Below are 72,089 nucleotides of genomic sequence, written 5' to 3'. Positions count from 1 at the left end.
GCTGAATGAGGGAAATTGTCGACCACGCCGGCGGGGTCGGTATCGGGGTTCTGATGATTCGGAGTGTTTGGTGCCGCGAGCTGATTGACCGCCACTATGGCTAGAGTAATCGGGTCGTCAGGATCAAACCCGATTATCCGAAAGTAAGATGCCTGGCTGGTAAATAGCAATAGTCTAGCCCCCTACATGGGAGTTAAAACATAGCTGGCGCGAAGTAATGAAAAATTATACACTTCTGCCTACCCCTTCGGGGACACAGGCGTGATGCCATGTCATGTTACCTTCATTTCTATTTTGTCAGTTCACTCCTACAAGCTTTAAAATATCTACAATATTAAACATTTACTTAGCTGTTCGACTCTAAAGGTAGCTCCTCACGATTAATAATCGATATGCCTACCGGTACCGCTAAAATCCACTCAATACCGATACACCGGTGGCCTGGAACGGTAATTACGCTGATCGGTTCCGGACCTGATGTTCCTTTGACGAGCGAAGCGTGGAGACAATGCTATTCTACAGGTTGGGATGAGTTTACATTGTACCGGTAAAGGTGTATACACATCGTCCCTGGTGTCGCTAACTGATTCAGATTTGCACCTTTTGCTATTGTCAATAAGACACACATTATTTTTGCAAAAAATTGCAGATACGTCTGTGCCGCAACGCTGAAATTATATCTCATGTACACACACGTAAAACCTAATTGGATATCAGGCTCTTCTTCTATCGTGTGGGTTGCGAGGTGGAGCACAAACCTCATCAACCCTGGTGTCAGGGTTACTATTGATCCGCCAAATGGCTCATGTAACGACTATTTACTTACATCAGTAAGTAGTAACCGGTACCAACGGCTTAACGGATCAACTAACTTTCGAACAGTCTGGTGATCAGCCAGTAATGTTCGAACCAAACTAGGGACCACAAAGTAGTTTTTTGTGATATGTCCCCACCGTGAATCGAACCCGGTACTCAACCACTGGACCACGGAGATCGTTAATCAGGCTAATAAGAAACGTACCGGTAACAAAATAATGGCATCGGATATCTGTATTATTCTAAAACAAAATTAAAACCAATGCAATTTGAATTTCCCTGAATTTGCAGCTTATCGTTATTTCTCCAAAATAGTAAATTAATACGTTAATTAATGATAAATGTGTGTAATGGTTGACAATGTTATACTATCAGTTCCAGTTCGATGAATCGTTGGGCAGGAACCCGATTGGGGTCAAGCGATTAGCGGTTTTAGTCTTACAAAATCTTGTAAAAGGAATGAAATATATTAGGTATATATCTTTCATCATCATTATTCATTCTTTCAAATATAATGACGCCCTGATCGCGTTAGGGTTCACGCCTGTTGTCTTAAATTTTGTACCGGAGGAACCCTCCACGCTCCCTATTTGTCCGGCCAAGTTGTTGATGCCATTTGCGGCAGATCTAGAAGTACAATAAGTCACAGCTATCTCCGGATCGAACGATGCATCAAAACTTTCGTTTGGAGTATATCCCCCTATGGATGTGAAACTTGGACACTGACATAGAAAGACAGAGAGACTCGAGGCCTTTCAAATGTGGTGTTAGAGGAGGATGGAAAAATAAGTTGGACAAAAAGGGTAACTAATGACGAAGTGCTAGTAAGAGAAAAGTAGTAAGAGCCAAATATTGAGAAAAGTAGTAAGAGCTAGTAAGAGAAAAGTAGTAAGAGCCAAATATTGAGAGTTGTTGAGGACAAAAGAGGCAAAATGGTTGGACCCTTAATGAGATTCGACGAATTTATTAAAAAAATCATAGAAGCTACAAGGAAAGGGAGGAAGGGGAAGACCAAGAAGAGCTTACACGGAACAGACTAAAGAGAAGTCGAACGTCGTGTCTTGTAAGGAAGTGAAGAAATTAGCCTTTCATAGACAAGAATGGAGAACGCTACACCGACAAGAGTAATTGCTAATTTGAGAGCCACGCTCTTGTCAGTAAAGCATTCTCCATGCTACTTTTTAGGGAAAAATAGAGCAGTGGTTTACCTCGCACAAGACCAACAAGACTGTGGCTCTTAAATCGTGAACCAACTACTGGACCACAGAAGCTGACAACGGACTCAAATAAATAAATAAATATATTTTTTTATTCTTTATTTCAGTTCAGTAAAGTCACGAGCAATAATAATTATGTACCCACTTTAGAACCCTGTCGCACTGACATATTTGACATTTAATGAGACTTACGGTTTAATTTGTCAAAAATGTTAATGTGACATGGTTTCAAAGTGTATATATATACAAGTACTTGTGACCGTACACGTTGCATAAAATCTAGTTGACCTGAGCCGCCTTGTAGACTAAGAAAGTCTGTGTCAGGAACCTCAAACTCAAGCTAACGACATATAAATAAAAAGAATAAGATACCGATTCCAGTTTACCGGATATCGCCTGCAGTGTGGCAATACCTTTACAGTTCCTTTGACAAACGGAGCGTGTCTAGACAATGCAATTTTGGGCTCTCGTACCGATGATACCGGTAAGCTACCCGTTTTGCAACGCGGTGTGTCGCGTAGAAATTCAAAAAGTGAATGTATTTGGTAAACCCAGTGGTTCTGACTTGCAAATCGTAGAAGTTGCCGAGTCTAATTGAATTATAATGTTTGCGAGTTTTAAATATGCAGCAGTTTTACTTGTAAAAAAGCCGGTCAAGTCCGAGTCGCACAACGAGGGTTCCGACGCTTTAAATTTGCCGTTGATAAACTATTGTCTCTCTACATAGATAAAGGTTGGAGTTAGTTTACCAACTGCAAATAACATTGTAATCGCAAATACTTAAATGATTTTTGTGTTGTGATGGAACTACATGCTATAAATCACTGTGTTTTTCGATTGCGTTAATTGAGAAGTTTAATTTTTTTACTGCTCGAAGAGGCCGCAGATATAAATTATCATCTCCCTAGCAAATCCCGTTTATACCATTTTTCACAGGGTCCGCTTTCCTAACCTGACGATTACACAGGTCCGGTTGTTTACAGAAGCGACTGCGTGTCTGATCTTCCAACCCGCGAAGGGAAAACCAGCGCAATACTAGGTCACATACTTACCTGTGAAACACATTTTTTGGGAATGTGGGTTTCCTCACGATGTTTTCCTTCACCGCTGAGCACGTGATAAATAATTTATGATCCAAACACGAATTCGAATAACTAAAATTGTAGACCAAAATGTTAAATGCTGACCAACTGCCTCTTATTTCCTTTTATAGTGCGGAACCCTAAAAAGTTACTAACAAGGTTAGACTACTTAGCAGACAGAAATGCTTGGCAATAATCTTCTGAGAATCAGTATAAGGCAGCCAAATTACTGAGGGTGTATTACAACATTTTTTAAGAACGTCAAACACTGTGCCGAGAGTTTTCTTGCAGCTACTTTTCCTCAGCTATAACGGTTGAGAAGCTGCAGTAGTTTTAAGTGGATGAAACCTTCCAAAAAATGTATATTTATATAGGGTGTTAGTAATACTGTAACAAAAACTGAGGGGGATGATTCAGCTCATAATTCTGAGTTAATATCAAGTGTGTACCCTTTGGTTGGCAAGGACATTGCAGACTTGAATCACCTGATTGTCCGACAAAGTAAGATGATTCCGTGCTTCGGAGGGATCCCGGCTATTAGCCATAAAAACACCTCCACCAACCCGCAGTGGAGCAGCGTGGTGGAGTATGCCCCACACCCTCTCCGGTTGGTTGAGGGGAGGCCTGTACCCAGCAGTGGGACGTATATAGGCATAGGCTATTTATGTTATGTTAATCTTAGTCTCAGTGTGAAGTCTTTGATGTGGGAGGAAGCAAAAGTGTGTCAGGAGGTGGAACGGAATTCCATGGTCTCTGCCTACCCCAACGGGAAATTGGCGTGATCATATGATGGTGACAAAGAGTGACTGATATAAATTCTTATCTTATCTTATTTAGCCTATTCGATCGCACTGCTAGGAAAAGGCCTACTCTTGAATTTTCCACTCCTCTCGACTTTGCGCGATCTCCGGCAAGTTCCTCTGATAAGCATTGAAGTCGTCACACCATCTTTTACTTGGTTTGCCTCCACTTCTACGAGTATGCCCGCCTTGAGGTATCCAGTGAGTAGCGACCCGTGCCCATCGCTCTGGATGCATCCGACAAACGTGTCCGGTACAGTCCCATATCAATTAAAAAACTCATATAAATACTATACAAAATACTACACCGATAAAATAAAACTATACTGATATAAATAACTTGACTATATATGGACTGTAACCTGGAACCTGACAGAGGGCAGCAGTAACTGTCAGTACTATTCAGAGGCAGAGGACAGGGGTCCTAGTATGGCTTTGTAATAGACTACTCTGGGCGCCATCCCACTCGCGTCAGACAGAGTACTGCGGGGCGGAAGGCAAGAGGGAAACCACTGCCCTATTTTTCCCTAAAAAAGTAGCATGGTGAAATGCTACACCGACAAGAGCGTGGCTCTTAAATTGATGATGATGATGATGATAAATAACTCATCTAAATACTATACAAATTACTACAAAATACTATACCGATAAAAAAATATAAAATACTATACTAATATAAATTACTTAATATTTTTTCGGTTTCATTTGTTTCACGAACGAAACTCGACAAAACCGTTAGTAGTGGTACTCAATATTTTCCTCTATTTTCGTGATAATACACGTCGTTGAGGGAAAATATTTTACCGGAAAATAATAAAGATATTTTTTTTTATTCGCAACGGTAACTTTATTTATTATCCATTTACTATACCTTTATATAGATCTAGGATCTAGTGAAATAACACTCGATAGATGGATGTATCACTATCAAGTTATTTATCTCACAATTATAGCATATCATAGCAAAGCATAGCATAGCATAGCATGACATAGCATAGCATAGCATAGCATAGCATGGCATAACATAACAAATGCCGAGAGAAATAGAAAGATGACAATAGGCGGCCTTTTTGCTAAGTAGCATATCTCTTCCAAGCAACTTTTGAACGGATAAGAAACTGACAGGTAAAAACTTAAAATAAAACTAGATGGTGTGTACTGGTATCAGAGCCAGTGTCAAATAAAAAACAACATAGACTTAGCACCGAGAATTAGCACTCAACTGTAAAAGTTCTCATTACCAGCAAACCCTGGTTCCAAATACATTTCTCGAAACCAATCAGGATACCTATTAACCAGGAAACTACGATATTACTCGAAATTTCGTCGATTTTCTGCACCATTCCGCTCTGTATCGAAAATGTCAGGTGGGGACAAAATAGGTAATTTTGGCCAGTATTACGGGGAAACTGTGGGCCCATTACTGCCCCAATACCAGCAAAATAACAAGGTCACATATTGATGATCGAATTCGACAAAGCGAAGAGCTGTATTTCGCTGGATATGCCAAACAAAGGGATTCTACCAAAAACATTCTGTAAAAAACTAGCCAAGTCTCGATGAAGCTGCTAAAGAAGACAGCAGAAGTTAGCATTATGAATGCTGAATGCGGGCTCTTGTGTTTTCTAATCAGGGTCACCAGGTACTCCAGATTTTTGATTATCCTATTTTTTATAGTTTGCCCTTTATGTGGCCATTAAACTTCAATTCTGTACCAAATTTCAGCTCTCTGATTCTTCTTCTTCTATCGTGTGTCAGGTGTCAGGTCAGGTGTCTGGTGTCAGGGTTACTATTGAGCCGCCAAAGGCCCCTGACATGGCTCTCTGATAATCATGAGAGAGTGAGTGAGTTTTATAGATGCAACACTTTGCTTTCCCTTAACTTCGGAACTATGGCCTACAGACTTGAAATTTTGTATTTTAAGTATGTGATTATAGTTTACTAGATGACAAAAAAAATTGCGTTCTGGTCTTATCTAGTGGTTCTCAAATAGGAGCCTGAAAATGCGGCGAAATGGTTCAAGAAAATAATGGTACGGCAGTGTCTGCTTCTGCTGCTGTGCCCCAATCAATCAATCAATAATTCTTTATTGCATAAAAACATAAACACACCTGACGCCTGATTGCTAAACAGCAATTTCTGCCAGGGAACCATAGGGTGAAAGAAGTTACCGCACCGAAGCGCGGGATGGTGCAATACAATAAACAGAAATTATAAAATAAACAATGAAAGTAATAAGAAATAGGTAAAATAAACATATAATTAAAACACATAATAACGGGTTCTTACCACGTTTAAAATAGGGATATGATACTCCCGATATTTCGACACTGTTGCAAGTGCCATGATCACGGGATGATAATCTTACCAACGTAAATAAAATATACCAACATTTCTCTATTGTAGCTTCAATATCTTGATACATCCAGTACAATACAATACATCCCTGTCTATACGATGTGCTCAAATGCAATGAAATGAGAGCATGTAACCCAGACGGGCTATACCAGAGGGCCAATCTAACTCGTTTCTTCTCTCTTTCTCTCAACAAGAGAAGGAAAAGGACAGAGGATCCGCGTTATGACTCTTTGACGAGTTGTGGAATGAAAAGCTTTGGTAAAAGGTTGGTTTACGTGCAGACATAATATGCCATATAGTTACTTTATAGAGAGAGGTATGCTTCGTAAGGATCAAATAGATAAAATATTATGTGATGCGAATATAGGTAGAGTTAGAAGAGAAAGATCTAGACGAATATACCGTCAAATTGCAAAGATTGGGGGAAAAAAAAAACAAAGCATTTTTTTTACAATTATTTTCCTGTGAAAACACCTTAATGCGCACTCATCCATATGCCCAGCCTTGTGAATATCATCGTGCATTACACAGTTAAGGTCTTACCAATAAGAAATAAAATAGACGGGAAACATTTTGTTGATAATGACAGCCAAAGAAAAAATTTAATCCAATTACCAAACAATTCGACTGAACTTTGCTTGGCTGTCAACTTAAACACGTGTTCGCCGCATGTTTATTTTTATTTCTTTGGGAAGACCGTTATTGTATACAGGCTAAAAATAAAAAAAAAGGTTTTATTAAAAAGCAACACAGAACCGGATATTAAACAAGAGGTAAGTTCTAAATTGGATTTTTCTAGATGGTTTGTTTCTGTTTACATTAAATATGGACGGGTCTTTAGGGTTCCCTAGGTAAAATGATAAAACGCATGAGGAATCTTTTACCTTTTTTGAGCTCGGTTCGTCATAAACGTCGTACTTATTGTTAAAACTCTTAAATAAGTCGAAACCCAAAAAGGAGGTTGACATTTCAAACTGGCTTCTATTTCTATAGCATTATCATCTAGCATTTTTAGGGTTCCGTAGCCTAATGGGAAAAACCGAAACCCTTATAGATTCGTCATGTCCATCCGTCCGTCCGTATGTCACAGCCACTTTTCTCCGAAACTATAATAGATATACTGTTGAAACTTGATAAATATGTGTATTCTGTGAACCGCATTAAGATTTTTACGCAATGATAGAAAAAAACAATAAATTTTGGGGGTTCCCATACATAGAACTAAAACTCAAAAAAAATTTTTTCATCAAACCCATACGTGTGGAGTATCTATGGATAGATCTTTCAAAATGGTATTGAGATTTCTAAAATCATTTTTTTCTAAACTGAATAGTTTTCGCGAGAGACACTTCCAAAGTGGTAAAATGTGTGTCCCATGCAAACTACCAACGAAAATTAGTTTGAACCAGATCTAGTAAGTAGTTTTTTTTAATACATCATAAATCGGAAACCGTAATTTACTTTTCATTCAATCAACTCAAGTATAGGAAAGATAAAACTAATACTTGCTGTTACGGAACCCTTCATGGGCGAGTCCGACTCGCACTTGGCCGCTTTTTTTTTGAGCTCGGTTCGTCATAAACGTCGTATTTATTGTTAAAACTCTTAAATAAGTCGAAACCCAAAAAGGAGGTTGACATTATAAACTGGCTTCTATTTCTATAGCATTATCATCTAGCATTTTATAATTTATCGTTAACCTTATCTTCTACCCTGTAATACTGTATTATCGTAAATTTAATAAGAAATATTTATTATTAGTACATAACCACAGTAAACCAAATGCATGTGTAACAGTAAATAAAATAGATAATAATGTACTAGATCAATGGCCTCAGGCAAACTGGTTGTTCCGAGAGTGTACAATTATTATGGGGATAGGACCCTAAGCGCATACCTTATCTCATCAACAGTTTGCCTGAGAACATTAAAAATGAGCCAAAAATGTTTAAAAATAAGTTAAAAAAATATTTATTAGATTTCATTTAGCACGTATCTATTTCTTAATTCTTATTTTTTGTAATTTAATCAAGTGAGTGAGACTCTGATCCTGCAGTCAAATTGCTTATGCAATTTTGCAGGACATTGCATTTATACTAATGTTACTTAAGGCTTAATAATAATCATCATCATCAATTTAAGAGCCACGCTCTTGTCGGTGTAGCATTTTCCATTCCAGTCTATCAAAGGCCAATTCCTTGACTTCCCTATAAGACACGACGTTAACCTTTTCTTAATAATAATAAATAAATAATAATAATAACCCACTTCAATTACATTTGAAATTATGCTATATTGCAAAGCAACAGATGTCAAAACGAAGTAATTCCATTAATACAAATTGCGCATCTTACCATCAGAACCGTAGCAAGCTCTGTAGCATTTTGCTACGGACCGTAGCCTTTCATTGTTTCTTCGTAGCAAAGCGCATACAGATAAAATGGTGAACCGTAGCAATCTACGTTTCAATATTATCTTATCTATAACTTCTTATTCTTCTCTCTTCTTCTATCGTGTGGGTTGAGAGGTGAATTACCAACCTCATTAACTCTGGTGTCAGGGTTACTATTGAGCCGTCAAAGGCCCCTGACATGACTCATATAACGACTACGTACTTACATCAGTAAGTAGTAACCGGGACCAACGGTTGCGTGTATAACTATTTATTTATCGTTATCTAACTTTGAACGTTTTAGTCACTGTTCAAAATTTTATGATTTTTATACAAACGACATATTGTATACGTATACATTAACGACTAAAGCCAAAGTACTGAGTTCGATGCTCTTTATAATAAAACAAAATTTTTAAATCAATCAATCAATCAATAATACTTTATTGCACAACAACATATACAAAGGACATAAACATACGAATAAAACATAAGCACAATAGGCGGCCTTATTGCTAAACAGCAATTTCTGCCAGGCAACCTTAGGGTGAAAGAAGATTATTCATTGGAGCACGGGCTGGTGCAATAAACATATAATGATACATAACAAAAAATAAAATAAAAATATGAATAATAAATAATATATATACTTATCTAAAGAAATAATATAAAAAATACAATATATATATATATATATACACATATATACACGCATACATAAACATACATACAAATAGCCTATACAATATAATACATATAAGGAGAAAAAGAAAACCACTTCCAAGTTATGCCTGCAGGAAAAGCGCCTTCACTCTTGCCCAACAACGCCTTGCTTAAATCTACAACGGAACAACATAGTGGAGTATAATCCATCCGTAGTCTGTACCCTACTCCAACCATTGAAGGAAGGCCCACGTAAGCCATTTTATGTCAATTCACATGAATCACGCCCGTCATCCCTTATGGGGTGAGCAGAGCTATAAGTAATCAGAAAACCACTTCCACCCACTTCTTTCATCATCTCCCTTTGTTATGGCGTCGTCACAGGGTCCTTAACTAACCTGAAGATTTGACAGGTCCGGTTTTTTACAGAAGTGACTGCCTGTCTGACCTTCGAATCCGCGAAAGGAGAACCAGCTCAATACAGGTTAAGTCACATACCTCATAGAGTATTTATTTTTATACGTCCAAGTATTCCCATGCTGCACTATCCCGCTATATTACATAATAGTCAATATCTCCTATACTTAAAGGTTGTCTGGAGGAGATTGCTACTTAGAAATAAGGCCGCCTATTGTACTAATTCTATTTCTCTTTTGTTTTGTATTTTGTTTTTTCCTGTTTGTGCAATAAAGTATTTGTTATGTTATACCTCTGAAACGCATTTTTTTGGAATGTGGGTTTCATCACAATGTTTTGCTTCACCACTGAGCTGATAATCATGATTCAATCATGAATTCGATTATAATTTCTAAAATCATGGTTTGAGCCATATTGGATTCGAATCTACGACCTCACAGTGAGAGTCAAGCGTTCTTCCTACTGTGCCACCACCATCAAAGAAAGAAAGAAAGAAAGAAAGAAACATTTATTATTACCACACACACATCACATCACATGTCATGTTTAACTACATCTTTATCTTAATTTTAACTTGATTTTCAAGTTACACACATATTAAGTTACACCTACATCACCTAAACAGAATTAAGATTTCCATATTCCTTCCGACAATATAATGTCGCCAAGAAAATTGACAACATAAACACGTACACCCGGATTCTGCTAAAGGGATAACGCAATTTGCAGGGTTATTCTCCCGCCGGGGTCGTTAGTACCGGGTTCAACGAAACACCCGGGTATGACCGGGTTTTTGTCCGGGTTTTGACGGGAATTCCGGGTGAAAGATATATAATTTAGGACAGTTGTGCTGACTGTCTCTCTTGATATTTAAAAAAACTAGTTAGTGGTGTATGTTTAAAAAAATGCACGGTGTTTCTTTAATACCTTATAAATGCGTTGCTAAGCATAAACTTCAACTTCTCGACCAGACGGAGAATGGAGCTCAGTCAACCTCACTCCACCTGCAGTTAGTGGAATTATGTCACGTCGAAATAAAAACTAAAAATACATCTCTTGCTCTGATTTCTTTATTTAGTTACTTGGTTTACGATAAACTTGGCGCCTAAGAACCAATGACCAAACATATCGCTATTAAAACTTTTACACTATTATTGAAATGTATGTTCCAATATTAAAATGCTTGGCTAAAATTAACTATTTTGTCATTACTTAACACCTCATTATGCTTATTCCAGTTAAGTTATACCTGTCATTTTCTTATCCGCCGAATGAGAAAGGGACGGATAATCGACAGGCATAAAATTTACGGAACACACGTCAATTTTAAACAGAAAGAAAAAAGACCCTGCCAATTTTTTGTATTGATCAATAACCCGACACAATTAAGTTGACAGCACACGTCAAACGGGTTGCATATGAGCGAGTTGCCTATTTTATTCCCACATACACTCATTCATTTTTAATGTTAACGGCTGTCAATCATCCGTCCCTTTCCTTTTCGGCGGATAAGAAAATGACGGGTATAATTTCAAATTAAATTAGGAGGTGTCTTCCGGAATCGGGGCCATTGGCGTAAATATTTAAAAACCGTAGAACAAACGAAACATGAATATTCATTACTAGACCATTAGAGTATCGACCATTACAGACGGCGATACGGATCACCACCTATCACGGGGGTCTGGTAAACTTCTTCTTCTATCGTGTGGGTTGTGAGGTGGAGTACCAACCTCATCAACCCTGGTATCAGGGTTACTATTGAGCCGCCAAAGGAACCCCTGACATGGCTCATGTAATGACTACTTAACGTGCTGTACATACATACATACATAAACTCACGCCCTTAATCCCTAATGGGGTGGGCAGAGCCACAAGTAATCAAAGACAACTTGCAGCCACTGTTGATACGATGTCGGAAGCTGGTTATGATAAACCTTATGGTGATAAGGGATCAGCCTATCGCCCATAACATAGTCCATCATGTTAGAGGACACAATCCCTCTCCTCGGTTTTTACGACATGCCCGGGAAGACAAGCAGCTGAACGTGTTCTATGTTTTTCATTTGCTCCCAGAACAGCATAGAAGCACGCAAACGTGCTGTAACGTGAACTTAACGTCATGTAATGACTACTGAATGGCTTAACGTGCCTTCCGAAGCTTCGGAAGGCTACTTACTTACTGATGTAAGTACGTGGTTGTAACATGAGTCATATCAGAACCTATGGCGGCTCAATAATAACCCTGACGCCTGGGTTGATGGGGTTGGTTCCGGGGTTCGAACCGGCGTTCAGTCTGAGCAGTTTGAAAAGCAAGTCGGTGAACAGGTACATAGTGACTATGTGTGTAATTAAAAACCTAATTTGTACAATATTTTAATTTATTTTTGTATTGTATGTACCTTAACAATAAGGCGGCCTGTTGTACTATCTAACTGATTACAGTTTTTTATGTTTTTATATTTATTTTAAGTGTAATAAAGAGTCTTTTTATATTGTATTGTAATGTATATACATGTTGCGTTCATATTTATCACTCTAGAGATAATATTTTTATGCCCCGCCATCCGGTTCATAATGCTGGAAGCAAGTTAACCGGATATTAGTTAAGTGGATAAAACGAGTTATACCCTGGGTTGTAGATATTTTAATACTCTTTATGACGTGCTTTAATGTAGCTTGTTCGTTTAAGAGGTGCCTATTAGCACAACTATGAAGGGATTATATTCTTCTAGGCTGGACTGGAAACGATGTGTGAAGGAATGAAGGTTATGCTAATGTTTTGATAAACATAATCATCATCACCAGCCTATTAACGTCCCCACTGCTGGGCCACGGGCCTTCCCTATGGATGGATAGGGAGATCGGGCCTTAAACCACCACGCGGGCCCAGTGCGGATTGGTGGTTATTAACGACTGCTAATGCAGCCGGGACTATCGGCTTAACGTGATTTCCGAAGCACGGAGGAGCTCGAGATGAAAACTTTTTTTTGTGGTCACCCATCCTATGACCGGCCTTTGCGAAAGTTGCTTAACTTCAATAATCGCAGACCGAGCGCGTTTACCGTTGCGCCACCGAGCTCCTCAATAAACATAATAATAGAAATTATATCATATACCAAATCCTCTTCCTCTGTTTCCTTGTAGCTTCCCTTCTCATCATCATCATCACTAATTGAATCGAATCTCGATGCTACTTTTAGGGAAAAATAGGGCAGTGGCTTCCCTCTTGCCTTCAGCTTCCCATCTATGATGTTTTAATAAATTCGTCGTGTCTTATTAAGTGCCAATCATCTTGCCCCTTCTGTCTTCAACAACTCTCAGTCTTTCTGTGTCAGTGTCCAAGTTTCATATCCTTACAGGGTTATACAGAGTGTATTATTTAGTTTTTTCAAATTATTTTCAATTCTTTACTTTTGCGATGGAAAATTCCAATTGATATAAACTCAAAATATTGAGCTGAATCATCCCTCTCAGTATTCGTTACGATGTCACTTACACCCCGTGTAGCCATACAAAGAGGTATGGGTGTTAGTGACACCGTAACGAATATTGAGGGGGATGATTCAGGCCACGATTCTGAGTATGAAATATGAACACAAATTTTCTTCTAAATAAATACATGCAAACTCCTTTTGAATCTTAACATTTCTTCCGGATAATCAGAGTCTGAAGGCAAATGTGATCAAGTTTGGATCCATAATCGGATGACGTCGCTCCCGGTCAAGTGAACCCGGATAAATAAGTTACATCCGGCGAACCGGCTCTATTGCATTACCCGGGTGGATATACCAGTCCCAGTGGTGACGGCAGATGGTTGGGAGTATACCTATTTATAAATGACAGGATTTCCCGGATTTAAGTCACAGTGGTCCTGTGGTGCATCGCTTGCCTCTCACTTTGAGGTCGCAGGTTCGAATCCAGCACAGGCCTAAACCAGTGACTGGCGAATTTGTTTTCGAATTCACGTTTAGATCATAAATGATTATCACGTGCTAAGCGGTGAAGGAAAACGTCGTGAAGAAATCCACATTCCCGAGAAATGTATTTTTGGAGTTATGTGACCTAACCTGTGTTCGGCTGGTTTTCCCTTTGCGGGTTGGAAGGTTACAGGCAGTCGCTTCTGTAAAAAACCGGACCTGTCAAATGTTCAGGTAAGGTAAGCGGACCCTGTGAAAACGGGATAATACTTGGGAGATGATGGTCCTGTAGTACATCGGCTTGCTTCTCAAACGGTGGTCGCGGGTTCGTTACCGGATTTACGTTGCAGCTTCCGAATACATCCCGCTTAGGGACGGTACAGAAAAGTATCGGCGCCCAAAGGACGATAATTCCTTTTTCAAAGAGAAAATTATAATTCCTTTTTCAAACCGAAAAACATTCTACCCAATCAATAAACCAGACAAAAAAAAACAATTGTATGGTTCGTTCCCAGGCGTAGCACAAGTTTATCGCAGACAGGCAAAATATATTTTCTGCAGCGTTCTCAACGAAAGTACTTTATACGGTCTAGAAAATATACGAGCAAGAGAAAGAACGCCTTTGTCTGGAAACTCTCAATTGGGGGTAGCTTAAAAATATTTACCAGTTGAGGAAAATAATACATCAAAGGAAGGAAAAAAGTGAAGCATTTCTTCTTCGAGTGGTGGCTTTGTGACTCGGACACGTAATTTCCGAAAATTTATTTTTGTTTAAATCTAACAAAAGGATCGTGCCCTGTCTAACACGATGGCAAGTTTTCTTGTTACGATAAGCTTCATCATATCCATCTTAGGATTTCGTATCAATAGTGGCTGGAAGTTATCTTTGATAACTTGTAGCTCTGCCCATGCAGAGAGATTACTATCATGAATTTATATATGTATGTATTGTTTTTTATCTGTTCTTAAAATTTTATTATATATTTTTTTTGCAAAAAGATTTCAATACGTAAATATAAAAGAGAAAATTTAAATAGAAGAAAATTCTGACTCGGACGGGACTTGAACCCACAGCTCTAGACGAGCGTAACCATCACACTACCGGATCCTCCTTCTGTCCATGCGAAATCAATCAAAAATCAATCAATACATCAAAAGACTTCCGTGGTCCCGGGTTCGAATCCCGGTGGGGACAATTAACAAACAACACTTTATGATCCCTAGTTTGGTTATTGTATTATAAAAAAACACTTTATGATCCGTAGTTTGGACATTACTGGCTGATCACCAGATTGTCCGAAAGTAAGATGATCCGTGCTTTGGAAGGCACGTTAAGCCGTTGGTCCCGGTTACTACTTACTGTTGTAAGTCAGTAGTCGCTACACGAGTCATGTCAGGGGTCTTTGGCGGCTCAATAGTAACCCTGACACCAGGGTTGATGAGGTTGGTTATCCACCTCACAACCCACACGATAGAAGAAGATGATCGAAAATGATTTTTTCGATTATTTTTTTTTTCTTTGTGAGTTTCGCTAGGCACGGGTAAGTGGTATTAAAACAAAAATCATGTAAATGGCGCATACATACACACACACACACACACACACACATATATACCCATTAGCATCATTCATACTTCACTACATCATTCATTCGTTCGTTCGTGCATCGTTACGTTGTCATAATTTATTAAATTTCACATTTAATTTTAAGCTTGTTGCAAAACAACTGAAAAATGGGGTCAAGCGAACGCAGTGCAAGATTATGTTTGCGGTTTCATTAAAAAAAAAACACTTGTCCTGCATTCCCGGCTTAATCATAATGTGTCGGTTCCTCGGCTACACAGGTTGTTAGGAGCTGCAGTAGTTTTAGGCGGATGAGTCAAAGTGTAGTCAAGCCGGGTAGTGTGTGTGTGTGTGTCTGTGTCGACTTGGATGCTTTCCTAGAAGGCTGGCCGGAGGAAGCACTGGTAAGAGAGACCCTGGTGTGATAATCTTCTTTCACCCTAAGGTTGCCTGGCAGAAATTGCTGTTTAGCAATAAGGCCGCCTATTGTGCTTATGTTTTATTCGTATGTTTATGTCCTTTGTATATTTTGTTGTGCAATAAAGTATTATTGATTGATTGATTGAGAGAAGAAATGGAGGGAGGCCTTTGCCCAGCAGTGGGACACTTTAGGCTAGATAAGATAAGATAAGAGTCAAAGTGTAACTGTACCAAAGAAAAATGAATAACACTACGTATGGAATAGCAACTCTCAGCTAGGCTAGCTCTCACCAGCGTCTGAGCTAGGTTTACCTCACCCCTCCTCGAACATAGTTTTGACTTGAATCGTATAGCGTCAGACGTCACACACACAGATACGCGTGTACGATAACGTCAATGTGTAGTGTCTGTGGAAAACGAAGTTGTTTGTATGAAGTGTCTGCGGTGTGACTGTACATAACGTAATGAATAAAGATATATTGGAGTTTGAGCCAAAATTATCATGGGGCCTTTAGCGGCTCATTAATAACCCTAACAAAAGGTTAGGCGAAGACGTAGGAAAAAGTATAAGAGATTTATGAAGATTAGTACAACCATAACCGCCTCTGTGGTCCAGTGGTTTTAGCGTCGGGCTCACGAACTAGATGGCCCCGGTTCAAATCCCGGTGGGGACACATCACGAAAATCACTTTGTGATCCCTAGTTTGGTTATAGGACATTACATGCTGATCACCTGATTGTCCGAAAGAAAGATCCATGCTTCGGAACGCAAGTTAAGCCGCTGATCCCGGTTACTATTTACTGATGTAAGTTAGTAGTCCTTACATGAGCCATGTCAGGGGCCTTTTGGCCAACCATGGTTGATGGGGTTGATAATCCACCTCACAACCCACACGATAGAAGAAGACTACAACCATTTCTGCTAAGTACCGTCGAAATAAAGGCGTGAAGATAAGATTTTACAGCGAAACGACGAAATTCCTTCACAACAATAAAATTGTTGTAGTGATGTTACAAGGTCGCAACAAAAATTTAAGTTGAAAAGATATAGATAAAGATTTTTATTGTGCATAAATTTAGGTACAGTCATGAGCAATATAATGTACCCACTTTAGGACTCTGTCGCACTAACATATACAATTCAATTTGTCAAAAAAGTTAATGTGACATGGTACCAAAGTATATACATATTAATGCTCGTGACCGTACAGTACCAGTTCCCATTTTTCTGCTGTTTTGAAGAAAAGAAGACCAAGAAGGAAGGAAGAACACTCATAGTTTGAAATCGCAATTCTTATAAATTATTAGCTTAAACTGCGCCCCAAAACAGATATCACTGATGTAGGAAAAAAGTCCGCCAAACTGAAGTGGGACTGGGCCGGACACGTTTGTCGGATGCATCCGGAGCGATGGGCAAGAGTCGTTACCTACTGGACACCTCAAGGCGGGCGTAGAAGTCGAGGAAGACCGCGTAAAAGATGGTGTGGCGACCTCATTGCTTATCAAAGCGATTGGCCGGAGATCGCGCAAAGTCGAGAGGAGTGGAAAAATCAAGGAGACGCCTTTGCCCAGCAGTGGGATCGAATACTTTCTAAAGTAGATAGGGATTGCGAGTTCAGATGGTTTCATCCCACATTGATTTAAAAGATGTGTTGCTGTTGCAGTTTCTTGTCATTTCTTCTCCTCAGCCATAACACCTTGCGAAATGACGTAAATTCAAAAATGTTACATTGACCTTCAACAAGTTTATCCATGATAATTACGTTGAATAAATGATTCTGATTCTGATTCTTTCGAACATTCCAACATCAAATGTAGAAACAAGCGGCAAAAAAAGAGGTGAGACAGATAATGTTTGCCCTTAGAAAATTACGGATCTACCTACTCCTCTCCAATTTCATCAGTCATTCCGTGATCATGGCACTTGCAACAGTGTTGAAATATCGGGAGTCTCATATCCCTGATTCTTACGCGGTAAGAACCCGGTATTATGTGTTTTAATTGTGATAATAACCACGTAAACCTCAAACATTATTTTTCCTTTTAAGTTATTTCAAAATAAAGATATTCCTGAATCCGTTACATCACTATTGTAGAAATAATTCATTAAACTCTGCGTTTATTGCCCGTAAAATAAACATCGCCTTACGCGAAGCCTTATAAGGGCGAATATTGTATAAAGTATTCAGGGAATTTACATAAACCGCCTTTATTACGTAATCTTATGCCAAATTACCATGTATTCTCTATTGGCACCTACTTGTACCTCGTTACAGCATTTCATATGATTTAGATTAATTTAAAGGGCCACTTTGAACATAAATCCGTGCCGAGCCGGAGCTGTGTGAGGAAACCCACATTCCCGAGAAATGTAATTCTCGGACTATATGACCTAACCTGTATTGGGCTAGTTTTCCCTTCACGGGTTGGAAGATCTAGCCTAACGCCACACCCCGAATACTTCATACAAACAAACTCGTTTTACACAGACACTGCACATTGACATTATCGTACACGTGCATTCGTGTGTGTGTGACGTCTGACACCGTACGATTCAAGTGCCTAAACTATGTTCGAGGGGGGTAAACCTAGCTCAGACGCTGGTGGAGAGCGGAGAGTTGCCGTTCTATACGTAGTATTATTCCTTATTCTAAGCTGACAGTCTACACGCGTAGGAAGACTAGGAGCTCTGAGCTTCTGTTTTTCATTCGCGCTCACTCCAGCCAAGAGATTTATTTCGACCCTATTATAGCACAAATAATTTTCTGCTACCTTACATTACCTAGCTTACCTTACTTAACTTACCTTACCTATCTTACCTTACCTACCTTACCTTACCTATCTTACCTTACCTATCTTACCTTACCTACCTTACCTTACCTACGTACCTTAGTAACAAACTTAAGCAACACTATATCAGATTATATCCTGCCGGCGTAGGCAGATAAAGTAATATAATTATGACTGCATCGAGTGTCTCGGAAACTCATTGGTGAAACTCGACGGCGACGCAAGTTTCATTCGAGATAGAGCAATAGTTACACTCAGTTGGACAAATTAACTAACTTCGTTTACCGACTAACATAACCAGCGATCTGCTCCGGCTTCACATGGGTAGTGTAGTGTAGTGTAATACACTGCCCGTGCGAAGCCGGAGTGAGTTTGGAGTCGACAGCTCTAAAAATAAAATATTTCCCATACAAAATTACACCCCTTAATCGACCTCCGTTGTTTAGAATATATATATATGCATGCTAGCTTATGCCCGCGACTTCGCCCGCGTGGCGTGTTATAAAAGAGACATCTTTGAGTGTGTGGGAGTGCATATCAAATTTCAAGCGTCTAACTTAAACGGTTTAGATTTTTCATACAAAAGGATTTTCCCGCTAATTCCCGTTCCCGTGGGAATTCCGGGAATTCCTTTCTTAATGCACCTCTACTGTACCTAAGCTACGTCCCTTCCAAATTTCAAGTGCCTACGTTTAGCCGTTTAGGCTGTGCGTTGATATGTCAGTCAGTCAGTTTCTCCTTTTATATATTTAGAAGATATCTATTTTTAAAAATATATATATAATATATACTCACTCGTCACGAAATCTGAGAAACTACTAGTGCTAGGTGTCTCATAAGGGTTCATTATAGGACGTAGGTGTTCACTAAGACGGGCTTTTATGTATTGTATATACGTGTATGTATTTGTATATATTCTATGCCTATAGTATAAATTGTGTATGTATAAAGATGTTATTATAAAGTTGTCGACAGTAAATTCTACTTGAACTGTTGAAGCAGACTTGGAAATTAACTAAGTAACTGTTCTTGTTGAGTGAAATCGGTAACGTTCATAGTTTAGAATTGATACGAACAATATAACTTCTTGTGTATGAGTTTTATTCTAATCATTACATACATTGAGAAGCATTTATAATACATATATACATTCAACCCCTAAGGGGGTAAAAAGAAGTGGTCAGGGTTACTATCGAGCCGCCAAAAGCCCCTGACATGGCTCTTGTAACGACTACTAACTTACATCAGTAAGTAGTAAACGGGACCAATGGCTTAACGTGCCTTCCGAAGCACGGATCATCTTTCTTTCGGACAATCAGGTGATCAGCCTGTAATGTCCTATAACGAAACTATTGGGATTTGAACCCGGGGGCTCCAGATCGTGAGCCCAACGCTCGAACCACTGGACTACGGAGGCCGTCAGGTAAAAATTATTATTTTCGTAAGGAGTGGCCTGTCTACGGTGTGCTATAGGTAGGTAGGTACCTATTATGTCAAGACCCTTTCCTGATTCGCCGGCGCGGTATGTAGTACTAACGTAATGAAGAAAGGAATTTATAATAACAATATTTACCAAACTGGGAATTGTTTATTCTCATTTGTAATAATATCGTAACAGCGCCTATCCGGGTCTGAAGCCGGATCACATTCTCCTGTTGCAGGTTCGATTCCACTACCAGTGGACAGCGATAAGCGGATGAAGGTAAAAAGGTGTAGAGTGACGTCGGTTGTCAAAAGAGGTCGCTTTAAGGGATAAGGACGCCTTAGGCCTCGCTTAACTTCCTTGATGTACTATTCAATAATAAGGTGTTAGTATCGTAACGAATACCGAGGGGATGCAGCTCATGCTTCTGAGTTAATATCAAGTGGTTTTTCCGTCGCAAAACATCTTCTTATCTTGTGGATTGTGAGGTTGTATACTAGCCTCGTCAACCCTGAGCCGCCAAAGGCATGACTCATGTAACGACTACATATTTACATCAGTAAGTAGTAACCGCGACCAACGGCTTAACGTGCCTTCCGAAGCACGGATCATGTTACTTTCGGGCAATCAGGTGATCAGCCTGTAATTTCGTAACCAAACCAGGGCTCAGAAAGGGATTTTTATGATTTGTCCCCACTGGGATTCGAACTTGGGACTTCCGAATCGTGAGCTCAACCACTGGACTACGGAGGCCGCTGTTGTTCTTGATAATCCACCTCACGATAGAAGGAGATGATTACCGCAAAACCGCCGTTACTAACCTGCCCATTTAAAAAAACCTTCTAACGATAAAACAGGCTTCATAACGGCGTGCATACTAATAACAGCAACGTTTATTCCTGTAATAAAATCTCTTTGAGATTGCCTCTCATATCTCCCTGATATTGCCAAAGTAATATGAAAAATTCTGAAGAAAGCCCCTTTTGAAGACGCGGTAAGTTGTTAGGACTCAGGCAGGCATAGTTTGGCTATAGCGCAGGTAAAGTTGAGTGTACAAACATACACATAAGGTCACGCCTATTTCCCGGTCTCTTCTTCTTATCGTGTGGGTTGTGAAGTGGAATGCCTGGTGTCAGGGTTATGATTGAGCCGCCAAAGGCCCCTGACATGGCTCATGTAACGATTACTCACTTACATCAGTAAATAGTAACCGGGACCAACGGCTTAACCTGCCTTCCGAAGTACGGATCATCTTACTTTCGGACAATCAGGTGATCAGCCTGTGATGTCCTGACCAAACCAGGGACCACAAAGTAGGAAGAAAGAAAGAAAGAAAGTTTATTCAGTACAACAAACAAGTAATAATTATAAATAAGACCCTGGCTCCTAAACTAGTTTAACTGTATTTCAGGAGCCAGTGTCTTCCCAAATTGACATACTTCATTAATATTTGAGGTACAATAATATACTTTTAACTATGGTAAAATTAAAAATGAAAAAATAAAATAAAGATACAACAAACAAAGATGTGTGTTGTGTGTGTGTGTGTGTGTGTATGTGTGTGTGTGTGTGTGTGTGTGTGTGTGTGTGTGTGTGTGTGTGTGTGTGTGTGTGTTTGTGTGTGTGTGTGTGTGTGTGTGTGTGTGTGTGTGTGTTTGTGTGTGCGTGTGTGTGTGTGTATTATAGGAACCAAAATTGTGGGAGAAAATTTTTGTGATATGTCCCCGCCGGGATTATCGTGAGTCCAACGCTCAACAACTGGACCACAGAGGCCGTTATTTCCCGTTGGGGTAGGCAGAGACCTCGGAGATCCTGACACCACTATCGCTTCGTCCACTCCCATCAAAGACTTCACGCATGCTCGCCGGTTTACAGTACTCTTGATCTGGCCTTTCTTTAAAACATCCTTAATTTGACCGCGGTATGTACAGTCATGAGCAATATAAGGTACCCACTTTAGGACTCTGTCGCAGTAACATATTTGACATTTACTGAGACTTACAGTTCAATTTGTCAAAAAAGTTAATGTGACGTGGTACCAAAGTGTATACATATTAGTGCTCGTGACCGTACGCCTAGGCTTTCCTCTTCCAACTCTACCACTTACACTCATTTTTTTTGTTTATATAACATACACGTAAATGCACGCTCGTAATCCATAGTGGAGTGGGCAGAGTCACAAGTCATTTATCATCATCCCGTTTTCACGGCAGTCCTTTACAAAAGCGATCTTCTTCTTGTCGTTTGTGAAGGAAAACATCGTGAGGAAACCCACATTCCCGAGGAATGCATTTCCGGAGGTATGTGACCTAACCTGTATTGCGATACATATAAATGACAAACAATAATTAATTATGGCTCAATACTGCCTACCCCAATAGGAAATAGGCGTTTATGTAGGTTATGTACGGTCACGAGTACTAATATGTATACACTTTGAAACAATGTCACATTAACATTTTTGACAAATTAAACCGTAAGTCTCATTAAATGTCAAATATGATAGCGCGACAGAGTCCTAAAGTGGGTACATTATATTGCTCATGACTGTACATACGTGAGCTAGTAACCGAATGTCTAAGAAACAACGTACAAGTCAGATTACATAATAATCCACAGTGAAACTTAACCCCTACGAGAGGGGATGGGGGCTTAGCATTCCCCCTTTATGCCCCCCATGACATGTGTTCTGAACAACTTGTCCAAAGTTGTTGCAACTAGCTACAACTTCGAGACAAACACTCCAGTAAGATTGTTAAGATTGCCACACGTATTAGTGGGAAGATTTTGTTAAGATTTTCCGAAGTAGAATGGCCCTGGGGATTTAAAAAGGGGAGTTATTAAAGCAATATTGCAATTTGACATTAACGCATATGAAAGTAAGTGCGCAATGCAAACAAATGTCAAATAGCAATATTGCTTTTCTAGATGAATTGCTTCGATTCGGCCATTTTAACCCCCCAGATTCCTGCAGACACCTAATTTTATTTTAAGTTATACCTGTAATTTTCTTATCCACCGGAAAGGAAAGGGAAGAATGACTGACCACTTATCAGGTGTAACTTAAAATAAAATTAGGAGGTATCTGCAGGAATCAGGGCCAAGGGGAATTTTATCTCAGGACGTCCACCACCACCTTATGATCATTTCGCCAAACAGCCGTGTTGCTTTTTTTCTGTAATTGTTTAGTGGAAATTTGATATGACGTTATTGTTTTTTTTTTTTGTGTGTGGCGCCCTTTTATAATAAACTATTTATATTCTATTCTATTCAAAATGTATGCGTGAATGAATGAATAAACCGCTCGAATAAAATAGGCATTTCACTGTCATGCAACCCGTTTGACGTGTGTTTTCGGGTGATTGGCAAATGTAAAATTTTGAAATAAAATTGACGTCATCATCTCCCAAGCATTATCATTAGCATTACCTTGCTCTCTGTTCGATTGGGGATGAGAGCCCCTATTTGCGTCGCTGCAGTGGGCTGCACGCGCCCAAATGTATTAAAGCTTTTGATATTGTGTGTTATTTTTATTTTATACTAACATTAGAAATAAGTCATTTACTAACACATATGAGTCGATGGTTACTTGAAATAAAGATTTTATTTATTTTATTATTATTATACCGTTTTTTCTCAGGGTCCGCTTACCTAGCCTGAAGATTTGACAGGTCCGGTTTTTTAGAGAAGCTGACTGCCTGTCGTACCTTCCAACCCGCGAAGGGAAAATCAGCCCAATACAGGTTACGTCACATGCCTCCTAAAATAAAACGCATTCCTCGGGAATGTGGGTTTCCTCACGATGTTTTCCTTCACCGCTGAGCACGTGATAATCATTTATGATCCAAACATGAATTTAAAAACAAATTCGACAATCATTGATTTAGGCCTGTGCTGGATTTGAACCTGCGACCTCAAAGTGAGAAGCAAGCGTTCTACCAACTGGGCTACCACGGTTCCCTAAAGTTGACGTATGTTCCATAAAATTTAAGCCTGTCTATTACCCGTCCGTTTCCTTTTCGGCGGATAAGAAAATGACAGGTATTACTTAAAATAAAATTAGAGTGTGTGTACTGGAAAAAAGCCCTACTTTATGTCGAATAACAGTTTATATACCTCTACTTTTTCTGAAATTTCTGTAACGAATACTTTTTCTGAATAAAAAAATATCATTATTTATTATTTGTATGTCTCGGGCATTTGGAGCCTCGGACTTTTGAAAGGCATGCGTGGGGCCGAAGCGACGTAGAGGCCCCTTAAGACATTTTTTGGCCATTTATTATTATTATAATATTAACCCGAACCCGAACCCAAACCCGAACCCGACCCGAACCCGAACCCGACCCGAACCCGAACCCGAGAACCCATTATTATGTGCTTTAATTATTATAATATTACTTTAAAATATCAACCTATTGTACTTTCCATCACATAAACACATAAGCTTGTGCTTATTGAGCCTTGTATACTTGGTAGCCGAGTTTGAAAAACGTTTGTCTCTCGCTTTAGGGTCACAGGTTCAAATACCGCACGGTCCTAAATCAATGATTTTCGAAATTGTATTCGAATTCATGTTTGGATCACATCGCGAGGAAACCCACATGCCTGGGGAATACATTTCAGGGGTATGTGACCTACTGTGGCTTTATTTCAGGCTATAATTATACAAATAATACCCGTGCGACCTTTATTAAAACATAACATAACATAAACCGCCTATACGTCTAACTGTTGGCACAGGCCACCCCTCAATCAACCGGAGGGGGTATGGAGCATACTCCACCACGCTGCTCCACTGCGGATTTGTGGAGGTGCTTAACGTGCCCTCCTAAGCACGGAATCATCTACTTCTTCGGACAATCAGGTGATTCATGCCTGCAAAGTCATTACCAAACAAAGGACAGTCTCACAAAGGAATTTCGACAATGCCCCCATCGGAAATCGAACCCGGACCTCCAGATCGTGAGCCCAACGCTCTAATCACTAGACCACGGAGGCTATTAAAACATGTTTCAGAGTATTCAGCGAAATAATTATCTAATTAACTGTGTAATTTGTTTGTGCACGAAAACGGTATATAACATTTTAACTTTTCTAATTCATGGAATAAGTAACTAATTAGGGAAAAAATGTATCCCAGGTGTTGCTATGTTATGTTTTGCAAAAGATAGGCTATAGTGTATAATATGTACGGTCACGAACATTAATATGTATACACTTTGGTACCATGTCACATTGACTTTTTTGACAAATTGAACTGTAAGTCTCACTAAATGTCAAATATGTTAGTGCGACAGGGTCGCAAAGTGGGTACATTATATTGCTCATGACTGTAGACCTACTCCTCGCCAGCTATCTACTAATAACAGATTTAGATTACAAAAAGAAATACACTGCTTATTCTTCTATCTTCAGGTGGTGTCAGGGTTACTATTGAGCCGCCAAAGGCCCCTGACATGGCTCATGTAACGACTACTTACTTACATCAGTAAGTACTAACCGGGACCAACGGCTTAACGTGCCTTCTGAAGCACGGATCATCTTACTTTCGGACAATGTGGTGATCAGCCAGTAATGTCCTAACCAAACTAGGAACCACAAATTATTTTTTATGAAATATCTCCACCGGGAATCGAACCCGGGACCTCCGCATCGTAAGCCCAGCGCTCAACCACTGGACCACGGAGGTCGTCAAAACTAGAAACGTACGGGGTATAACGTAATACCCTTGCCCAGGGATACGGGTGAAGACCTCAACGGTTGCAGAGGCGGCGGTGGGAGCCATCGGTACGGCAATGCAGGACGGAAGGGGCAAGTCACTGGGACTGTAACCTGGAACCTGACAGAGGGCAGCAGTAACTGTCAGTACCTACTATTCAGAGGCGGAATCGTTATCGAGGTTCTGAAGCATTTGTTGTCGTGAGCTGATTAGCTATAATATATTCACTGTCTATAAGACAAACACTATTCAAATGAGCCGTTATCTTATCTCCGGATCTTCTAGGCTTGTGTTACATATTAATAAAGGTAGTGAGCCTTGGTTGCTGGTTGGCAGCAGTGGCCTTTGACCCCTCGATAACTTTGTTGGTTACCATCGAATCTCGTCTATTATTCGATTGAAAATCCTGTATTTTTAAAGGTGATTTTCGATCGAATCTACGTCTCGAAATCTGCGATTCTTTTTTTGAAATAACTGACGTAGGTTTTTAGAGATATACTTAAAGTAGGGTTGGCGATCTGAGATCGATTATTCGAAAAAAACATTTTTCAGGTAAAAACTATCGATTTTTAAATCGATAAGTAATACTGATTCGATTCAGGCAATCGATATTTCACCGTTGAAAATCGACATTAGATTTTTTCTAGATTGGTAAAAAAACATACTACGTTTTAAAAATCGACTCTTACACACTACTTCCGCTTTTTTTTGTTTTTAATTTCTGTAGAATTGATCCGATTGCACATTTTATTTTATTTGGGAAAGCAACAGCCTTAGTCTATTATTTACATTATATGCTTGTTAGTAATACACATTCAGAGGCCAATTATAGCTATCCACGTGTTACATAGTAAAATTGTAATTGAAACTCGTTGGAACTGTGGCTCAATATAATATAAAAAAACAACAAAAACTTATAAACATTATACCAACAGGGAGGGTATGTGAATGTGAAATTACTGTGTGGGGGTGTGTTTGTGTACCTATGTGTGAAAGAGGGTGAAGGTGTGTGTATGTGCGTGAGGATGTACGCTTCTTACTCTCTTATCTGCAATAAATAAATAAATAAATCTGTTTATAAATAATAAAATAAGGAAAATAATTAAAGCACATAATAACGGGTTCTAACAATGTATAAATAAGGAAAATATAAAACGAGAACAAATAGTAACGCGCCAACCATTTCGACTGTAATGATGTAACGGCATCGAAATAGGTCGAATAGTTTACGTGTTTTATTGATATTTCAATCGCGATAACACAGAATTATACGGCCTACTGAGGTGTGGGCTAACTATCGGCCGTACAACCAATTAGACCTCTATAGGCGGATGCACGCATTACGCTTGCGGCCGAGTTCCAGACACAATAGTTTTTTTTATTATTATTATTAAAATGGGTTTGCTCTTGACTTCGTTCTTCCACGAGGAGAAGAAGAGATCGACGTTAGAACGAGCTGCGTTGCGTTGGATAGTTAAACAATCGGGATTTTATTGTAAAAGGACATTCGGTCCTACGACTTCAAGTAGCGGCAGTGATATGCCGTTCCCGTTCGTAAAAAGACGCAAAACTTATGTAAATAGAGCTTTATTAGTACCTAACCTAAGGCAGATAAGACCGGGGGGGGGGGGGGGGGGATAAAAAGGGACACATCGAAGCAATTCATCTAAAAAAGCAATATTGCTATTTGATCGCCAAATAGCAATATTTGGGGCCTTTGGCGGCTCAAGCGGGACCTGACCTTGCTTCTCCCGATGTTTTAAATATTTCTCTAAAGGTTTTAACAAAATTGTCAAGCTCATACATGTACCTACGCAAACGAAAGCGTTAGAATGCCCAGTTTTACATATAAAGGTTTATAAGTTTCGTCGGGGACAGAACCACACATAGCTCTTTTACATTTTTTGGCCTACAAATGCCTTATTGTAGCCTTTTCTGCTTCCCCAGAGCATCTATACCCGAGAGCGGAGTTATTGGGAGTCTAGATATTGTATCGCCGATGTGTACGACCGGCAAAGTTTTGGGCTAACGAAATGAGCCCAATTTAAGTTGGTTAGGTCAATAATTATTGAGTTCAAGGGTACAGTGTAATTGTTTCAGTGTCGTGTTTAGGTAGATAGATATAATTCATTGGACTTGGTTATGCATGTCGCATGCGCGTAAGTTTGTTTTTGTAAGGCTGGAATTTACAGACACAATACCTAAACAACAGGATTTGGATTGTAAAAGACATCTTCAAAAAAAATCAAAAAGTATTTATTTTCTTTTCTTACATGTTTTTTCTTAAACTAGTTACTGGAGCCTCCTTTTAAGCAAAATATGCCTGTACCAGGAGACCCCGCTCTTCTGTAACAGTAGTAAAGAAGAAAATAGTAGGTAAGAAAGTTTTGTTACCTTTAAGTTTTACATACATACATACATAAACAGCCTATATACGTCCCACTGCTGGGCACAGGCCTCCCCTCAATCAACCGGAGGAGGTATGGAGCATACTCCACCACGCTGCTCCAATGCGGGTTGGTGGAGGTATTTTTATGGCTAATAGCCGGGACCAACGGCTTAACGTGCCCTCCGAAGCACGGAATCATCGCACAATTAATTTTGGACGCCTTGGACAACTTCCCAGCAGTAAAAAGACGCAAGTTATGTAAAAAGAGCTTTATTACTTCACATGTCGGTGCAGCATTCTCCGTGCTACTTTTTTAGGGAAAAATAGGGCAGTGGTTTCCCTCTTGCCTTCCGCCCTGCAGGACTCTGTCTTACGCGAGTGGAATGGCGCCCAGAGTAGTCTATTTCAAAGCCGTGCTAGGACTCCTGTCTTCCGCCTCTGAGTAGTACTGACAGTTACTGCTGCCCTCTGCAGTAACTGTCAGTACTACTCTGTCAGGTTCCAAGTTACAGTCCAAGAGCATGGCTCTTAAATGAGAGAGTGAGTGAAACGGACCCTGTGAAAACGGAATAAGTAAATGCTAGATGATGAATAGTTTGAATAATGTATTCCTCATCTACCCTGCAAGGTAAATAGCGTAATACGTAATATAACTGTGGTGTAAAGTAATCTTTGCAAAAGCCAGTGCTGATTATATTCCTACATAATAATGAGGTGGATTTTAACAGAATTCCAGCCTGGGTTTTGGCAAATCGTGATGTGCCAAAATTATATCGATGAACACAGAAGTAAAATAATCAAAATCCAACGGCCTCGGTGGTCCAGTGGTTGAGCTTTGGGCTCACGATCTGGAGGTCCCAGGTTCGAATCCCGGTGGGGACAAATCACAAAAATCTCTTTGTGGTCCCTAGTTTGGTTAGGACATTACAGGTTGATCAGTGATTGTTTGAGTCCTATAGTAAGATGATCCGTGCATCGGAAGGCACTTGCTACTTACTAATGTAAGTACGTTGTCATTACATGAGTCATGTCAGGGGCCTATGGCGGGTCAGTAATAACTCTGACACCAGGGTTGATGGGGTTGGTAATCACAACCCTCACGATAGAAGAAGAAGATCAAAATACAACTCGCAGCCAGCTTAAAATTCTCAGACGAACAGTATCGTTATCTATTTAGCATTATCCCGTTTCTCACAGTGTCCGCTTACCTAACCTGAACATTTGACAGGTCCGGTTTTTTACAGAAGCGACTGCCTGTCTAACATTCCTACCCGAGAAAAACCAGCCTAATTACAGGTTTGATCACATAAATACCTCCGAAAACAGATTCTCAGGTATGTGGGTTTCCTTACGATGTTATTCTTCACCGCTAAGCACGTGATCATTCAAGTTCTGTCTAATACTACTTTGCAATTTATCGATATCAAAATCCCTTCTCTAGTTTTAATAAAGACCCCTTTTTGCTTGGCAGTAAAATGTAATATTTAAATTATTTGCCTGTTAAATGTACCGTAGTGACTGGCTGAATAGCCGTGAGATCAGTTTTAGCTTTATGTAGTAGAAATTATAAAAAATAAAACAGATAAGACAAATACTGTCATCAGCAGGACTAATATGCGCAACATGATAAAATTATCGATCGATGCAATATTTTTTGTCGAAATCGATAAGTTTATTTTTTTCCCTAACATGCGTGGCACGTGATTTTGTTCATATTTTGACAGAACGATATGATTTATTTGTGTTCACATATTAGCACCACCGAGCTTCTCAAGAGGAGCTCGGTGGCGCAGCGGTTAACGCGCTCGGTCTGCGATTGTTGAAGTAAAGCAACTTTCGCAAAGGCCGGTCATAGGATGGGTGACCACAAAAAAAAGTTTTCATCTCGAGCTCCTCCGTGCTTCGGAAGGCACGTTAAGCCGTTGGTCCCGGCTGCATTAGCAGTCGTTAATAACCATCAATCCGCACTGGGCCCGTGTGATGGTTTAAGGCCCGATCTCCCTATCCATCCATAGGGAAGGCCCGTGCCCCAGCAGTGGGGACGTTAATGGGCTGATGATGATATTAGCACCAACCGACAAAACGACATACTTAATTATATCGTCAGACAACATTTTATCTCGTTGTGAATGTTAGCCCTACTGAAGTGCAGTTTTCACTAACACTTAGCTCGACCATTATAGACGGTGATACGGCCCACCACCTATCACGTTGGTCTAACAGAAAGCTCGGTGAGGTGCGGGTATTTTAGTCACTAAGTATCTCGGAAGGAGAGATACATTTTTACGTAAGTACATACATAACATACATATATACATAAACTCACGCCTATTTCCTAGGTAAGCAGAGACTATAGAATTCCATTTGCTTCGATCCTGACACACTTCTCTTGCTTTCTTCACATTCATCAATCGCTTCATACACGCACGGTGGTTCAGAGTAGATCGTATTAAACCTTTTCTAAGGACATCTCCAATTACATACATAATGTTTTCATAAATATATTGACTTTATCTCTATATATCTCTACATTCATCTAAATCGGTTTTCCGAGTCAAGTGGGAAAAGGTTGTGACAGACTTTACTTTCGCATTACATCTCTGCCTACGCCTTTGGGGATACATGCGCGATACTATGTAAACAAGCGATTCATGATGATTTCTATAACTTGCCCACATTGTATTTAACATAAGATACGCTCACGACTTTCTCCCAATTGGGGTAGACAGAACTACATCCATCGCAAAATGAACTAAGTAACCACGCCTCACCGAGCTTTCTGTTAAACCAACGTGATAGGTGGCAAGGAAACTGTGTTAGTGAAAACTGCACTTAAGAGAAATTTATAACTCATTGGTGCAAGTTTGGTACCGGGGTTTGAACCGGCGTTCCCAGTTTGAAAACCACAGGACCTAAAAGTTCCTAACAAAATCATCAAGGATAGAAGTTCGTTGCAGTACAGTGGCTAAAAACCACAGTCATTACAATTATAACAACACTTAGTTTTTATGGAAATTATTCGCTGAGCGATACTTAAGTTACATAGAGTAATGTTGGGACAGAATCATGCAAAAACCGCAATAGTGAAAGATAGAAGGGGTTATGTGCTGGAGTGCACAGAGCCGCAACTCATCAATATATCATCACGCCCGTATCTCCAAAGGGGGATGATTGAGACGATGGTTTTGAGTTAATATCAAGAGGAATTTTCCGTCGCAAAATTCATATTTTTTCTTTGTTAGTTTCTGTTCCATACTTTTGCGATGGAAAATTCTACTTGACATCAACTCAGAATCATGGTCTGAATCATCCCTCAAAGTTTTCGTTACGATGTCACTACCTACTCCCAACCATGTTTAAGTCACATGTAATAGGGATGAGCCTACTGCCATTAACTGGGCACAAAATATGTTATTGTACCACGTAATACCAATTATCTATGTTCCAAATCATAAAAATAAAATAAATAACATATATACGTCCCACTGCTAGACACAGGCCTCCCCTCAATCAACCGGAGATGGTATGGAGCACACTCCACCACGCTGCTCCACGGCGAGTTGGTGGAGGTATTTTTACGGCTAATAGCCGGGACCCACGGCTTAACGTGCCCTCCGAAGCACGAAATCAACTTATTTCTCAGACAATCAGGTGATTCAAGCCTGTAAAGTCCTTACCAAACAAAGGACAATCTCACAAAGTGATTTCGACAATGTTCCCATCGGGAATCGAACCCGGACCTCCAGATCGTGAGCCTAACGCTCTAACCACTAGACCACGGAGGTTCCAAGTCACAAAGTCGAATTCAGTTGTCGAGCCCGAGCCAGGATTAGAACCAGTGACACTAAGATATAAGTCACGCTTTCTCCAAACAGCGTTTATACGTCGATAATGGTGCTAATTCCTGTAAATACCATCTAATTTTATTTTAAGTTATATCTGTCATTTTCTTATCCGCCGAAAAGGAAAGGGACGGGTAATCGACAAGCATAAAATTTATGGAACACACGTCAATTTTAAGCACAAATCTAAACCAACCGTCTAAAAATTTTACATCCGTCAATAACCCGACAAAGTTAAGTAGACAGCACGTCAAACGGAATGCATACCAGACACGTACCTTTTGATTCGCCCGGGTTATTCATTCATTTACTCATTCTTCCTAAAATTAAGAGCTGTGAATCATCCGTCCCTTTCCTTTTCGATGGATACGAAAATGACGGATATAACCTAAAATAAAATTAGGCGGTGTCTGCAGGAATCGGGGCCAATAAATAGTTAAAGGAGGTTGTACTACAATAATGAATATATTAGGTTTAGGTTTAAAGAATATTTATTTCTCAACACAAGAATGTCACTTATATGAGAAAAAAGTTATAACGATAAAATGTAGGCGAGTCGAATATTATGACACCTCACAGAGACAGTAGAATATTAAGAAAACAACGACACATTCACCGCATCCACCTAGGTATTTTAAACACCAATAGTTTTGAAGTGAAGATTAAAATTTGTTTGTAGATAATATATAAGTATATTGGGCAAGTTTGGTTTTAAATGTGGTGAATCAGTCTGCTTTTTTTATGTGTTTAGGTAGGTTATTATACAGCTTTGTATATTCCACCTTTTAATCCACCAAAGTTTTGAATTTTTCCATACTCTCTTCCGGTCTAAGACAACGTTTAAAGGAAAATAAACACGGGTATATCTAAACCCACTAATTTAAATCTTGAAAACCTTTTAAAAGCACAGAAAACTATTTGAATTAAAGAAAATGAAATAAATAGCCTCTAGAGACGCGCACCACGTCATCCTCCATCCTTCTTCTATCCCTTTTTCTCTCATACCTCTCGCTCTTCCGCTCTGTTCAACCGAATACGTCTTCACTCATATCTTTTCTCTCTCTCACACACACGTATCTTGCATCTGTCTCACGCACCTGTCTCTCTCTCTTACTCGTTCATCTTATATTATCTTACTCTTTCACCTACACTTTCATACATTACTGAATTCTCGGTACCGCAGTTACTCTGCGCAGTTTTCATTTAAAAACCTTTGCGAGTTAATCTCCGGAAGGGTCGCGCAATTCAATTTCATATTTTGGTACTCAAATAGGCCTCCGCAGAGCTTACGGAGGCCTATATTTCAAAATGGCCTCGGGAATTTTTCAAGGGATTAAGTTCCTAAGTCCACATTACAACCCGTGGGTATTATAATATTTCTGTTCTGTACAATACAGCGAAACGTTTTTATTATGGTTGTAATGTATTCCAGCATTTTTTTAAAAGAAAACATAATTCACGCTCGAAATGCATTTCGGGGTGGGCAGAAAATCGAGAGAGCTTACCCCAGTGGGAAATACCAATAAAAATGTTTTTTTTTATAATAGATAGGCAAGCATTTGACCACAATAGATACATAGATTGAGGTAGCAGAGGTAAGGTCGCAAGTACTAATATGTATATTATATATATACACTTTGAAACCATGTCACATTAACTTTTCTGACAAATTAAACCGCAAGTCTCATTAAATGTCAAATATGATAGTGCGACAGGGTTCTAAAGTGGGTACATATTGCTCATTCCTCGCTAGATGAACTAAAATACTTGATCAGATTCTTCTTTTTATCGTGTGGTCTAAAATAAGCGTGAATAGGGTAGTTTCCAACTAATCAAATCAGTTACTTTTTACTAACGTCAAAACACGAAATTACTATAGAATTTGCATGAAAAAGCACACTGTGACGTCATAGAAAAACGTGATAAAACGTCGGACTTATTATTCGTTTTTCTTGATTAAAATTCGGAAGTTAAATAGAAAAAAATAAATGTTTTTCGTTACTTTTAGATCTGTCTTTATTTACTAATCAGAATTTCATAATTTATCTTGAACCTAAAACTAAAGTAAGATGATCTGCACTTCCGAAGGCACGTTAAGCTGTTGTTCGGTTACTACTTACTGATGTAAGTAAGTAGTCGTTACATGAGCCATGACAGGGGCCTTTGGCGGCTCAACAGTAACCCTGACACCAGGGTTGACGGGGTTGGTAATCCGCCTCGCTACCCACACGATAGAAGAATAAGAACATCTTGAACCTAGTAGATAACACATAACATAAACTGCCTATATACGTCCCACTGCTGGGCACAGGCCTCCCCCCTATCAACCGGAGGGGGTATGGAGCACACTCCACCACGCTGCTCCACTGCGGGTTGGTGGAGGTGTTTTTACGGCTAGTAGCCGGGACCAACGGCTTAACGTGCCCTCCGAAGCACAGAATCATCTTACTTTTTCGGACAATCAGGTGATTCAAGCCTGAAAAGTACTTACCAAACAAAGGACAGTCTCACAAAGTGGTTTCGACAACCTCGTACACGACCCAATTTACGTATGTATTTTGAAGTTACTACTTCGCCATCCATCTTTCAGAATCATAAATTGCGAAGTTCATCCGAGACACAGGTGTCTTCCGTCCTTATCTCTGGGCGACAGAGATGGATTTAGGTACTGTATAGGGGCACTTATCTGGCTATTGGAGAATCCAATGTCTGGGTAAAACGGTTCGGTCGTGAATAGTGTTCGATTTGGTAGCTAAGAAAGCTGGGAAGATCATAGATAAACTATGGGCTAATTTCCAACTAGTCAAATCAGTTACTTTTTACTAAACGTCTTTTTTTTATTTATTCAAAGTAATAATAAACATTTTACAATCAAAAACGGTGTCTCATAAACCTATCGACAGATTTTTCTGTACCTACACCGCAACTCATCGTCTGTTTATACATTTTGTAGGTAGATACAATAAAGATTATACTAGATGGATACACACGGTAGTGAAGAAGTAGGTAGTAGGTAGGTTTTCACGTGACTTATTGTAGATCTGCCGCAGATGGCATTAACTACTTGGCCGGACAAATCGGGAGTGCTGTAGGCAGTCACCCGGTACAACGTTTAAGACAACAGGCCTGAGGGTGCCCAGTTGGGCTTTCTAAACGTCAAAACGCGGAATTACTATGGAACTTATATGAATAAGCACACTGTGACGTCACAGATAAACGTGATAAAACGTCGGACTTACTAATCGTTTTTCTTGATTAAAATTCGTAAGTTAAATAGAAAAAAGAAAATGTTTTTCGTTAGTTTTAGATCTGTATATATATTTAGTAATCAGAATTTTACATTTTATCTTGAACTCTTGAATTTATCTTCTTTTTAACAGACTTCACAAAAGAAGGTTCTCAATTCGTCTGGATTTTTTTTTATTTCCACCACAGGCGTAAACCAATATATGTCGAATTTGTTTTCGAATTCATGTTTGGATCATAAATGATTATCACGTGCTCAACGGTGAAAGAAAACATGGTGAGCAAACCCACATTCCCGAGAAATACATTTTCGGAGATACGTGACCTTTTTTCGTTTTTTCCTTCGGTTTCCTCATTATATTTCCCTCCACCGCTGAGCATGTGATAATCATTAAATTTATGATCCAAACATGAATTCGAAAACAAATTCGACAAGCATTGGTTTAGGCCTGTGCTGGATTCGAACCTGCGACCTCAAAGTCAAGGCAAGCGTTCTACCAACTGGGCTACCAAGGCTTATGCTTTATTTATTTTATTTTATTTATTTATTTAAGATACACCATCGGTATATTATACCATTACAGGCGTATACAACATTCAAGTTAGTTTTAAACAAATAATAAAACAACACGCACACGTGTTTGAGTTAACTTAAAGCTAGAATATAGAGAAAAAAAAATTGGATAAAAAGTATATAAAGTAAAATTATAGGAAATTGAGTGAATTTAAACAATATTTGTAATTTTATATTTAAAGTTGGTGAGGGTTTCGTGGAAGATGTCGACGTTATTTTTACATGCTTCGTTATACGTTAGCATACAACGGTTTAATGGAGAGTATTTGCCAACATTAGTACGATATCGGGGGATGTGCAAACTGTTGCGAATAGGGAACCGTGGAGGCTTTCTAGGCACCGCTAAGCCAATCCGAGACAAAATATTAGGCGCGTTAACTAATCCATTCAAAACTTTGAAAAGGAATACCAGGTCATGTTTTTTTCGTCGTGAATGTAGTTTTTCAATATAGAAATGAGCCAAGCGAGCATCATAATCGGCGCGGTATGGGCAATGCCTGTCTTTGTATGCGAGGAATTTTGTGAAACTGCGCTGAATACGCTCCAGTCTTGTTATGTGTATCTCGTATATAGGATTCCAAACGGTGGTAGCGTATTCCAGAGTACTACGGATTAATGAATTGAAAACTGCTATTATTGCGTTCACGTTTCTAAAAGATTTGCAAGTGCGTTTAAGAAATCCTAACATTTGCCAGGCTCTTTTCATTGTGTTGTCAAGATGATTTGTAAAAGATAACCTACTATCGACGGTAACACCTAAGTCTCTTATTTCTGTTACTTCTTTTAATATAACATCATCTATCTTGTATATAGAGTTAATTGTGTTCTTTTTTCTTGTAAATTTAATATGTACGCATTTACTGACATTTATAAGCATATTGTTTTCCCTACACCATAACTGAATTTTATCTAAATCGCATTGAAGAAGACGTACATCGTGTGCAGTATGTATTTTCCGATATAATTTTAAATCGTCAGCGAATATGGAACAATTACTATATTGAATGCGGTTGACTATGTCGTTAATAAATAGCAAGAAAAGAATAGGACCCAGGTGAGAACCCTGTGGTACTCCAGAGTACGCCACATAAGTATTAGATCGAAAACCTTTTACAATGACGTTCTGTTTGCGTTGTTTAAGATATGATTCGAACCAAAGTAATAATGTACCGTGAATGCCGTAAAGTTTTAATTTAGCAAGTAAGATCAAATGGTCAACTTTATCAAACGCCTTGCTGAAGTCAGTATAAATACAGTCCACCTGAATGCCAGCATCAACACTTTTACAAAGATCAGTTGTATAGTCAACTAAGTTGGTAACTGTAGACTTACTCTTGCAAAAACCATGTTGTTTATCTGTTATAATATTTTGGCAGTAATTTGTTAACTCATTGCATATGATGCATTCAAAGATCTTAGAAAAGTGACTTAGGATTGAAACTGGTCTGTAGTTATCAACTATATTTTTAGCTCCTTTTTTATGGATTGGAATTACGTTTGCTTCCTTCCAGAGTGACGGAAATGTTGCTGTTAATAATGATTTTTCAAATATAATTTTCAAGGGCAAAGTAAGAAACTTGTAGGTTTTTTTAATAAAAAATGCCGGTATACCATCAGGTCCAGCTCCCTTAGTTGCATCTATTTTCTTAATAATTTTACAGATATGGATGCTTAGCAGATATGGATGTAAAATTGACCGAAATAAAGTTATTTTTTACTGGCTCGCCCCCTATTACAAGGGACTTAACAAAGCTGGCGTGAACTGGAGTGGATCTATATGCTATGCACTTCAGCTCACATAGGTATGATGCTATGTTATTTTAAATTAAAATAAACCCTCTTTCATTTTAAACTGAAGGGATGATAGCAGAACTTTTACGCCAGTTTTTGAGTTGAAATAACAAAGGGGGTCAGAAGTGAACTCTAATCCGCCCCTGTCGACTGAAGGGTTAATATTTTATGTTTCTGCCACTTAATATGCGTCCCTAGTGTGATATTGAAGCTTGTCTTTGACTCTTTATGGCTCAGAGTGTTGAAGTTGGAAATTAAGAAAATACTAAATGTGTGGAGGAGCTCAGTGGCGCAGCGGTAAACGCGCTCGGTCTGCGATTGTTGAAGTTAAGCAACTTTCGCAAAGGCCGGTCATAGGATGGGTAACCGCAAAAAAAAAGTTTTCATCTCGAGCTCCTCCGTGCTTCGGAAGGCACGTTAAGCCGTTGGTCCCGGCTGCATTAGCAGTCGTTAATAACCATCAATCCGCACTGGGCCCGCGTGATGGTTTAAGGCCCGATCTCCCTATCCATCCATAGGGAAGGCCCGTGCCCCAGCAGTGGGGACATTAATGGGCTGATGATCATGATGGTATGGCATCTGTAGTAGGCTGAGCTATAGGCCATCTACGGGGCCCACAGGTGGCGGATAGTGGAACGGCCATCACATATGATGATTAACTGCGAATATAAAAATAAACCAAACAGCGACAGGATTAGCAGACCGTAGTGGGTCGCTCACTGGGATGCGCTAACCTATAAAATGCTACTTAGGTTCTATGACGATCTTGTGACGTAGCGAGTAGGCGCCGCTACCTCAAAAGCGCACCCCTGATGCCGGGCAGCAGCGGTGTCAGTACTGGTTGGAGACCGAGGAAATGGATTCTGGTAGGGCTCTAGCTAGAACATCACCGATTAAGAAATTGGTCGGTGTACTGCGGAACGGAAGGCGATTGGGGCAACCACCGTTCTACACGCCCTATCTATGGAGTAATGCAAAATGGAGGCGATTACTCAACCGACAAGAGCTCAATTCTTAAATAAAGAGAGGGGTATGGTAATAAATGTGTTCCTCTAGTTATTTAATAACTTGTAATGTATACCCTCATTGATTTAAAAGATGTGTTGCTGTTGCAGTTTCTTGTCATTTCTTCTCCTCAGCCATAACACCTTGCGAAATGACGTAAATTAAAAAATATCACATTGACCTTCACAAGTTTATCCAATATAATTACGTTGAATAAATGATTCTGATTTCTGATTAGGCTTTACGTCGAGTTTTGGAATCGGAGATGTCCTTAGAATATGTTTAGTACAAGCTTTTCTATGAGGAGGATGGAAATAGTAACTTGGACAGAAAGGATTACTAATGATGTAAGTAGTAATAAAAAGAGTAAGAAGACAAATATTGAGAGTCATCTAGGACAGAAGAGGCAAGACGATTGGACACTGAATAAGACACGAAAAATTTATAAAAACATCGTAGAAGGGAAGTTATAGGAAAGAGAGGAAGGGGGAGACCAAGAAGAGCTTACATGGAACAAGTTAAAGAGAAGGCGAACGTAAGGAAGTGAAAAAATTTACCTTTGATAGACAAGAATGGAGAATGCTACACACTGACAAGAGCGTAGCTCTTAAATGAATAATGATGAACTTGGAGGAAGCAAGAGATGTGTGTCAGGATCGAAGCAAATGGAATTCCATGGTCTGTGCTTACCCCGGTGGGAAATAGGCGTGAATTTATGCATGTTTTTTTTAAAGGAAAGCAAAGAAACGGATTATAAAATCTTCTACGGCCATAATATGATGTGGACCGTTTTATGTCCGATTACTATTTTATGGTAACTTTGACCCGCAAATAGCAATTTGAACTCAAATAAACGTACTGATAAGTCTGTATTTTGCTGATTTATGATCTTTATACATGTTTATTGCTTGTGAACTTTCTGAAGGTCGTAATATATGACCCTAACGACCCGACCGCTAACTAGTATTTCACTTTCGATTTGTCGAGAATTCGCGGTAATCTCTTGAAAAGTCGATACTAGGTATATAGACTCGACTTTTATAGAGGTTACTCGTAGTAGGAGGCATATAAGAAAGAGCAGTACCCTGATTATCAATGTTTACAAGCCCTGTATTATAAGAAATTTTCTTGTAAAAATTTTCATTATTACAAGAATATGTTTATCCCAACAAAAACATTTTCATGTAAAATGTTTCCAAGACGAGGTCATATCGATCACAATGTCAAAAAATCATCAGTTCTCATGTAGCGCCAAGTTTCTAACTACACGTCCTAATTATACAAACTATAAGTTCACAAATGCTACATGTTAGGCAAAATATGGGTCTTGTCTGTTTCGTCTCTGGAAGTACCTTATAATTATGATTATCATTAGCAAGTATGTATGTCAGTGAGTGTCAAAATTGGGTTTTTTTACATGCCAATAAACTTTAAATTATAATAGCTATGCTCTTGAAACTTTATAGGTTTAATAAATCTACTGCTGGCAACATATCCTGACAGTTTGGTTTATCTACCATAATCCAAACCTGAGTTATGAGAGTTCAAAAAACCGGCGAAACGTTTCGAGAAAAGGTAGGTGGTGCCTGCGCTTGCGTTTCGCTTTGCTCGTCTTGGCGGGGGCACTACCGTGCCCCCAGATCAAAACTAAACATGTAAATAACATACAACAAGTGTCAATATTTATTTCACAAGTATATTTTACAATCCCTCTACTTTTTTTTTGATAAACGTAATTTACACGCACTTGTAGCTTGTAGCTTGTGAACATGTAGACTTGTAAGTTTTGATAAACAGGGCACAGGACCAGGGTTGATGAGGTTAGTAATCCAACTCACAACCTTCACGATACCACGGCCTCCGTGGTCCAGTGGTTGAGCGTTAGGCTCACGATCCGGAGGTCCTGGGTTCGAATCCTGGTGGGGAAATATCACAAAATTTATTTTGTATTGTTTGATTAGGACATTACACGCTGATCACCTCATTGTCCGAAAGTAAGATGATCCGTGCTTCGGAAGGCACGTTAAGCCGTTGGTCCCGGTTACTACTTACTGATGTAAGTAAGTAATCGTTACATGAGTCATGTCAGGGGTCTTTGGCGGCTCAATAGTAACCCTGACACCAGGTTCGATGAGGTTGGTAATCCACCTCTCAACCCACACGAGAGAAGAAGAAGAACCTTCACGATAGAAGAAGACGTGAACTAAGTTTATCAACACCCAAATCTACATAACGAGCGTTTAATATTTATCAATTGATAACTTTGTCAATAAATTGCACCCGAAAAGCCGTTTAACTATCTCATCTTGAACTATTCAGCTTTAAGATTCAAATTCGTCGATAAATAATATAATTTAGATATAAATAACTGGGCGTTAGATAAAGTTTAACTTTCGGTTTTCAAAGTCATAATATTAAAACCGAAGAGTTAATATACTTTGATGTAATGGGTTCTGTACCTTAATATTTTTGAGTGTACTACCCTTATATTAACTCAAAATAATAACTCATCCCTGATGGGTAGACAGAGCTGAAAGTTATCATAAGTCAACTTGCAGCCACTCGTGAAGTGTAGTCTTAAGATGGATATGATGAACCGCATGGATAGGTGATCAGCTCACTTACATATATAAGTTCACGCCTATTTTCCATTGGAGTAGGCAGAGACGGACTTCTGCTACGATCCTGACGCACCACTTTCGCTTCACCCAACCCATCACCTTTTTAAAGGTCTATCATATTAAAAAGGGCTCAATCGATCTGTCGGTTTTTACGACATGAACTGGAAAATAAGCAACTTCGTTTTCTAATTTTTTCTTAGTCCAGCATTTCCAGCAGTGAATATAGAGTGTTTATGTCTACTGTCTACCCCCGCACGACATATAGCGTGAAGCTATGTATACAGTAAAGTAAAGGGTGAGTAATAAGACCTAGTAATGCTGGTTCATAATAACTTATGTTTAGTTAAATTGGCGCAATTATGAACACGGAGGAAAAATATTAAATAAGTGTTAGATTTCAGAAAGCATAGAGCAGAGAAATCTCGGTATTGGAGGTGGCATTATAAATATCAAACTAACGATCACAAATAACGGGTTGTATTATACTTTAAAATCCTACAATGTCTTTACTTAAATATACTTTCGTTAAATTCTTAAAAAGTTTCTTAACATTAATTTAAATACGCATAAAATTGGCGACTTTTTTGAATAATTATATTTTATTTAATTTTCTCATTACAAAATATAAACTCTTTCGAATTTTTATTCAAAACACGAATATAATTCCATTTTAAATTTGAAGCAAGCAAGAGAAGTGTGTCAGGATCGAAGCAAATGGAATTCTATAGTCTCTGCTTACCCCGGTGGGAAATAGGCGTGAGTTTATGTATGTATGTATGTGTTTAAATTTGAATTTGGAACATTAACATTATGAATTGAAAACATTTTATTACCTATAATAAATTGACATATTAAATTAGTGCAGTTTTCACCAACACAGTTGCCTCGTCCATTATAGACGGCAATACGGCTTACCACCTGTCACACTGGTCTAACAGAAAGCTCGGCGAGGTGTGGATACTTAGTTCTCTCTGACTACCCCAATTGCCTTTATACTCGTAAGCTTATCTTATGTTATGTATTTATAAACAAAACTAAGTGAGTTTATGCATTTCAAGTTTGTTGAATTTACATAGTCTATGCACCAATTTCAATGTTAGCCGCCTCCTGCACCCGAGCGTAATTTGCTTCCATGCTCTATAGCAATAGGTAAGGGTCTATTTCAAGACATTACGTTATTGAGTCTAGACGTTAGACGGTACTTAACCCATGTTGGAAGGTCGAAAACTTACAACTAAATATGTCAAACTTAAAGTAGTTTTGTTTTGTTTAGGGGGCTATTAGTAAAACGTATGTTTTCAAGTAATGTATTTGTAATTGCATGTAATAATATATAATAAGTAGGTGTATTAGCAAAGTTTGAGCATAATTTCAGTTATCAAAGGCATAAAAATAAGACATGGCTGTATGGGCATAGTTCCCTTTGGCTTGCCCTTCGGTTCTTTCAAAAATCGAATACATTCCGTAACAGAATCAATGTAACCTGAAATTATTACATACATTATTATACGTTACTGGAAATAACAACTGGATGTAACAATTTAGTCGGTAATAGAAAACTAGGAACATGGTAAAGCAATTGCGTGTAAAGGACAATTAGACAAACAAGCGGGCAACCATTCAAATTCAAATTCAAAAATATCTTTATTCAGTAGGTAACATAGTTACACTTTGAATCGTCAATTTTACATAACGAACGTCTCATCCGCCTAAAACTACTGCAGCTTCTCACAACCTGTATAGCCGGGGAAAAGAAGCTGCAAGAAAAACATCGGCACAGGGCCCTAGACGTCCTTTAAAAAAAATAAAAATAAACATAAAATATTGGTATACAATTGAGTAATTTAGCTGCCTAATATCAGTTCTCAGACAGTTAATCCCATGCATTCATATCTTCTAAATAATCACTAACTTTATAATAACCTTTTTTGTAATGCATTTATTTAGCGACTTTTGTGCTCCACTATACCAGTTTAATGTGGGTAGTAGGTCAAATCTGCAATGAGAAACTTTCCAAGCTAAGTTCACTAAAAGAAATAAATGACGTAGAAATAAACGACCTCTGTGGTCCAGTGGTTGAGCGTTGGGCTCACGATCCGGACGTCCTAGGTTCGATTCCCTGTGGGGACTTATCACAAAAATTACTTTATGGTCCCTATTTTGGTTAGGACATTACAGGCTGAGCACCTGATTGTCCGAAAGTATGATCCGTGCTTCAGAAGGCACGTTAAGCTGTTGGTCCCGGTTACTATTTACTGATGTAGTAGTCGTTACATGAGCCATATCAGCGGCCTTTGGCGGCTCAATAGTAACCCTGACACCAGGGTTGATGAGGTTGGTACTCCACACAACCCACACGATAGAAGAAGATGGCGCTGTTCAGATTTGACGTGATAATTACCTATTTTTTCATTGCTCGGGGCATATAAATTATTCATAAATATAATACAATGAAAGAGGCAGATATAAAAATAATTGTTGCTTGATATTAGGATCAGATACGTAAAGAATTATATCGCTTCACTTTATTTTGACCAGTGTAATAATAGGTAGAAGATATAATTGTGTTGGGTAGTAATAACACGGGTGTCAGTTATAGGAAAACAAAGATAAAAGTTATATACGTCTATTATAAAAGTTGTACGATTCAATCACGAATCCTCATAAATTCGAATTAAGTGGTTGTAGCGGACGCCGCCACTAGAGCGAGACGGCGCCGCTAAAAAGGGACAGCGAAGGAAGCGCCGCCCCTAGAACGAGACGGCGATACTGTTAGAGTACGATAGTTAAACGATCGACGCGTGAACACCCACTAGTTGTGATAGCGAAATTAGTAGCTAAGGTGGATATTTATATGAAATAAATGAGTTAGTTTGGAGTTAGTTTTGAGTTCGAGTTCGAGTTTTACTTCGAGATCCAAGATCCTGAACATACAGTCCACAACAGTTCCTGGTCCTTCGAGCCGGATTCAGATCGCCGAAGCACTTCATCGTGGGAACATCTGGTGCCATCGCGGAACGCGCTCAGTACCTCCCTGCCATTTCACCGATCCGAGATGGTAGTGACCCGGAGTCAGAGCGACGCTGTGGAGCTGGAGGAACAACGCCGCGAGGAAGAGCAACGGCGCGAGACCGAACGTCTCGCCCTCCAACGAATCGAAGAGGAACGTCAGAGGCGGTTATCTCAGGCACCCCCCGCCTCACCGACCGTCGCGACGCGCTCAGTCCGCGAACAACCGACGACTAGCGCGACGATCGAACCCGCGCCCCTCACCGCGGGCGCCCCGCACCTCACCGCGGGCGCCCCGCACCTCACCGCCGGTACCGCGCCCCTCACCGTCGGCACCGCGCCCCGCACCGCCGCCCCCGCTGCGACACGACGCGTTGCAGATACACTGCGCGGATCGCTCGCGCCCTCCATACGTTCGACGAATGCTACTGCAAGACTACGCTTGGCTGAATTAGAAGCCGCGGAACAACTGGCGAAGCTTGAACGACGCAAGATGGAATTAGAAGCCGATTTGATTCGGAAGCGTCTCGCCGTCGAACAAGAGAACATCCAAGAGGAAGAGAGCGCTCGTCTGCAGGAAGAGGACGTATGCCTGGGACCCAATGACCGGGTCGATGACTGGTTCATGCGCATGGACGAGACACGGGACGAAGAACAGAAGCAGACCCGTTTCGAGGAGAGAGCCAGACGCCGCGCGCCGCTACGCTCCTCGCCGACACCTCAACGCGCACCACGTCATCTCTCACCGTCGCCTGAACGAGCGCGACGCCCCCGACAGTCGCCGGAACGTGTGCGACACCTCTCACCGTCGCCTGAACGAGTGCGACGCCCCCGACAGTCGCCGGAACGTGTGCGACACCTCTCACCGTCGCCTGAACGAGTGCGACGCCCCCGACAGTCGCCGGAACGTGTGCGACACTTCTCACCGTCGCCTGAACGAGAGCGACACCCACTACGGTCGCCGGAACGAGACCGACACCCGTCAGCGGAACGAAGACGCCGAACCTCGAACGCGAAGCAAGGCATCGAGCAATTGGCAGAGGCACTCGAGCGGATGGCGCGACCACGCATCCGGAACGTCGAGCTACCCATCTTCAGCGGCAACCCGAACGAATGGCTGCCCTTCAAAGCAACAATGAGAGATTCAACACGTCTCTACAATTTGAGCGCCGCCGAGAACCTACAGCGACTACGGACGTGCCTACGGGGGGAGGCACGCGAAGCCGTGGCGGCACTACTGTACACCGCAACCGATCCGAGCGTCATAATGAAGACACTGGAACAATGCTTCGGGCGCCCCGAGGTGCTGATCGACCGGGCGCTAGAAGAAATCAGACGACTACCGAGGTTGGGACCGTCTGCGATAGACCTCAATAACTTCGCGATCAAGCTGCGCAATCAAGTGTGCATACTGGAGTCCATCGACAAACGGGGCTTCATCCACAACCCACTGCTGGCTCGAGAAGTACTTGGCAAGCTCAGCCCGCATCATCGGTCACGCTGGTGTGACTACGCATCTCAACATGAAGAGGACAACGTTCCCGAGATCGTCATGATGTCCCGATTCCTGACACACGAGGCGAACTTAGCGATCTCCTTCATGTACGCCCCGAGTGCCAGCACCGTCGCCGCTGCTACTGCTCCCGCTGCGAACAGAAGCAAAGAATTAAAGGCCAGCACGAGTGGAAGATCATCATTGGGAAGAAAACCAGAAGCCATCTACAACACGAGCGAGCGAGCCGTCCAGTGCCCCAGCTGCGGAGAAGATCACAAGTTGCCGCAGTGCCAATCCTACAAGGCGCTGACAGTCAACCAGCGATGGGACTTCGTGAAGGAGAGAGGTCTCTGCTTCAAATGTGTCGCCTCGAAACATCGACGCATAGCATGCAAGGCGCGGGTGTGCGGCGTGAACCAATGTCGCCGTCCACATCACGCTACGCTACACGAGGACCCGCCCGCCGCCGCAGCCGAACCGCAACCATCGACGAGTGGCCCGGAAACAGTCATGTCGGTGGCCACTACCGCCACTGGCCCGAGGACTGTCCTGCTGAAGGTCTGCCCAGTGATCGTGAGCGGACCACGGGGGGAGGTCTCCACCTACGCCCTACTGGATGAAGGCGCCACCGTCACTCTTATTGACAACGAGCTGGCGGAGAGCATCGGCGCAAGTGGACCCACACAGCCACTGAACCTGCGCGGTGTGAACATGGCGCAACAAGAAGAGGAGAGCAGATCAGTCGCGGTGCAACTCCGAGGCAAGAATGAACACGCACCGTACGGAATAAGGGCACGCACAGTGAAGAACCTTATTCTACACCAGCAGACCATCCCTAAGTCGCTACTGAAAAAATACAAGCACCTACGCCTGGACAAGAACGAGATGTGCTACGAGCTAGCACGCCCTAGAGTCCTAGTGGGGACAGACCACTGGGAATTGATCGTGTCCCGTGAACTTCGAGTTGGCGGCCCGAACGAACCCGCCGCATCAAGAACGCAGCTTGGATGGGTGGTACACGGATCCGTACCACGCAACACCATCATTCAACAAGGGAGCGTGCTGCATGTCTACGATGTAGAACGACACGGGGACACAACCGACCAGTACGACCGACGTCTCGAGCAACTCGTCGAGGCGCACTTCAAGATTGACGCACTGGGTGTCAGTCACAAACCGCTCGTGGGCGTTGCCAATCAGCGCGCTCGGGACATCGTGCAGAAGACGATGAAGAAGATCGACGGGGCCTACGAGGTTGGACTTCCATGGCGTCGTGACGACGTGACCATGCCTCCAAGCTACGATGCAGCCTTCCGACGTCTGAGAAGCATCGAGAGGAAGATGGACGCTTCACCCGACTTCGCCAAGCAGTACACGGCCCAAATGGAAAACCTGCTGAACAAGGGCTACGCAGCACCATGTGACGGTCATGAACGAGCGAGCACCGTCAGTTGGTTCCTGCCACACTTTGCCGTGCAGAACCCCAATAAACCAGGAAAACTACGCCTGGTTTTCGACGCCGCCGCACGCAGCCACGGTGTCTGCCTGAACGACGAGTTACTAGAGGGACCGGACCTGCTACTGTCACTGCAGGGGATCGTATTCCGGTTCAGAGAGAGACCAGTCGCCGTCACTGCGGACATACAAGAGATGTTCCTGCGTGTGAAGATCCGCCCAGAAGACCAACCCGCCCAGCAGTTCTTGTGGAGGGGAAACGACCGGAAGAATCCGCCTCGCTGCCTCAAGATGACGAGCATGATCTTCGGCGCGGCCAGCTCACCCTTCATGGCTCACAGCGTGCGAGACCACAACGCGCATGCTCACGCGCACACTCACCCACGTGCGCTGGAGGCCATCACACACAGTCACTACATGGATGACTTTGTGGCGAGCTATGAAGACATCGAGGAGGGCCGCCGAACCATCAGCGAGGTGATAGAAGTCCACGCAGACGCCGGCTTCACTTTGCGCGGGTGGAACTCCAACTACGAGGGAGTCCTGGACGAAGTGCCCGTAGAGCTTCGAGCGACCCAACCAACGCAGTTCGGAGGAGAGGGCCACGCCGAGCACAAAATACTTGGCCTCTACTGGAACGCAGGTCGAGACGAACTGGGGTTCAACACGTCGCTCAATAGAGTACCGGACGAGGTACGAACACGAAGCCGCGCGCCTACGAAGCGAGAAGCTCTCAGTGCGGTCATGAGCATATACGACCCGCTGGGACTCCTGAGCCACTACACGATCCGAGCGAAGATCATTCTTCAGGGCCTATGGCGTCTTAAGTTGCCATGGGACGAGCCGATCCCGGAAGAAGAAGCCGGACAATTTATGAGCTGGTTGGCACAGCTGGAAGAGGTCGCCCGGCTACGACTACCACGATGCTACGAGATGAAGAACCATCAGCGCATCGAGCTACATATCTTCTGCGACGCCAGCGAGCAAGCATACGCGACGGTGGCCTACTGGAGGATAGTGCGCTGCGACGGAAGCATCGGGGTCACTCTGGTTGGCGCCAAGTCAAAGGTGGCGCCGCAGCGAACACAAACGATCCCGCGACTGGAACTACAAGCCGCCGTCATCGGAGTGAGGTTGGCCGACACGCTGAAAAAGGAACACCGCATCAAGATCGACAGTGTCACCTACTGGACGGACTCAGCGACGGTGATACACTGGGTGCGGAACGACGCTCGGCGCTACACCCCATTCGTGGCGCACAGGCTGAGCGAGATCGCAGAGCTCACCCAGAAGGACGAATGGCGATGGCTCCCCACTACACACAACGTAGCCGACGACGCCACAAGATGTCATGGGACTACAATCAGCGTGAACGACCGCTGGTTTCAGGGGCCAGACTTCTTATACGAGTCACCGGAACACTGGCCCGCTGAACAGTCATCGCACATCGAGGAGGAAGACGTCCTTCACACTGGGACACGCGATGGACAGAAGGAGGACTGGCTACCTGACCCTGGTCGATTCTCCAAATATGAAACACTGATCAGAGCGGCGGCACGGGTACTGGCATTCATCGACATGTGCCGCAAGAAGACAAAGAACCTGGAAGTGGAGCACTTGGAACGCGCCGAACGAGCACTCCTGCAAAGAGCTCAGCGTGAGAGCTTTGGCGCTGAAATAGAACGGATCCAAGCAGGGCGCTCCATTCCCAAGACAAGCCGCCTATACAAGCTAGACCCGGAGCTACAAGATGGGATCCTGCGTGTTCGAGGTCGTATCGGAGCCGCGACCGTTCCAGAACATATGAAGCGGCCAATCATCCTGGACGGCCGTCATCACCTGACCAAGTTGCTGGTGCTGAGGGAACACTGCGCCGCCGGCCACGCCAACCGGGAGCGCGTGACCAACGACCTACGACAACGATACTGGATCATACATCTGCGACCAACAGTACGCGCTGTCGAGCATGCCTGCGCACTCTGCAAAGTGCGGCGAGCCATGCCGCGAGCACCAGCGACGGGGAATCTACCGCAAGCCCGACTGGAACCATTCCACCGCCCCTTCACGAACTGCGGAGTGGACTACTTCGGCCCAATGATGGTGAAGATCGGACGACGACGAGAGAAGAGGTGGGGCGCGCTCTTCACATGCCTCACCACGCGAGCTATACATGTCGAGCTCGCCGCCTCCCTCTCCACCGACTCGGCGCTAATGGCGTTGCGGCGTATGGCCGCACGCAGAGGATGGCCCCGCGTCATCTACTCGGACAACGCGACGAACTTTCGCGGAGCAGATCACGAGCTGAAGGCCGCCTACAGGGAATGGGCGCCCGCACTGCAACAAGAAGGGATGCTGCACAGAACGGAGTGGCGGTTCATCCCACCTGGAGCGCCTAACCAGGGAGGAGCTTGGGAACGCATGGTGCGCTCAGTGAAGGCGGCACTAGGCGCTGTACTTAAGGAAAAGGCGCCACCGGAGGAAGTGCTACAGACGCTGCTAACGGAGGTGGAATTCTCGGTCAACGCCCGCCCCCTCACTCATGTCAGCGTGGACCCGAACGACCCGGAGGCCCTCACACCCAACCACTTTCTGTTGGGAGGATCCATGGGGCTGCCAACCACCGGACCATGCGACGAAGCCGACCGACGAGCTTGGCGAGCAAGCCAGGCCCTCGCCGACCATTTCTGGCAACGCTGGCTGAAGGAGTACCTGCCGACACTGGTACCTCGAGGCGAGCCTACGAACAACGACGCCGGGCTGAAAGAAGGAGACATCGTAGTGGTAGTTGACCCGACACTGCCACGAAACGTCTGGCCAATGGGGGAGGTGATTCGGACCTTCATCGGACCTGACGGCGGGATACGAGTCGCCGACGTCAGAACCAGAACGGGAATCTTCAGGAGACCAACGAGGAAGCTCGCCGTGCTGATCAAGAAGGAGGCTTCGCAAGCTACGCCGGGGGGAGAGATGTAGCGGACGCCGCCACTAGAGCGAGACGGCGCCGCTAAAAAGGGACAGCGAAGGAAGCGCCGCCCCTAGAACGAGACGGCGATACTGTTAGAGTAGGATAGTTAAACGATCGACGCGTGAACACCCACTAGTTGTGATAGCGAAATTAGTAGCTAAGGTGGATATTTATATGAAATAAATGAGTTAGTTTGGAGTTAGTTTTGAGTTCGAGTTCGAGTTTTACTTCGAGATCCAAGATCCTGAACATACAGTCCACAACAGTGGTAATGCTGCCACCTTTGTGGTCTAGTGGTTAGAGCGTTAGGCTCACGATCTGGAGGTCCGAGTTCAATTTCCGATGGGGTTATAATCGAAATCACTTTGTGAGACTGTCCTTTGGTAAGGACTTTTCAGGCTTGAATCACCTGATTGTCCGAAAAAGTAAGATCATTCCATGCTTCGGAGGGTACGTTAAGCCGTTGGTCCCTAAACAAACACCTCCACCAACCCGCATTGCTGCAGCGTGGTGTAGTATGCCCCATACCCCCTACGGTTGATTGAGGGAACGCCTGTGCCCAGCAGTGGGACGTAGCCCGAACCGGGATTCGAAGGGAAACTACGATGTAAGTCACGCGTTCATCGAACAGGGCTATCACGGATTTTTTCGAAGAAGAATAAAAATAATGAAATCGCTTTGCTCGTCTTGGCGGGGGCACTCCCGTGCCCCCAAATACGTCCCCGAGATCAAGTTTACTACTCATACCAATATGAAAGTTTGATTTAGAATTTCGTTCCAAGCACTGAGGTTTTATGTTCGGCGATAAAATTTGGAAACATGGCTCTGTCATAGAATAAAGAATAATACTACGAATAGAACGGTAACTCTCCGCCCCGCGCCAATTCGCATCGGCCGCTCACCTCACTCCCTCTGGGTCTTACTTTAGTCTTCAAAAAAAAATCAAAAATCAAAAATATTTATTTTCGTTTACAATTTTAAACATCTTACAACTAATTGATGGAGTCTCCTTTTAAGCAAGAAGGATGCCTGTATCAGGAGGCTCCGCTCCTCCATATTTTAAACATCTTATACTTTTTAAAGACTTATGTGAATAAATTTTTTTGACAGAAGTAAAGAAAGAGATGTGTGTGTGTGTGTGCGGTGTATGTGTGTGTGTGTGTGTGTGTGTATGTGCGGTGTGTATGTGTGTGTGTGCGAAAATCAAAAATGTGCGAAAAAGCGAAAAGTCTTAATTAGCCGTAATCTGCTAAGGAGTAAGAGAGAGCGCGCGGTCTGTCTCGCTCAAACTCACGCGATAACTAGTTAGGTAAAAATGATATTTTTGTATAGAGTGGCCAGTCTACGGTGTGCTATAGGTAGATAGGTACCTATTATGTCAAGACCCTTTCCTGATTCGCCAGCAGTTTCAGTAGCAGATTCGCAGTAAAGAAACCGCGCCGATTGTATCTCACTCGCACATACGCGTTTGGAGGCACACATAATACAAACTCACAACTATATCCCACATAATGCATCTTTCATCTTTGTTTTTGGGTATAAATGACCCTTTTTATTACACCCAGGCACAATTACATCTTCCACCCATTATTAGTCTGATCAAAATCCCACAAACGTGTGGGTTATGAGGTGAATTACCAACCTGGTGTCAGGGTTACTATTGAGCCGCCACAGGCCCCTGACATGCCTCATATAACGACTACGTTCTTACATCAATAAGTAGTAACCGGGACCAACGGCCGGGAACAACGGCAACGTGCCTTCCGAAGCACGGATCATCTTACTTTAAGACAATCAGGTGATCAGCCTGTAAAGTCCTAACCAAGTTAGGGATCACAAAGTGATTTTTGTGATATGTCCCCACGGGGATTCGAATGCAGGACCTCCGGATCGTGAGCCCGACGCTCAACCACTGAACCACGGAGGCCGTAGTAGTAAATTAAGCTATCTAATAGTTTCCAATCATCGTTCGCAAGTAAACTACTTGTAATAAGCCCGCGTATAGTGAACCTCACAAGGGGTTTGCTAGTAGGGTTGCCATCTCTAAAATTTGGAAAACAGGACAAGACTTTAGAGTCCGAAAGCCGGATATGTCAACAAGATGTTTTAAACATATTAATTAATAAAATTAAATTAATAAATAAATAAATAAAATAAATATTCAATGTAATAAAAAACAGTTGAAAATGTCATAAATCACCATTTCTATTCATTCATTATTTTAACAAAACAGAATCATATTACAATTTGTTACAAATTGTTTATATAAATCAGCTTTTTAAATTCTTGAAATAAGAAAACAAAACATTATTAAAATATTAAACAAAAACATATAAATATACTTGGTTGTGAATATACTTGGTTCGTCGGTTGATCGTGGTGTGCGTGCGCGCATAGTGCGTGTCTCGCGGGCGGCCCATATTTTTTATTATTATTATTTTTAAAACCCAGTTTACAAATGTAGCCTTTCCCGGACGCTCCCCGGATGCCCTCTAAACTTGGACAAGTCCGGGGAAACCCGGACGGATGGCAACCTTATTTGCTAGCAATATTACTTAGCTGAACTAACTAACACTAGGCAGCAAAGGTCGTAACGGACAACCTTTGAGTTTATTAAGTTTTTGGCGCAAAATCCTTAGAGGCCTATTCTGATAATGGCCGAGGTAAATGAAGTTTTCGCTCTATCTTACCCCAAAGCTAATATTTGCTATACAAACATCTCACACATAGATAGTGTAGGGCTTAAAAGTGAATTGTATTCAACATAACAGATCAATCACAACAGATCTTATTTTTTTCTTCTACCGTGCCCACACGGACCCAACCCATTGTGAGGTGGATGACCAACCTCATCAACCTTGGTGTCAGGGTTATTAGTGACCCAGTTTTAACTTGAAATTAAATTAGGTGAAAGAAATGAAGGTTATGTTGAAGAAAATCGCGTCGGAATGTAAAAAAAACACACGATAAAATTTTGAATGTAACAGATTTAAATGTTAAATTGTAAAACATTTTATGTGAAAAATACGCTGTTTTCTCTTCTTCTATCGTGTGAGTTGTGAGGTGAAGGTACCAACCTCATCAACCCTGGTGTCAAGGTTATTATTGATCCGCTAAAGGCCCCTGACATGGCTCATGTAACGACTACATACTTACATCAGTAAGTAATAACCCGGCTTAACGTGCCTTCCGAAGCACGGATCATCTTACTTTCGAACAATCAGGTGATCAGCCTGTAATGTCCTATTCAAACTACGGATCACAAAAGTGATTTTTGTCATAATTAGGGACATACGGGATTCGAACCCGGGACCACCGGATGGTGAGCGCTCAACCACTGGACCACGGAAGCCGTTAATTTACGTTTCTATTATACAATACGCCTACAAAGCGCCACCACATAGAACGGCAACGATTTATCAATCGTAACAAATGTTCGGTTGACCATAATTGTTGAAATTATTTCACTGCACTCAAACAGCGCTTTGGTGGTACTTATCGTCACCTTATGGTGAAAACCTCGCCTGTTTCAAATCACATTCGCATGTGGTTTTTGTTAAAATTGTATTTAAGTCTATAAATTATGTAAAACGAGCTGGATTTAAAAAAAAATGAAAGGAAAACATGGAACAGTAGGACTAGGGCCCTGTGCTGGGAGGTTTTCTGGCCACGTCTTTCCCTCAGCGTTACAGATTCCGATGTGGTAGTAGTTTTACAGCTAGTTACATAATATGTAATTTAATTTATTGACGTTCAAAAAGCGCTTACTTTGTAAGCCAATTTTGAAAAATAAATATATATATTTTTTTTAATTTTGAACAAAACCTCGCATAGATGTGGCATAGATGTGGGATATAGAAATAACACGGGATATTTTAAATATCTTTACTCCTATATTTTATCAAAATCCTGTAACCCGATCGACATTGTACCATAGATTCGCCTTTCTTATTTTTTTTAAAACTGCCTTACGTCCCATTCATTAACCATCCTCCTTTCATACCATAAACAATCAAATTCCCATTCATTATCCTTCCGTAGTATTCTCACTTTCCTACATAGATATATGTATAAATAAAGATAAAAAGATTGACGAATGTGACAGGAGCAAGAGAAGTGTGTCAGGATCGAAGCAAATGGAATCCTATAGTCTCTGCTTACCCCGGTGGGGAAAAGGCGTGAGTTTATGTATGAATCTTCTTCTATCGTGTGGGTTGTGAGGTGGACTACCAATTAGGCCCCTGACTTTTTTTTTTCTCTTTAATTTTATTGAGGGTTTATTCTGATTAGAATATGCCACCCTCATTAGGCCCCTGACTTGACTCGTGTAACGACTGCGTACTTACATCAGTAAGTAGTAACCGGGGGCAACGGCTTAACGTGCCGTAAGAAGAAAATAGAAATAGAAAATAGAAAAATATTTATTTCAAAAAAAAAGAGATTTACAAAAGTAATCTGTTACAAAAAACTGGTTTTATGAGGTAGTTTCAGAAAATCTACATATAGACAGATAACACAGCGGACCCTGCACTAAGCATAAGCCTGTATCGCAGGGGCCCGAAAAAATTAACATTGTTTGGTTTTGTTCGGACTTATCCAGAAGCAACAGATGAAACATTTAAACGTACAAAAGAAACTGGTATGTGAAAAAATATAATATGTATATAATATATAGTATTTATAAGTTAGAAGGAGTGTCTATGTGGGTGTGTGTGTGTGTGTGTGTGTGTGTGTGTTTGTGTGTGAGTGTGTATTTCTATGTGATCCCGTAATTATGAATTTGGCATCAATTCCTCCGTTTTGTCATAGTTCTGACTCAGCAACCATGTCTCAACTTCTTTTTTGGTCTCTCGGAGGGACATCGATTTAATCGGGAGTTTGTGGCAAATTTTATTATATACGTAGATGGAAAGATAATGTGGGTGACGTTTAGCAAAAGTAGTTTTAACTGTCGGAATTGCAACTCTAAAAATCCTTCGCTGCAGAAGCGCTTCGTACTCAGGTGAGGAGCGAACAGCTCTGTGTCTTGCAACCACAGTCTTTAACATGAACAACTGGCGCACCCGCAGAACTTTGCATTCGTTGTAAAGTAAGTCAGTAGAAAACCTGAAAGAAGCACGGATCATCTTACTTTTGGACAATTAGGTGATCAGCCTTTAATGTCCTAACTAAACTAGGGATCACAAAGTGATTTTTCTGTTTTGTCCCCACCGGGATTCGATCCCGGGACCGCCGGATCGTGAGCACAACGCTCAACTACTAGACCACTGAGGCCGTTATGTACAATCATGAGCAATATAATGTACCCACTTTAGGACTCTGTCGCACTAACATCTTTGACATTTCGTGAGACGTACAGTTCAATTTGTCCAAAAAGTTAATGTGACATGGTACCGAAGTGTATACATATTAATGCTCGTGACCGTTTGTATGTGGGATGTTACTCTCCAGAAAGATGTTTTCGCGTCCATTTATCCTCAAAAACTCCGAAAAAAACAACGGATCATTTCATCTTCGTTGGTTTAGCAAAGTTTTGGGATCGTAACATATGTAAAGTTCGTGTGTTGTTTTTGGTATGGTTACCAAATTAGACAAATACTGAGAATTATTGAGGACAGAAGAGGCAAGATGATTGGACACCTAATAAGACACGACGAATTCATTAAAAACATCATAGAAGGAAAGCTAGAAGGAAAGAGAGGAAGGGGAAGACCAAGAAGAGCTTACATGGAACAGATTAAAGAAAAGGTTAACGTCGTGTCTTATAGGGAAGTCAAGGAATTGGCCTTTGATAGACTGGAATGGAAAATGCTACACCGACAAGAGCGTGGCTCTTAAATTGATGATGATGACCAAATTAGTATCATAACGTGGGCGTCTTTTCACAATGTAAGTAAGTACTAGATAATCTTAAAGGGAACTTTGAATATTAATACTAATAAAGGAACACAATCTATACAGGGTATTAGTGACATCGTAACGAAATTTTGAGAGGTAATTCAGACCATGATTTTGAGTTGATATCAAGTGGAATTTTCCGTCTCAAAAGTATGGAACTGAAAGTAATTAAAAAAACACAACAATGAAATTCCACTTGATATCAACTCAGAATCCTGGTCTGTATCATCCCTTTCAATATTCGCTACGGTCTCACTAACATCCGTACGTACTTGTACGGGTTGTAAGTGACATCATGTGAAGTGTTCCATCGCAAAAGAATAGAATTTAAAAAAAATAACCTATTAACCAGAAAAAGTACGCTAACAGCAGACCAGCTCAGTGGTTCCAGAAGACATTAGTGTTTCAAATGTCAGATCCCACATATGCTTGCAAGATATAACGGCCTCCGTGGTCCAGTGGTTGAGCGTTGGGTTCACGATCCGGAGGTCCCGGGTTCGATTCCCGGTGGGGACATATCACAAAAATCACTTTGTGATCCCTAGTTTGGTTAGGACATTACAAGCTGATCACCTAATTGTCCAAAAGTAAGATGATCCGTGCTTCGGAAGCCACGTTAAGCCGTTGGTCCCGGTTACTACTTACTGATGTAAGTAAGTAGTCGTTACATGAGTCATGTCAGGGGCCTATGGCGGCTCAGTAATAACCCTGACACCAGGTTGATGGGGTTGGTAATCCACCTCACAATCCACACGATAGAAGAAGAAGAAGAGAAGATGCTTGCAAGCAAACTGAGTGTGTAACATTCCTATCACACTTAACAAACGACCTGATGACCTTGAAGATCTGAACCGATTTCCACCAAACATAGAGAATCCAAATTCAAAATTCAAAAATAATAATATCTTCATCGTAACATAGTTACACTTTCAACCGTCATTATTTTGCTGTCTTCGTTTTTTATGACTTGACTTAAATCACAGCGTATTTTTCACATAAAATGTTTTAAAATGTTAATCTCTTTATTAGACACATTCCGATGTTCTTTTCTTCTCCTTTCTCTCTTTTACTCTGAACCGGCGTGCGTGTACGAAACTATTACGAATGTGGAGGAAGCTTATTTACTTATTTATTTATTTCAGGGAAATTTACAGCAAAATAACACAAAATGTATACAACTTTAAGAAACTACATGCCAACAAAAAATTTCCACATATATGAGTCTAAATAGTTAAAACTACATACTTACTAAAAAAAACCTAAACCGTTTGTTAACGGGACAAGTCCGATAACAGCAGCATTAATAAATAAATAGAAGAAACGAAATAATAAACGTGACAGTTTAGGATACAACAATATCTGAAATAAAACAATTCAACTAATCCTATCAAACACTAGAATAGAATAGAATAACTTTATTCCCAAAACAGTGCAGTACAATAGTAGAGAAGATAAAGATAAGTATACAAATCAAAAATACACTGCCAGGGAAAAGGGACTGACTCAGCATGTTGTTGCGAAGGATAGTAGAAATACCACTCTTAGCAACACTGATATTCTGCCAGTACCTAAGTTACGCTTAAGTTACGCTCACTATTAGCCTAACCTATCAAAATAGCTCTGGGTTAACAATCTCTTTACGGATGCAATGCTAGTGCAGAAAAGGTCTATGTCAAGAGCAGTAAACAAAGCTTGCTGAGTATGTCAGGATCGAAGCAAATGGAATTCCATAGTCTCTACTTATCTGGGAAATTAGCGTGAGTTTATGTATGTATGTATTTTACTTATAATTAAACCTAAAAGTTATATGGGCACAATAGATTCCGCATTTTTATAGCAGAATCAAGTAATTATCGCAATGGAACAAGTTTCTTTGGCAAAAGACTAAGCGGTCCTTCCTTTCTCCGTTACATTAACATGTTGGCCGTGTTCAACTGCTATTGTAGATTGAAGATTGTGAGCACGCGAGCTGTTTGCTTTCTACTCTTGTCTGATGGTCATTTGTTTTGTTTTTTTTTTAATTAATCGGAACCAGGATCATCATCATCACCTCCCTAGCGTTATCCCGTTTTTCGCAAGGTCCGCTAACCTAACCTGAAGACCTTGAAACCTCCGCTTTTTCACACAAGCGACTGCCTGTCTGACTTTTCAACCCGCCCAAAAGCAACCCAATATAGCTTAAGTCATATATCTCCGAAAATGCATTTCTCGGGAGTGTGGGTTTCCTCACGATGTTTTCTTTCAACGCTGAGCACGAGATAATCATTTGTGATCCAAACATGAATTCGAAAACAAATTCGACAATCGTTGGTTTAGGGGCTGGATTAAACCTGCGACCTCAAAGTGAGAGGCAAGTGTTATACAAACTGGGCTACCACGGCTCTCAAAACGAATACACCAAAACATTTTCCATCGTATGGGACTCGCTACCCTCTAGAGACGCTACTAGGATGTCAACGGCAAAATGATCATTGGGACAGATAGACAGCTATAGAAAAAAGAAAATTCTCTTTTACACAAGAAAAACTTGTATCGGAAAAATATAAAACTCCATTTTTCCTTTTTTACTTGTCTCCCTAGAGTTAAAACGAGAGGAAAATAAGTTCGCTTTTACTCTGAAAAAATGTTTAATTCTTTTTACCGACTTCAAAAAAGGAGGAGGTTCTCAATTCGACCGTATATTTTTTTTTTTAGGTATGCAAAACTTCGTAAGATGATATTATACACGTAGTTTGATAGAAAATAAAACATCCCTTCTAATACAATGCAAAAGTAACTTCGTCTGTTACGTTTTCACGCTAAAACTACTGAACCGATTATGATGAAATTTGACACAGAGATAGACTTGACATTGGGAAAGAACATAGGACAACATTTCTGCAGGTGGGGATACCTGGTTGATGGTTGCGACGAGTACAAGTGTGGAGTATCACCACAAACTATGGCTCACCTTTTGTGCTGTCCTAAGTGCCCTAACACTGGCACTATTAAAGACCTTCACGAAGCCACTGACAATGCTGTAAGCGTGGCCAATTATTGGTCAGCAAAAATTTAGTATCGATCGCCATCGACTCGCAAAGAAGAAGATAGGACAATTTTTATATTGGCCGCCGACTGTGCTCTCTTGTCACTTTTGTAATTGTTTTTACTGTTGTATTTATATGTGCAATAGAGCGTTTTTGTATTGTATTATATTATTTAGGGGTGGAATAAATATATCGCGCGCGATAACTGAAATGCACGCGGGCGGAGTCGCAGTCGACAAGATAGTTTATAGTAACAATATAAGTTCACGAGTTTATCCCTATTGTTGTAATCAGAGGTACATCCATCGCAAGATGAACTAAGTATCCACACCTCACCAAGCTTTCTGTTAGACCAACGTGATAGGTGGTGAGCCGTATCGCCGTCTATAATGGTCGAGCCAACTGTGTTAGTGAAAACGCAAGTCCGGTACTCGATAGGTAACTACGAAACGAAATACCTACTTAAAGTATTCCGAAATCCTCGTTCATTAAATTCCTGTTAAAATGCTTATTTTGAAGCAGTTTAGGTATCTCCTAAGTCATTACACGTACATTCCGACCCTCTAGTAATAGGATTGAGTATTTTTTATAATCCTAAATAAATTAAAAATAAACCAAATAAACAATTACATCCATACATAATGCACACATAATTCAAACTGAACGCATTTTATCTTTTTTCTTCAATCCCAGTCGAACAGAGAAGCTTTACCACAAATACTTAAATGTAAAAATAAACTTATTTTAAACACTAAAATTATTTTAAAATTCACATCAACCGTGAAGAAATCGCAATAAAACTCCGTGGGCGGCAGATTAGCGAAATTACAAAGTAAATTATGATTCCATTTAAATAAACAAATAATTAAAGATAAAGAGCCTTCGAATTTGCATACCTATTAACATTCTTATTCTGTAGGCTTTAATTGTTTTAGTTTTATTTTTTTGTAGTTTTAATTTTATTTAAATAATTATTTTTGTGTTACTATTATTTTGGAATTTCGAAATTCAAAGTTCTTTAAAGAGAATTTCTATTTCGGTTTTTTTATTGTCCGATAAAAGCGGACATTATGCAAAAGGGGTTGTTTGAAAAAGTTCTTTCGTTAAATACAATTAAATTTCCTCTCTTTGAGGTCCTTTATAAGAAATTATAAATTGTATTATTGAGTTATTAATTTATATTAAGTGCAGTTTACATTACAGACGGCTCACCAGCTATAACGTTGGTCTAACAGAAAGCTCGGTGTAGTGTGGGTACTTAGTTCATCTTGCGATGGATGTATCTCTGACTACCCCAATTGGTACATAGTCGCGAGCTTATGTTATGTGTTATTATTATATCGGAACTGTAATAAGTATCTTCCTATTAACGACAATCACTTTTAGGGTGTACACAGATATTAAAGACCAAAAAACGGGTAAGTATAGTAGATCCCTACGGTTAGGTTAGGTTAGGTTAATACATTTTTATACAATTTACTTTTACATATTTTTATAAAATTTGTCATTGAGTTACTTCGGATCACATTCACTACTTGGCTTCACAAATGGAGCACTCAGTCTGAAGTAAAATGAAGACGACAGGCCCGCGAATACCGAGGTAGGCGCAAAATAATATGTATTTTTAAATTGGTATATTTTTATACACAACTATACAATTTAATCAAGAAACAAAATTACTAAACTAAACATTGCTTGTTGAATACCTACTTGTTCCCTGACCTGTTCAGAACATATTTAAAATATTAATTGTATTTGACTTCAATATAATAATTAAAATTAAGTACTTAATTACCTACATTCAAATAATTTCAATTTATAGAACCCGTTAAAATGTTTTTCTTTTATCGTAAGGATTTTATATACCCAATTAGACCCAAATGTTTGTATATCTTTAAATATAGATAAAATATAAGAAATAAATATATTTAAGGTAGGTACCTATTTACAGAAACACTAACTATGAACAGATGTCACCAAAAAGAACATAAATAACACTCACCGTTTTTTGCCGCAATGCCTGTAAGTTGCGTCAGTATACACAACACTACACTAAAAAGCACTAAAATCTGGCAATTCCCGTCAAAATCACTTACACTAAATAATTTATTTTTCCCAAAATTTCCACTAACACCAAACCAAGTTTCACATCACTTTCAAAATTAAAAGTAAAATTCCAATTCAAATGGAACTCTTTTTCAAATCCGAGAAATGGAACACTGTCTTTTATTTTTAAGAATTCAAAATTTGACACTTCGAATCGTATCAGATACCGTAGTAGACGTAATGAGCTTTTGACTGTCGTAATTTGGAGCGCGCGCCTCTACTAGTGGTACGCGCGGTTACGACAAACGCGACCGACCGAATGCCTTGTGCGCATGGGATGAGACGCGTTTAGGACAAAGTGGCGTATGTCGCATTGCGTTTATACGAACGAAAGTGGCCCGTTTTGGCGTTAGGAAAAACCGTGGCTTTCTTTTTAAACGGTTTTTTAATCGGGGAAAAGTTTTAAGCGAGAATGTTGGCGATGTCCTTACGCCAAATTTCTGTTATTCTGAGCGTTAGGTTGTTAGGTTTTTGCGGGATTTTATTCGGTTGCGGCACTTTTGTTGGCGAATCAACAACTGTGCCTTAGTGTTGCGTGGTTAGGGATGAAATTAAAAACTTAGAATGTTGCGTGCTTGTAGGTATGTCCTGACCATAACCTACTGGCATACTATTTAAACAGTCGAGTAATTACTTACTTATTTCTATCATAACTATCAAGGTTTATCAAATTGGGTTCATTTTTAACAGACTTCAAATGATGAAAGTTATCGCTTTGAGCCGTATGTATGTAATATTGTTGAAATTGCACAATTTCAAGTTTAAATTCTGACAAGTGGTTTAGAAGTTACTCAGACGTGCGTATGTACACATATACATACATACATATACAGGGTGTTAGTGACATCGTAACGAAAACTTTGAGGGATGATTCAGCTCATTGAGTTAATATCAGGTAGAATTTTCAATTGAAAAAGTCATCATCATCAATTTAAGAGCCACGCTCTTGTCGGTGTAGCATTTTCCGAATACTCTCCATGCTACTTTTTAGGGAAAAATAGGGCAAAAAAAAAAAAGTATAGAATTGAAAATAATAAAAAAAACTAAAATTTTAATTTTGCGACGGAAAATCCCACTTGATATTAACTCAAAATCATAGTCAGAATCATCCCTCTCAGTATTCGTTTCGATGTCACTAACACCCTGTATACATACACACATACATAGCGGTCAAACACATAACCCTCCTTTTGCTTCGCCGCAGTCGGGTAACAGTAATCTCGTGATGAATGATTAACATAAAACAATCCACCATATTAATAGTTAGTGTTCTATTACACTTACCTAGTATATTATGGTGTTTACAAGCTTTCACCTTAGTGCACGATGCTGTAGGTACCTATAAAAAGAAATACAAATGACAAATATATATTTATATTTATAAATTTAAAAATAGCTCAGTAAAGTATGAATTTTAATTTTCTTTTTTTAATTCAAATTCATTTCAAAAGTTCTATAATATTGTCTAAGATCATAAATGAATTTGATTTAAAAAAATAAAATAAAAATTCATACTTTACTGAGCTGCAACGAAGAGACGCGCTCAACAAAGTTGTATATTGTGCCGAACATTCGTCAGCCGAATATTCGGCGCTCCGGCCGACAGCATTGCCGAATATTCGGTATTCGGACAAATCACTATTCGTGGCAACTCTAGTTCGTACACCCCGATACTGACCCCGCCGGTGTGGTCGATGATTTCCCTCATTCACCGCTTATCGTTATCAACCCACTAGGGTCGATTGCTTCTTTCAAATATAATTCTCTCTGACGACACCCTGAGCCGAGGTTCGCGCCCAACTGGGCACCTCAAGCCTGTTGTCTTCAATTTTGTACCGGGTGACAGCTCCCCGCGCCTCATTTGTCCGGCCAAGTAGTTAATAACATTTGCGAAAAACCTCCAATAGGTAAGTCATGTAAAAAAATAAATAAGTCACTTTTGAACATGCACGCACATTTAAAAAAAAATCACATGGCTTCACGCCTGTAGGTATCCCCAGGTTAGGCAGAGGTCTATAATATTATACAATACACCCACAATGCACGCTAGACAATTATGCACCTTACACATACTTAATATTTAATTTACCGAGTTATTACCTGGTCTTAACCTGATAAGTTAAAAAAAATCAAATTACAATACGAATTACTTTCCCGACGCGGTCGTGTTGCAGCGACCGTGGTCACACGACGACTGGTAAAGCGAGTGGTTTTTACCACAAATATGGTTGTAAACCTACCCTCACTTCATTATTATTTCTCGGAAGCCAATTTATTCGCAACCCACACAGGTTAAGACGCAAAGATTCGTTAAATAATGTATACGTAACCACACACCGGACACTTCATACAAAAAACTTAAATTACACAGACACTACACATTGTCGTTATCGTATACGCGCATCTGTGTGTGTGACGTCTGACGCCATACGTTTGTAGACTAAAGTAAGATCGACGGGGTGAGGTAAACCTAGCTCAGCTGGTGGGTGTGTGGGTTATGAGATGGATTACTAACCTTATCAACCCTGGTGTCCGGGCTATTATTGAGCCGCCAAAGGCCCCTGATATGGCTCATGTAACAACTACGTACTTATATCAGTAAGTAGTAACCGGAACCAACGGCTTAACGTCCCGTCCGAAGCACAGATTATATTTTTACTTTCAGACAATCAGGTGATCAGCCTGTAATGTCCTAACCAATCTGTACGATTACGGTTTAAAAAAAAGTTAATATAAGGCCATTAACCCTCTATTCCAGCATAGTCGGGTGAAAGAGGAAAGCAATTATTGGATTTAATTTACAATAAGAGCCAATTCGAAGGGTATACCCGCTACAGTTAAATAGAAGTAGGTACTAATCGATATTTCTTTCAAATAAGCGAAAACCAATCAAGTAAAAGCTTTGCGAGATTTTTTTTAACTTAAAAAAATTAGTCTCTGAATTACTGGGAATACTTTTTTTTGACGTTACTTACAATATTGTATGTAGATTTCATGGAATTGAGTCGTGTACTAGGGGGGTTAAAATGGCCACATCGAAGCAATTCATCTAAGAAAGCAATATTGCTATTTGACATTTGTTTGCATTGCGCACTTACTTTTATATGCGCAAATGTCAAATTGCAATATTGCTTTCTTAGATGAATTGCTTCGATGTGGCCATTTTAACCCCCCCTAGTATACGACCCAATTCCTGTGTGGCTGATGTGGCTATTGTAACCGTCGTAGGATCAAGATAAATTATAAAATTCCGATTACTAAATAAAGACAGACCTAAAACTAACGAAAAACATTTCCTTTTTACTATTTAAATATATAAAAAAAAACGTAATAATAACTCCGAAATTTTATCACGCTTTCCTATGACGTCATAGTGTGCTTTTTCATACAAATACAAAGTGTTTTGACGTTTGGTCCCCCGCTAGCGTGGTCGACGATTTCCCTCATTCAGCGCTTATCGCTATCGACGCACTAGGGTCGATTAATTCTTTCAAATATTTTTCCTCTCAGACGACGCCCTGAGCCGAGGTTCGCGCCCAACTGGGCACCCTCAGACCTGTTGTCTTAAACGTTGTACCGGGTGAGTGCCTTCAGCGCTGCCCATTTGTCCGACCAAGTAGTTAATGCCATCTGCGGCAAATCTACAATAAGTCACGTCAAAAAAAGACGTTTAGTAAGAAGTGACCGATTTGACTGGAGACTCAGTAATTTCCGCGCTAATTTGACCATGGACTTAGAGTTCGACATGACTAAATGGAATATACCTAATTACCAGAAATAACCGTTCATTTATCTTTCAGTAGACGTCTCCCCGCTTGTCAGTTCTGTCACTCCGACCGGTACACTGCCCGACACTTCAACTGCCTACCTTTATAAATACAAAAAAATAAAAAAGACCTATATACGTGTCACTACTTACATACCTACATTCATAAACAGCCTATACACGTCTCACTGCTAGACACAAGCCTCCCCTCGATCAACCGGAGGGGGTAGGGAGCATACCACGCTGCTCCAATGCGGGTAGTTGGAGGTGTTTTTACGGCTAATAGCCGGGACCAACGGCTTAACGGGCCCTCCGAAGCACGGAATCATCTAACTTTTTCGGACAACAGGTGATTCAAGCCTGAAAAGTCCTTACCAAACAAAGAACAGTCTCACAAAGTGATTTCGACAATGTCCCCTTCGGGAATCGAACCCGGACCTCCAAATCGTGAACCTATACGTGCCACTGCTAAACATTTCTTTAATTTATTAACTTATTATAAGATTCATCATTCATCAATTTAAGAGCCACGCTCTTGTCGGTGTAGCATTATCCATTCCAGTCTATCAAAAGGCCAATTCCTTGACTTCCCTATACTATAAGACACGACGTTAACTTTTTCCTTTTTTTTATAAGATTAATGATTACATAAATGATAATAAAAATGTCTGGTATTAAATGTGTTCCTCTAGTTGTTAAAATGACTTGTAATGTATAACAACATTTATTTAAAAGTAGTGTTGCTGTTGCAGATTCTTGTCATTTCTTCTCCTCAGCCTATAACACCTAGCGAAATGACGTAGACTCAAAAAGTTTACATTTACCTCCAACAAGTTTATCCATGATAATTACGTTGAATAAATGATACCAACCCGCAGTGGAGCAGCGTGGTGGAGTATGCTCCATACCCCCTCCGGTTGATTGAGGGGAGGCCTGTGCCCAGCAGTGGGACGTGTATAGGCTGTTGATGATGATGAAATGATTCAGACTTCAAATTTCTAACGTATTGAGTTCTTTATTAATCCGTATTTTTTTTTTTGACGTGACTTATTGTAGATTTGCCGCAGATGGCATTAACTACTTGGCCGGACAAATGGGGAGCGCTGAAGGCTCTCACCCGGTACAACGTTTAAGACAACAGGCCTGAGGGTGCCCAGTTGGGCGCGAACCTCGGCTCAGGGCGTCGTCTGAGAGGAAAAATATTTGAAAGAATTAATCAACCCTAGTGGGTCGATAGCGATAAGCGCTGAATGAGGGATTTATTAATAATCCGTATATAATCTCGTATAAACTACAAACTGCTCACATTCCTGTTAATACAATATGAATATTAAATATACCTTTCGCTTTTAATTTCGTAGATAACTGATTAATTTAATAATCTCGGAAACAAGCGCTTCAAAATTTTTGAATGTAACGAGAATTCCGAGTAAAAAAGATGATTTTATTCCAAGAATGTTCCTAAAATAAATCTCTTAAGTCATTTTTATACATGCTAAAGAATTACTTAAATTATGTATCCAGTCGGCTATGTGTGCGCGCGCATGTGGCTTATACAGCCAACCTTGATGGGAAAGATCCTCGCACATAGCGTGCATATGAGCACACAATTTAAATTTATGTATAATTGATCGCCGCAGGTGGTCGGTCAGACAGACAGTCGCTTCTATAAAAAACCGGACCTGTCAAATCGTCGGCTTAGGTAAACGGACCCTGTGAAAAACGGGATAATGCTAAGGAGATGATGCGCCGATCTAAGCGCCGTTGATGTTCAAAGCCGCTCTTCCCACTGGCATGACTCAATGCCACTCTGTTTCATGTGTCCCTTTCTCAATTCTCAATTATTTATTGCATTCCATGTAAAACAATAGGGTGTTGCATAGGCATAGAAACTATAACATGAATCCTGTAGGGCACAGCAACGTTGAAGGGAAGAGAGGAAGTGTGTTTTAAAATTAAAACTTATCATTATTTAAAAATTCGTCTACTTTAGCACGTCTTTGTACCTAAGGAGTAGTCAGCCATGCTTGCGCTTGCCTTCCTCATCATCATCAACATCGATTTATGACGACCTCAAGTTCATAATAAAAGTCGCGCTTCGTACCCCTCCGGTTGATTGAGGGGAGGCCTGTGCCCAGCAGTGGGACGTATATAGGCTGTTAATGTTTATGTATCGATTGTGTAAAAATTTATTAAATCAATCGATCTTCTTCTTATCGTGTGGGTTGTGAGGTGGAATACCAACCTCATTGGCCCTGGTGTAAGGATTATTATTGAGCCGCCAAAGTGGATCATCTTACTTTCGGACAATTATTTTTTGTGATAATTATGTACCCACCGGGAGGGCCTCCGGATTGTGAGCCCAACGCTCAACGACTGGACTACGGAGGCCCCTAATCGATCGATAGTTGATAATTTTATCACTTTGCGCATGTTACCTGCCTGCCTGTTGTGGCCTGCTGGCCTTTCTTTAAAACATCGTGGATTTGAAAGTGTTCCTTTAATGTTGTCGACAACTGTAGGCACTTGAAAAAAAAACATTAGTTCTGTCGTAACAGATCGCAACGAAATGAATGTCCGTCCCCCGTCAAGTTTTTGCTAACTATTAATCGACTAATTGGTTGTTTTTCGTGACATTCTTCAGAGGTATATCTGCTTCTTCGTCTTCTGGCGTGTCGGATCAATGACCCCACCAGCTTTTGTGGGTCACTATTGAGAAGCCGTAAGCCCCTAATGAGGATGAGGAGCTCGGTGGCGCAGCGGTAAACGCGCTCGGTCTGCGATTGTTGAAGTTAAGTAACTTTCGCAAAGGCCGGTCATAGGATGGGTGACCACAAGAAAAAAGTTTTCATCTCGAACTCCTCCGTGCTTCGGAAGGCACGTTAAGCCGTTGGTCCCGGCTGATTTTGCAGTCGTTAATAACCACCAATCCGCACTGGGCCCGCGTGATGGTTTAAGGCCCGATCTCCCTATCCATCCATAGGGAAGGCCCGTGCCCCTGCAGTAGGGACGTTAATGGGCTGATGATGATGATGAAGCCCCTAATATCGCTCTTATGTCGGCTATATACTTACTGACGTGCTTAACGTGCCCTAAAGACACCAAAAATAACCGTGATTCTCACTCGAACCCGAGAGGGTCCGAAACACAATGGGGACATATCACAAAAATCACTTTGTGTTTCCTTGTTGGGTAGGACATCACCAGATTGTCCGAAAGTAAGATGATTCGTGCTTAAGGCATGTTAAGCTATTGCTTTTAGTTGCTACTTACTAAATAGTTTGCTTTCGGCTACTACTTACTCATGTAAGTCTACTACTTACTTAGTAACTATTAATACTTACTTAGTAAGTAAGTACTACTAATATGTAGTAATACTACTACTATACTAGTACTAGCAGTAATTATTACTTAGTAAGTAAGTATTATCTTACATGAGTAAGTCGGGTGAGAGCGTTCAGCGCTCCCCATTTGTCCGGCCAAGTAGTTAATGCCATCTGCGGCAAATCTACAATAAGTCACGTCAAAAAAAAATGCATGAGTAAGTAGTAGCCGAAAGCAATGGCAGCGGTGGTCGTCACATGGAACATGAGCTATGTCAGGACTTTTGGCAGCTTGATAACCCTGACACCAAGGTTGCTAAGGTTGATCATTCACCGCACAATTTCACTACCCACGCGACAGAAGAAGATAAAAAGAAACATGTCTAAGCTTTTTCGCTTCTGAAGTTAAATTCAAAACATCCTTATTCATAAGTGGGTAACTCAAAATTAAAAACGTATAGAAAATTTCCCAACAAAGAAATTTTGTACATTCATAAAATTATCATGTGAATAAATTTTGTGCCTATACCACGTGTTTATTTCTCACTGAGAAAATTCACTGATAACTCGAAAATAGACAGTAGAAGGTTTTTATTTTATTTCCCAGGATTAATAAATAAGTATACCTACTTACAAGCACATAACATATATTTCCTCTAATTGGTAAATGATCTAACATAAACATTAGTCACTTTTAAAACAACAACCTAAATAATCTGCATCGCGGCCTCAAACTTCGAGTCGATTTATTTTTACCTTAACGGAATTCACAAATACATGTTTTAATATACAATGAAATAAAGAATAATCCTGCGTATAGAACGATAACTCTCATTTTTTTTGACGTGACTTATTAACTACTTGGCCGGACAAATAGGGAGCGCTGTGGGCTCTCTCCCGGTACAAAATTTAAGACAACAGGCCTGAGGGTGCCCTGTTGTCTTAAGAACCTCGGCTCAGGGCGTCGTCTGAGAGGAAGAATATTTGAAAGAATTAATCGACCCTAGTATAAATACGAGTAGGTAACTCTACGGCCCACACCAATTCATACTGGGCGCCGTAAGTTATTGTACCTATTAGTTTCGGAAAAAAAAGTCAATTGATTTAAATATTTTTCCAATAGTAGTGACTTCATAAACGGTATTTTCATACGAATGGACACCGGATGAAGGAAATCCGAAATATTTTTTTCGCAAAACTTTGCGTCGCGGTTTCGCATTGTGCGCAAAATGAGTGCTTATTGTTCATTTTTCGCCGAAATTCGCAGAAAACTTTCGACGACTGAGTAGACACCTAAAGGTGCTAGCAAATACCTACCTACCTACCTATATTACTTTTTCAACCTTAAATTTATTGTGTTAAGTGTTAATTTATACCTGTACTGCCTGACGTGAATTTGACACATCTTAAACCCATTATGGGTTTCAGTGTCGTAATGTAAGAATTTTATAATATCTTTTGTAACGAATAAATAAAAATAAAAAATTTGCATAGTACAAAATAGCGTATATGCGTCCGACTGCTAGGCACAGGCCTCCCCTCAATCAACCATAGGGTGTATAGAGCAGTCTCCACCATACTGCTCCAGTACGGGTTGGTGAAGATATTAGGGCTAGTGCCTTCCGAAGCACGAAATCATCTTACTTTTTGGGACAATCAGGTACTAGCCTACAATATCAATTTTGGTCTGCTTTCAGTTTTATGCGTAATTTTTCGCATTGAATTAATTAGATATGTCCACTAGCTGAGGTAAGGAGGTTGAGGGAAACATTCTGATTGGCTCACTCAAGATCCTAAACTAGGGGGTTTAAAAAGGCCACAACGAAGCAAGTCATCTAAAAAGTAATATTGCAAATTATCATTGGCGCATGTAAAAAAGCAACTGCGCGACATCAAAAGATGAATATCTCTTCCCCCCTTTAACCCCTAACTCCTAAGTTCACGAAAACGTTATCAAGCGGCGTCTATGATCTATTAGTCTGATATGTTGTCAGAATGCGTTCGTCTGTGATTAGGTGTCTATGTGTTGTAACGCCGATGAAAAAAAACAAACATTGAGAGAATTTATAAAAGTACCATATTGGTTTAGGACTCGTTTGACTGTAATAATTATATTTTTTGATAATAATTCTGCTTTTGTTCTCAATTTTCCGCTGAATTTTTTTTAGCTTATTTTTTGCGTAAGTACACAGAAAACCGCGTATCCAGGTTCCAGGTAAATGTAGCTCGGTGCTGATACGAATTGGTGCGGGAAGAGTATCCGTTAAATAGAAATCAGAATCATTTATTCAACGTAATTATCATGGATAAACTTGTTGAAGGTCAATGTAACATTTTTGAATTTACGTCATTTCGCAAGGTGTTATGGCTGAGGAGAAGAAATGACAAGAAACTGCAACGGCAACACATCTTTTAAATCAATGAAGGTACAGTCATGAGCAATATAATGTACCCACTTTAGGACTCTGTCGCACTAACATATTTGACATTTAGTGAGACTTTGAGTTCAATTTGTCAAAAAAGTTAATGTGAAATGGTACTAAAGTGTATACATATTAATGCTCGTGACCGTACATTACAAGTTATTTAATAACTAGAGGAACACATTCAATACCAAACATTTTTATGATTTAGTTAGTCAATTATCTTATAATAAGCTTTTTTACATAAAGTAAGCTTCACATGAGCTGTAAATAAATTTTCAGACAAATTTAAAATATTATAAAAACGTATACATAACGCCAAAAAAGAAGAATTTATATATAAATAGTAAGTAAATAAAGTATATTTGCATTAATTTTTAACGTAAAAAAATAAGAGTATATCAATATAAATAACCTATGTGGTATTTTTTTATTCTATGCCAATATTAAAAAGTAAATTGGAAAAGTATATATGAGATATCTTGTATTTAAATAATACATAACGAAGTAAAGTAAGTAACATCGTAATATCATCCATCGTGTACAGTCATGAGCAATATAATGTACCCACTTTAGGCCTCTGTCGCACTAACATATTTGACATTTAGTCAGACTTACAGTTTAATTTGTCAAAAAAGTTAATGTGACATGGTACCAAAGTGTATACATATTAATGCTCGTGACCGTACATCGTGTTAGTGACATCGTAACGAATACTGAGGGGGATGATTTAGCTCATGATTCTGAGTCGATGAGGATGTTGTTGATGAGATTGGTGACTCACCTCACAACCTACACGATAGAAGAAGATTATTCTAAGTTAATAGATATCAAGCGGAATTTTCCGTCGCAAAATTCATGGTTTTTTCAATTCTGTACATACATTTGACATGGAAAATTCCACTCTGATCTAACATGTATTGGGCTGGTATTCCCTTCGCGTGTTAGAAGGTCAGACAGGCAGCCGCTTCTGTAAAAAACCGGACCTGACAAATCTTCAGGCTAGGTAAGCGGACCGTGTGAGAAACGGGATAACGCTGGGGAGATGATGAAATATTCATCCAAAAATATAAAATCAATCGTCATTAAATTACATTGGAACCAGGTCAGCTCAAGCCATAATTCTCACCAATTACAATCACAATGGGGATTCGGACCCCAAAGTGAAATTTATCACATTATAAATTTTGACCCATGGACGAATGAATTTATCCTGGGACCTCCGTATTAGAGATGATTAATAATCGATAATCGGGTTACTCGATGATATCGTGCGCCTATTCATGCCAATTTAGGTAACCGACGTAGAACCTACCTAAATTACCTAATTCAAATGAAATCAAACACAATACAATACAAATATACTTCATTGCACACAACATACAAATCAAATCAAACACTTTATTGCTTTTTTATTTTGACGTGTGTCATTGTAAATTTGCCGCAAATGGCATTAACTACTTGATCGGACAAATGGAGAACTGAGGGCTCTCACCCGGTGCGACATTTAAGACGACAGACATTAGGGTGAAAATAGGTAATTGGCCCCAATTCCTGCAGACTCTTCCTAATTT

At 40.5% G+C, this 72,089-nt stretch overlaps 2 protein-coding genes across 2 annotated transcripts; both read left to right on the top strand.

Moving 5' to 3' along the window:
- The first annotated feature begins 44,104 nt into the window (after positions 1 to 44,104).
- Positions 44,105 to 47,688, top strand: LOC126377478 (uncharacterized). The gene is made up of 2 exons (XM_050025211.1): positions 44,105 to 47,595; positions 47,652 to 47,688. Exons 1-2 carry the CDS (start codon positions 44,105 to 44,107, stop codon positions 47,686 to 47,688), a joined length of 3,528 nt encoding a protein of 1,175 aa, XP_049881168.1.
- Positions 47,689 to 47,752: 64 nt separating this feature from the next.
- On the top strand, positions 47,753 to 49,981 carry LOC126377477 (uncharacterized). The gene has a single exon (XM_050025210.1). It carries the CDS (start codon positions 47,753 to 47,755, stop codon positions 49,979 to 49,981), a length of 2,229 nt encoding a protein of 742 aa, XP_049881167.1.
- Positions 49,982 to 72,089: the final 22,108 nt, after the last annotated feature.

The sequence above is a fragment of the Pectinophora gossypiella genome, chromosome 23 (assembly GCF_024362695.1).
Source record: "Pectinophora gossypiella chromosome 23, ilPecGoss1.1, whole genome shotgun sequence".
Taxonomy (NCBI): Eukaryota; Metazoa; Arthropoda; class Insecta; order Lepidoptera; family Gelechiidae; genus Pectinophora; species Pectinophora gossypiella.
The sequence above is the reverse complement of the archived record's forward strand: the minus strand, read 5'-3'. Positions and strand labels throughout refer to the sequence as shown.

What these genes read in the sequence shown, in the direction of transcription:
- LOC126377477 (XM_050025210.1), top strand. Translation starts at nt 47,753, where the DNA reads ATGAGCATATACGACCCGCTGGGACTCCTGAGCCACTACACGATCCGA.
- LOC126377478 (XM_050025211.1), top strand. Translation starts at nt 44,105, where the DNA reads ATGGTAGTGACCCGGAGTCAGAGCGACGCTGTGGAGCTGGAGGAACAA. An exon ending in CGAGCGACCCAACCAACGCA is followed by an intron (nt 47,596 to 47,651) that starts GTTCGGAGGAGA and finishes ACTGGAACGCAG; the next exon opens with GTCGAGACGAACTGGGGTTC.